The sequence below is a fragment of the Cherax quadricarinatus genome, chromosome 31 (assembly GCF_038502225.1).
Source record: "Cherax quadricarinatus isolate ZL_2023a chromosome 31, ASM3850222v1, whole genome shotgun sequence".
Taxonomy (NCBI): domain Eukaryota; kingdom Metazoa; phylum Arthropoda; class Malacostraca; order Decapoda; family Parastacidae; genus Cherax; species Cherax quadricarinatus.
Window position 1 is genome coordinate 6,335,360 of NC_091322.1, and position 72,089 is coordinate 6,407,448.

Genomic DNA, 72,089 nt, shown 5'->3' on the forward strand with positions numbered 1-72,089 from the left:
GGATTTCCCTTCACTGAAACCTTTCTAGGTGCTCCACCACTCTTCTGATAAACTTCTCCATAACTTTACACATTATATATGTCAGTGACAGGTCTGTAGCTTAGTGCTGCCTGTCTCCTTAAAAATCGGGACTGTTTGCTGACTTCCACACCTTAGATAGTTGCCCTGTTTCAGTAGATTTATTGTAGATTATAAGTGGCACACAGTGCATCTGCTTCCTCTCTCAGGACCCATGGAGAGAAGCTATCTTGGTCCACCACCTTTGAGGTATCTAGTTCACCTAGCCATTTTTCAGTTGTGTACAGTATGTGTGCAACACTTGCTGGTGCATCCTACTCCCTCAGTTCACTGGAAGCCCCTCTGTTTCCACTCTGAATCTTGAGCCTAAGTTCTCACATACTTCCTGTCACTTACAGTGAGCTCCCCTCTTTTCTTCCTCAGCCCGATTACCTGGTCTTTTAATGTTTTTCTCCTGATGTGGTTGTATAATAACTTTGGGTCAGATTTTGCTTTTATGTTCTCATATTGCCTCTTGGCCTCTCTCCTTATCCATGCATATTTATTTCTGTCTCTTTGGCTCAACTCCGTTTTCCCGAGTCCTTTTCCTCCTCTTTATCCATGCTCTAGCACACTTGACTTTGGCCTCTACAACTTTGGGTAAATCATGGGTTCACTCTGGTTTTCCCACTGATTTTGTTGCCCCTTGGCACAAACTTATCTGCCTCCCTGCACTTTGCAGTCACCTGTTTCTCATTTACTGTCTTCCCCTCTGGCTCTTATCTACTGTACCTCATGCTGGAATTGCCTATGTGCATAGATCCCTTTTCTGAAATTTGGTTTCTCCTGCTGCCTCGTTCTTTGTTAACTCTGTATTCGAAACTCGGGACCATGTGATCGCTAGTGATGAGGGGCATTTCGTGTGATTTCCTGGTTGAAGGTGAATACAAGGTCCAGCCTTGCTGGTTCATCGTCTCTTCCTCTGATTGTGTCCGTAACGTGTTGGTACTTGAAGCTTTCTAGACTCTTCTGGTCCCCCATGTGGTTCCAGATTTTTCCAGTCTATCACCTTGTGGGGTGGAGTCCCTTATGACGAGTAGCTTTGTTCTGCTTGCGTGTGCTCTTCTGGCCACCTCAGCTAGTGTGGCCACCATTGTTCTGCTACTCAATGTATTTTTGTCTTATCTGCTGTTCAGTGGTACATCACTGCTATCTTTTATCACTTTTTGGACCCCTAGTTAGTGTCCCTACTTTAGTCATCCGCTTCGCCTCTAACTAATCCTCTCGTCTCAAAACTCCATTGGTTTTTGATGAGCAGTGCAACCTCTCCCTCTGTTCACCCTGTCTTTCCTCTGCATCTAATATCCAGACAAGATTGCATTCATCACCCCCATGAGCTGTCTGAGGATGCCTCAAGGATTTTTTCCTGCCCCTCTTCACTTATTTATTCCATCTGTGTTGGGAGCCGAGAGCAGTAATATATTATAATTTTAACTGTGTAAACATGTGGTCCGAGACACTAATAAATAATCTAATGTTATTGATCTCGTAAAATTTCTAATTTTTTTTTTTTTTACAGTTGGTGTGGTTTAAATCATGCTCAGTGTATTAGTCATGGTTATAATAAGTGCACTGAGCTACAAGAAGCTCAATGAAGAAACTGTTTCAATGTATATTATTATAATCAAAAAGAAGCGCTAAGCCACAAGGGCTATACAGTGTTTCAATGTATAAATAAAACAAATTAATCACCATTTTTTTAATTGCTAACCTTTACAAATATTATATACAAAGATTTCAACTTATTTCTTTTTATACATCTCAGCTTTTTTCCATGAATGTGTCCAGGTAATAATTGCATAAGCTGACAGAAATGCAAGAAGGATCTATATCAAGTACATTATGTAACTAAGCTCAGCACTGGGTAAAATATCATAAAAGGCTTTCATAACAGTATCTTTATCAATGTTTCTAATTAAGGTGTAATGGTTTTGTTACCAACCAGTTTTAAATACAGTACATGTGTAAACCAAAGATAACATAAAAAAAAAAAAAAAAAAAAAAAGGCCTAAAGCAGTTTCTTCATTAGTAATAGTGTAAGCAATGTACATGATACAAGAAGTCGGGTGAATCTACACGTAGGTTGAAAATGAGGCAACAAAACAGATGTTGAGTTGGTGGCATCTTCCCAGAGTGGCATAGTAGGCCTCTTGCAGTACTGGTTTAACTTGGTACTACCATACACCTGATGGCAATAACACTGCTACTCAGCAGTTACTCTACCATTAGAAGACACCAAGTTATACCAGAGGGCACTGCAGGAAGCCTACCAGCTCACCCTGGGTAGATGTAACCAATTCCACCTCTATCATTCTACTTGTTCACCAGATCTTGTTATACACACTGCTTGTTCTAGCTACTCTGAATTAGAGCTGAAAAAAAAAGCCACTCATGGGAAAATGATTTCTTAGTAAACGTCTTGATCAGTACATACCGTACAATGTTTCTATTAAAATAACTGGAAATGTTCAATAAGATAGAGAACCTTTAACATATTCAACTAGTGTTCACATGCACTCTTTGTTCAATTAAGCTTTTTACGCAGAGGCTTGTACCCACACAGAAATAAGAGGTAGGTTCTATATATATGTCTACCTATGTGATCCTTAACAGATCTGCTCCCCTTCAACAATAATGCCTTCATATTGGTGAAGGGCTCTTGACACATGATTTTAGTAACAGAACCAGTTGGAGGTTTAAACAGACTTACAACCTATGAAACATTTGATTTCACCAACATATTGAACAGTTCTCAATTGTAATTTTTTTTTTTTTTTTTTTTATGTGAAATAAAACTGTACACAGGTGTTCAATGTAACGTGTTGAATATATTCAGATGAACATTTATAAAAAGGAATAATTAAATACTTTATATTCAAATGAAAAAAAATCAACTGTGTTCAATGAATATATTCTACTAACATTTACTCTAAAATCTGGCTAATATTCAAAATGTGTACTCATGCTGACCATATATTAGTGTTCACTTGAACAAATTAATGTTCAATACTCTATAACATTTAACTGAACATTTTATAAATCTTATTATTAAACAGACTGTCAATTATGGCAGTAATTACATCCATGAACATGACATACAAGACAAAAAAAAAAAAAAATCTAAAACAAACTGAAGAACATATGGTTATCCGAGGTAATTTACATGTGTTACTATAAATGATAAGTTTACTTGTGTGCACCTGTACCTAAATACACTTACTTATTCCCTTGCAAAGATCTGACCCACACGCTGGCTGCCCACTAGACAAGAGGGGAAAGTTCCTACAGTCCAGCCTCGTGGCACTCCATATTTTTTTCCCCCCTGAAGTTGCTCCATCATAGGTGAATATCATGGAGTTATGAGCAAAAGTGTGCCACCATTCTGCAATAGTCTTGTATCGAAAATGTTATAGAATGTCACATCTTAATCAACAGCCTACTAAATATTTAAAATAAAAATGTTTTTATATGAATATTTTACACATTTTTGACTGAACATTTTTTTAATATTCAATGGAATATTAAATATAGTCATAATCATATGATCATTTTACAATATTCAATATTGGTTCAACTGAATATTTAACATTTACAATATATTCAACTGAATATTATATACATAATTAGCTGAACCTGATCAGTTTTGTTAATTTAAACATATTTTATGCTCAAACATTTTGCTCTTGTTCAACTAAACATTGTACCTTTATTCAATTGAACAGCTTGCCCATGTTCATTTGAATGTATTATGTAAATAGCATTTGAAAATGTTCACTTTTTCTTTGCACAGATTTTGATTCATTTTTAGAAGTTGGAAGACCATAATGTGATCTCGTACTGACAAAGTAAAATTATACTACACTTAAGAAATTGGGACATGCAAAATTCCCTATTCCAGTTTCAAGATTCAAATCAGCTACACAAACCCCATAGATGCTAGTAGTGATATATCCATACATTGGGTACCTGAACACTGAGGAATAAAATGCAGTAAAATCATTAATAATTTCACAGTTCCCTATTTATAAAGAAGTGTAAAATACCTCTAACATGAATCCCTCAGTATTCCCTGGAGAATGAGCTTAGATAAGTGAAATTCCATGCTAGACAAATGCCCAGTGAAGCAGACTTAAGTCCACTGCATAAAGCCTATCAAGCCAAATATTTTGTCTGTTTTATCCAAATTCTATTACTCAGAAGCACGTTATATCGATATTTAAATATACCTATCTAAAACGAAAACGAAGGCAGTAATTGAAACTGAAACCATGATTGCTGCAACTGACACACAATAATTTATGTTTAAGTCACTCTTCAGCACCCTTTCCTCACTAGATTTGTTATTACTATTATCACAAAATATGCTCAACCCTTAAAGAACAAAAAAACCACAATACTGTGACTGGAACAAACACAAATAACCCGCACACAGAAGAGAGAAGCTTACGACGACATTTCAATCCAACTTGGACCATTGACAATGTCACACATAATGTTAATATGAAGAAAGAATAATAGAGAACTGGAGTATACTATTGGGAATGGAAATAGAAATCCAGTACAGTATAGTACACTCAATATGATGAACCCACTTTTCAAATGAATCAATATTTTAAGTGTCTACGGGGCAAGTCTTTCATATACCCATCCATCTTCCCCTGGTTTCGTCAGACTTTCATCAATAACCTCGTCTGTCATGAGCTTCCTGAAGCAAATTCTGTCATGAACACGTGATGTTTGCCCTTGCCAGAATTCTATCACTTCTGGCACAACTCGAAAGCCGCCCCTGAAAAAAAAAAAAATGTTATCTATGTACCTAAAACCATACTGCAATTTACCCAATCTGAGAGTGAGACAGCTGCTGACTAAAGCAAACTAGTGCCATCTGAAGATAAAGATGTAAAAGTAGGAAATTTGGTAGAAAACTTACGGAATTACACTCTCGCAAAGTCAGTGGTCTTAGTGATATTTATGAATCGGCAATTTTCAGCCAATTCCATTGTTCCAGTCAACCAAACTCATAGCTACTTTGATAGTATTTCTTCTATTCTATCAAATGAGTACGAGAAACTGCCCATTTACCTATCCAATAAAGTGAACAGAAATCACTTCTGAAATTGGCAATTTCAAAAGAGAACCCAGAATAAACAATGTAGACATTCCTGGCACTAAAACAACATTTCCTCTGTTCATCAGACACATTCTCAGGCCTCTCCTATATTACACTTGCTTTCCAATTTGAATTTTTATTCACACAAAAAATAAAGATTTACTGTTATGCAGACTACTGCATTATTGTAAAAACTGTATAAACAATGTCAGCGCATTTGTGGATACACATTACACTGACTATCTGGATGTATATTAGATGAGTGACATAATTTGTGTACTCTGGAATATCAGCAAAAATTTTATATTTCCGCTACTTTGGGCTCAGTTTGAAGCTACTTTCAATCCTGAAACCAATCAAAATTCCCTCTATTTCTGTAATATATCTTCCAATCTATCAAGTAAGACCAAGAAACCGAGAATACAACAATAAAAACTGTAGAAAAATATACCTTGAATTTGCTGTTTTAAACCAAAAACATGGTCGCAGTTTTTTCGACATTATGGACTGCTTGCTGCAGGAATTTTTTATATGGTGCACACTGACCCATTCTCTCACAGCTAAGTCCAAATTTACTGCTAACAGCTTATCCGAGTGAGATGAGCTCGTGGTGTAGAACTACTGGACCGACCCAGACCGAGACCAGCCCTCAAAGGGTTAAACCCAACAAAAACAGAGCATGGTGATAGCACATTTTTTTTTTTTCATATTTTTATCTTTATTTTTCATATTTTTGGGAATAGTCTGCATTTACATTATGGGAGTATTGCTCTGGGCATATTTATTAATTAAAAAAAAGCTTGTCATTTCCAGAAATATATGATATTTTTACTGATGTTTGCAGGTGGTTGTGATGGTGGTGGCAGGTGATAATTGTGGAACTGCCTCTTGTGTTTGTACAGGTAATGCATAGGGTCACATCAAATTTCACCACATACATGTCTAGATCAACAAAGCTAAGTACTATAATGCAAGGAATGAAAAGCTTGATTATTTTTGAGTCTTTATGAATTATATAGCTTAAAAAAAAAAAAAAAAGAGACTAAGGAATTTCAAGATTGTAACCATATTTTTCCCATATATTCTTCAGTTCATTTTAGACACCATTTTCAGAAATATAACCACCGTCGTAATTAACCCATTGACTGTTTCAGTCGTATATATACGTCATACGAGCCACCGTGTTTGACGTATATACGTATACTCATAAATTCTAGCGGCTTCAAATCAAGCAGGAGAAAGCTGGTAGGCCCACATATGAGAGAATGGGTCTGTGTGGTCAGTGTGCACCATATAAAAATAATCCTGCAGCACACAGTGCATGAGAAAAAAAAAAGGACCGTTTTTTTTTAATTAAAATGCCGACTTTGTGGTCTATTTTCATATAGTGTTTATGGTTGTATTCTCGTTTTCTTGGTCTCATTTGATAGAATGGAAAACATATTATAGAAATAGAGGTGATTTTGATTGGTTTTACTATGAAAAGAACCTTAAAATGGAGCTCAAAGTGGGGGAAATGTTTGATTTTTGCCGATGTTCAAAAGTAAACAAATGATGCCATTTTCCAATAAATGTCCAAGTAGTCATTCTAATATGCAGTCATGAATGGGTTGACATTATTTATACAATTATTACAATATTGCAGTAGTCTCCATAACAGTAAATCTTCTATTTTTTGTTTGAATAAAAATTCAAAATAGAAAGCAAGAGTAATATCAGAGGGACCTGGAGACGTGACTGATGAACAAAGAAAATGTTATTTTAGAGCCAGGAATGTCTGCATTGTTCATTCTGGACCCTATTTTGAAATTGTCATATTTTTTAACTTTCGTGAAATTGGCCAAATTGCAAATTTCTGACCACATCATTGGGTAGTTGAAATCGGTAAATGGGCAGTGTCTTGTATTCAATTGATAGAAAAAATGGAGTTCTAAAGAAATAGCTATGAGTTTGGTTGACTGGAACAATGGAATCAGCTGAAAATAGGGCTCAAATTGGGCAAAATCGCCGATTCGTAAATATCGCCGAGGTTGCTAACTTCACGAGAGCATAATTCCATCAAATTTCGTTCTTTTGGTGTCATTACAATCGGGAAAATATTCTCTATCATTTCATAAGAAATTTTGTTTTTTTCAGAAATTTTGCGACACCAGGAGACACCTCAGGATTTGGGGTTGCAACAGTCAAGGGGTTAATAGTCAATTCTGTCTGTTTGTACTCACCTATATGTGGTTGCAGGGGTTGAATCACATGCGTGTGTGCACACATGCATGCGCTCACGTACTTTTATTTACACATACAGTGGACCAACACTGGCATCATCTAACGATAAAATCGCCTAACGATGTGTTTCTGCGTAAAAATATTGGTTCGACCAACTGTGAAAAACTCTGGTAAGGACATTCGTCCCGAACGCGTCCACCTTCCACCGTCCAGCCTGAGCGCCTCAGCTGCCCTGCCTTCAGGTAGTGTGCCATTGTTTACAAGCCAGGGCAGACGGTTTCACGCATACATGCGATATACATATTTTGCATTATTCCACTGTTTTTAGTGCTTGTAACTGTTAAGCCATCATGGGCCTAAAGAAAGCTTCTAGTGCCAACCCTGTGGTAAAAAGGGTGAGAAATGTTATCGAAATACTATCGTACCACGGTCATCCATTGCTGCACCACTGTCAGCTGCTTCTATACCACTGTCAGCTGCTGCTGTACCATGGTCAGCTGCTGCTGTTGCTGCACCACCGTCAGCTGCTCCTGTACCACCATCAGCTGCTGCTGTTGCTGCACCACCGTCAGCTGCTGCTGCACCACCGCTAGCTGTACTACTCAAAGATGTGGAGAGAGTGTTGTTGGTGTGGCTTAACAAGAAACAATTACCAAGAAATAATTAACCCCAGAGGGTTAGCCACCCAGGATAACCCAAGAAAGTCAGTGCATCATTGAGGACTGTCTAACTTATTTCCATTGGGGTCCTTAATCTTGTCCCCCAGGATGTGACTCACACCAGTTGACTAACACCCAGGTGAACAGGAAAAAATGCCTGGACCTAGCACTCATATTGGTGAATTTAAGCCCAGCAAAGGTTGGTTTGAGATTTAAAAATCGTAGTGGTATACACTGTGATAAGGCATGGCGAGGCTGAAAAACTCCAACCCCAACAAGTGTTCAATTGTGACGAAACAGGCCTGTTCTGGAAGAAAATGCCAAACAGGACCTACATTACTCAGAAGGAAAAGGCACTCCCAGGACACAAGCCTATGAAAGACAGGCTAACTCTCATGTTTTGTTGTAATGCTAGTGGGGATTGCAAAGTGAAGCCTCTACTCATGTATCACTCTGAAAATCCCAGAGTGTTCAAGAAAAACAGTGTCTCATCATTCATCAATACTCTTCAATAAAGGTAAGTGTCATTTTAGCATTTATTTATGTAGTTATTGTGCATGTCTCATTGTTTTCTTTGTAGAGAAATGTATATTTCATGAAAAAAAAAATTATTTTTTTTTAAAACTTTTATGACTCAAGAAATCGTAATGACACAATTGCAAACAAACCATACCCCCGGCCGGGATTGAACCCGCGGTCATAGAGTCTCAAAACTCCAGGCCGTCGCGTTAGCCACTAGACCAGCTAGCCACAATAAGATTCATCCAACTAGGTATATTTCTACACCATAGGAAGGTTAGCACAGGCACCACTGTGACCTAGTTGGATGAATCTTATTGTGGCTAGCTGGTCTAGTGGCTAACGCGACGGCCTGGAGTTTTGAGACTCTATGACCGCGGGTTCAATCCCGGCCAGGGGTATGGTTTAAAACTTTTGGCTGTCTGGAACGGATTAATTGGATTTCCATTATTTCTTATGGGGAAAATTAATTCAGCTAATGATAAATTCAGCTAACGACAAGCTCTATGGAACGGATTAATATCGTTGGTCGAGGGTCCACTGTATCTGGCTGCAGAGACAGTCTCAGATCATGGCCAAACAAACTTTTAATAAATTTTTTATATAAAGAGAAGGGGGACAAACAAGACTGTGAAAATTATAGGGGAATAAGTTTATTGAGTATACCAGGTAAAGTGTACAGTAGGGTTATTATTGAAAGAATTAGAGGTAAGACAGACTGCAGATGAGCAAGGAGGCTTCAGAGCAGGTAGGGGATGTGTAGCATATATGTGAACAATATTTAGATAAAGGTAGGAAAGTTTTCATTGCATTTATGGATTCAGAAAAGGCATATAATAGTGGATAGGGGAGCAATGTGGCAGATGCTGCAAGTGAATGGAACAGGTAGTAAGATACTAAATGCTGTAAAGAGTTATGAAGATAGTGAGGCTCAGTTTATGTGTGCAGGAGAGAGAGAGACTACTACCTGGTAAAAGTAGGTCTTAGACAGGTAATGTCACCATGGTTGGATTAAATTATGGGGAATCATATACAAAATGGGAGCTGACACAGTTACTTTGTGCTGATGATGTGCTTATGGGAGATTCTAAAGAAAAGCTGCAAAGGATAGTAGACGAGTTTGGGAGTGTGTGAAAGTTGAAAGTGAACATAGATAAGAGTAAGGTGATGAGGGTATCAAATGATTTAGATAAAGGAAAATTGGAAATCACATTGGAGAGAGGGAGTACGGAAGAAGCAAATGCTTTCAGATATTTGGGAGTTGACTTGTCAGTGGAAGGGTTTATGAAGGATGAGGTTAATCATATTGATGCATTGAGGTATCCGTGGAGACAAAAAACGTTATCCACGGAGGCAAAGAAGGGAATGTATGAAAGTATAGTGGTACCAACACTCTTATATGGGTGTAAAGCTTGGGTTGTAAATGCTGCAGTGAGGAGGCGGCTGGAGGCAGTCAGAAGGCTGATGAAGGGTTGTTGAGGTGCTTTGGTCATTTAGAGAGAATGGATCAAAGTAGAATGACTTGGAGAGCATATAAATCTGTAGGGGAAGGAAGGAGGGGTAGGGGCTGTCCTCGAAAAGGTTGGAGGGAGGGGGTAAAGGAGGTTTAGTGGGCGAGGGACTTGGACTTCCAGCAAGCATGAGTTTTTTTTTTTTTTTTTCAACAAGTCGGCTGTCTCCCACCAAGTGCAGGGTGACCCAAAAAAGAAAGAAAATCCCCAAAAAGAAAATACTCTCATCATCATTCAACACTTTCACCACACTCGCACATTATCACTGTTTTTGCAGAGGTGCTCAGAATACAACAGTCTAGAAGCATACACATATAAAGATACACAACATATCCCTCCAAACTGCCAATATCCCAAGCCCCTCCTTTAAAGTGCAGGCATTGTACTTCCCATTTCCAGGACTCAAGTCCGACTATATGAAAATAACCGGTTTCCCTGAATCCCTTCACTAAATATTACCCTGCTCACACTCTAACAGATCGTCAGGTCCCAAGTACCATTCGTCTCCATTCACTCCTATCCAACACGCTCACGCACGCTTGCTGGAAGTCCAAGCCCCTTGCCCACAAAACCTCCTTTACCCCCTCTCTCCAATCCTTTCAAGGACGACCCCTACCCCGCCTTCCTTCCCCTATAGATTTATATGCTTTCCATGTCATTCTACTTTGATCCATTCTCTCTAAATGACCAAACCACCTCAACAACCCCTCTTCTGCCCTCTGACTAATACTTTTATTAACTCCACACCTTTTCCTAATTTCCACACTCCGAATTTTCTGCATAATATTTACACCACACATAGCCCTTAAACAGGACATCTCCACTGCCTCCAACCGTCTCCTCGCTGCTGCATTTACCACCCAAGCTTCACACCCATATAAGAGTGTTGGTACTACTATACTTTCATACATTCCCTTCTTTGCCTCCATAGATAACGTTTTTTGACTCCACATATACCTCAACGCACCACTCACCTTTTTTCCCTCATCAATTCTATGATTAACCTCATCCTTCATAAATCCATCCGCCGACACGTCAACTCCCAAGTACGTATCTGAAAACATTCACTTCTTCCATACTCCTCCTCCCCAATTTGATATCCAGTTTTTCTTTATCTAAATCATTTGACACCCTCATCACCTTACTCTTTTCTATGTTCACTTTCAACTTTCTACCTTTACACACATTCCCAAACTCATCCACTAACCTTTGCAATTTTTCTTTAGAATCTCCCATAAGCACAGTATCATCAGCAAAAAGTAACTGTGTCAATTCCCATTTTGAATTTGATTCCCCAAAATTTAATCCCACCCCTCTCCCGAACACCCTAGCATTTACTTCCTTTACAACCCCACCTATAAATATATTAAACAACCATGGTGACATTACACATCCCTGTCTAAGACCTACTTTTACCGGGAAGTAGTCTCCCTCTCTTCTACACACCCTAACCTGAGCCTCACTATCCTCATAAAAACTCTTTACAGCATTTAATAACTTACCACCTATTCCAAATACAGTGGACCCCCGCATAACGATGGCATCACATAGCGATTTTTCAGCATACCGATTACTTTTATCGCAAAATTTTTGCCGCGCATACCGATTAAAAACCCGCTTACCGATTTTCGTCCGAGACGCGTCCAATGTGCCCTCAGCCAGCCTCACATGTGCCGGCCGTCCCATTGTTTACCAGCCAGCCTCCGCGGTAACATCCAAGCATACACTCGGAATATTTCGTATTATTACAGTGTTTTCGGTGCTGTTTCTGGAAAATAAGTGACCATGGGCCCCAAGAAAGCTTCTAGTGCCAACCCTGTGGTAAAAAGGGTGAGAATTAGTATGGAAATTAAGAAAGATTTTGAAGGGTTTGGGGCTAACCCTGAGAAGCCTATGCCAGTTGTGGAATCCATTGTGCCTACTTCAAAGATTAAGGAAATGTGTGCACAGTGGGTTGAACTGCAAACCTTTATAGATGAAAATCACCCTGACACAGCTGTTGCAAGCCGTGCTGGTGACTATTTCAATGACAATGTTGTGGCCCATTTTAGACAAATCGTAAAGGAACGGGAGGTACAGAGCTCTATGGACAGATTTGTTGTGCGACAGAGGTCCAGTGACTCTCAAGCTGGTCCTAGTGGCATTAAAAGAAGAAGGGAAGTAACCCCGGAAAAGGACTTGCTACCTCAAGTCGTAATGGAAGGGGATTCCCCTTCTAAACAGTAAGAAGATAATGCTCTCCCCTCCTCCCATCCCATCAATCATCACCAGATCTTCAATAAAAGTAAGTGTCATTTAATTGTGCATGCCTTTTTCAGTTTGTGTGTATTAAAATTAACATTTCATGTGGTAAAAAAAAATTTTTTTCATACTTTTGGGCGTCTTGCACGGATTAATTTGATTTCCATTATTTCTTATGGGGAAAATTCATTCGCATAACGATTATTTCGCATAACGATGAGCCCTCTTGCACGGATTAAAATCGTTAACCGGGGGTCCACTGTACTTGCAACATCTGCCACATTGCTCCTCTATCCACTCTATCATATGCCTTTTCTAAATCCAAAAATGCAATAAAAACTTCCCTACCTTTATCTAAATACTGTTCACATATATGCTTCAATGTAAACACTTGATCTACACATCCCCTACCCACTCTGAAACCTCCTTGCTCATCCGCAATCCTACTTTCTGTCTTACCTCTAATTCTTTCAATTATAACCCTACCATACACTTTTCCTGGTATACTCAGTAAGCTTATTCCTCTATAATTTTTACAGTCTCTTTTGTCCCCTTTCCCTTTATATAAAGGGACTATACATGCTCTCCGCCAATCCCTAGGTACCTTCCCCTCTTTCATACATTTATTAAACAAAAGTACCAACCACTCCAACACTATATCCCCCCTTGCTTTTAACATTTCTGTCATGATCCCATCAGTTCCAGCTGCTTTACCCCCTTTCATTTTACGTAATGCCTCACGTGCCTCCCCCACACTTACATTCTGCTCTTCTTCACTCCTAAAAGATGGTATACCTCCCTGACCAGTGCATGAAATTACTGCCTCTGTTTCTTCCTTAACATTTAAAAGTTCCTCAAAATATTCTCGCCATCTACCCAATACCTCCATCTCCCCATCTACTAACTCCCCTACTCTGTTTTTAACTGACAAATCCATACTTTCCCTAGGCTTTCTTAACTTGTTTAACTCACTCCAAAATTTTTTCTTATTTTCATTAAAATTTCTTGACAGTGCCTCTCCCACTCTATCATCTGCTCTCCTTTTGCACTCTCTCACCACTCTCTTTACCTTTCTTTTACTCTCCATATACTCTGCTCTTCTTATAACACTTCTGCTTTGTAAAAACCTCTCATAAGCTACCTTTTTCTCTTTTATCACACCCTTTACTTCATCATTCCACCAATCACTCCTCTTTCCTCCTGCCCCCACCCTCCTATAACCACAAACTTCTGCCCCACATTCTAATACTGCATTTTTAAAACTATTCCAACCCTCTTTAACCCCCCCACTACTCATCTTTGCACTAGCCCACCTTTCTGCCAATAGTCGCTTATATCTCACCCGAACTTCCTCCTCCCTTAGTTTATACACTTTCACCTCCCTCTTACTTGTGTTGCCACCTTCCTCTTTTCTCATCTACCTCTTACTCTAACTGTAGCTACAACTAAATAATGATCCGATATATCAGTTGCCCCTCTATAAACATGTACATCCTGGAGCCTACCCATCAACCTTTTATCCACCAATACATAATCTAATAATGAGTGAGCGTGTTAAATAGGAGTGAAAGGAGATGAATGGTTTTTGGGACCTGATGAGCTATTAGTGTGTGAACAGGGTAATATTTTGTGAAGGGATTCAGGGAAACAGGTTAGCCAGACTTGAGTCCTGGAAATGCGAGATACAATGCCTGCACTTTAAAGGTGGTGTTTGGGACATTGGCAGTTTGGAGGGACTTCTAAACTGTCGTATCTGAGCACCTCTGCAAAGACAGTGATTATGTATGAGTGAGATGAAAGTGTTGAATGATGATGAAAGTATTTTCTTTCTTTTTGGGTCACCCTGCCTCAGTGGGAGATAGCCAATGTGTTAAAAAAAAAAATCTTGTTTATAAGAGTGACAAAGAATAATTTATCCTACCTTAAATTCTTGGTTCTCTTGCTTGTTGATGAAGTATTAAGAAAAAATTATGAGAGTCATGAGCAGCAGACAACTGTGAGTCACTTATTAGTGTGTTATTAGCTGATGGATGTGGGTTGGTTGTCTCCTGAGAACAAGCGGGCCATTGCAACATATGTGGTATTGAGTTAAAGTCAGCAATCTACCTTCCCCCAGGCCACAAAAATCTTGGAACAGACAAGTTTTTATGCCTGGCCTACCTTCTTAAAATTTTTAGTGTGTAAACTAAGGCAAAACTAAGTACCAATAATTTGTGAACATAAATATGAACAGTCCTGTAGTTGTTTTACATGATGGTAGAACTGATGGTTTCTGATTTCTGTCTCGTAAACACGTAATATTTCAGGTAAGTCTTGCTACTTCTACTTACACTTAGGTCACACTACACATGCATTTACAAGCATATATATACACACTCCTCTGGGTTTTCTTACTAGTTCTTGTTCTTGTTTATTTCCTCTTATCTCCATGGGGAAGTGGAACAGAATTCTTCCTCCACAAACCATGTGTGTCATAAGAGGCGACTAACATGCCAGAAGCAAGGGGCTAGTAACCCCTTTTCCTGTATACATTACTAGAGCGAGGGTCTTGGCAAGAGGCGTGGAGTTAAAATATAAATAATCACACAAAGTGGGAGTTGTCACAGTTGCTCTTTGCTGATGACACTGTGCTCTTGGGAGATTCTGAAGAGAAGTTGCAGAGATTGGTGGATGAATTTGGTAGGGTGTGCAAAAGAAGAAAATTGAAAGTGAATACAGGAAAGAGTAAGGTTATGAGGATAACAAAAAGATTAGGTGATGAAAGATTGGATATCAGATTGGAGGGAGAGAGTATGGAGGAGGTGAATGTATTCAGATATTTGGGAGTGGACGTGTCAGCGGATGGGTCTATGAAAGATGAGGTGAATCATAGAATTGATGAGGGGAAAAGGGTGAGTGGTGCACTTAGGAGTCTGTGGAGACAAAGAACTTTGTCCTTGGAGGCAAAGAGGGGAATGTATGAGAGTATAGTTTTACTAACGCTCTTATATGGGTGTGAAGCATGGGTGATGAATGTTGCAGCGAGGAGAAGGCTGGAGGCAGTGGAGATGTCATGTCTGAGAGCAATGTGTGGTGTGAATATAATGCAGAGAATTCGTAGTTTGGAAGTTAGGAGGAGGTGCGGGATTACCAAAACTGTTGTCCAGAGGGCTGAGGAAGGGTTGTTGAGGTGGTTCGGACATGTGGAGAGAATGGAGCGAAACAGAATAACTTCAAGAGTGTATCAGTCTGTAGTGGAAGGATGGCGGGGTAGGGGTCGGCCTAGGAAAGGTTGGAGGGAGGGGGTAAAGGAAGTTTTGTGTGCGAGAGGCTTGGACTTCCAGCAGGCATGCGTAAGCGTGTTTGATAGGAGTGAATGGAGACAAATGGTTTTTAATACTTGACGTGCTGTTGGAGTGTGAGCAGGGTAACATTTATGAAGGGGTTCAGGGAAACCGGCAGGCCGGACTTGAGTCCTGGAGATGGGAAGTACAGTGCCTGCACTCTGAAGGAGGGGTGTTAATGTTGCAGTTTAAAAACTGTAGTGTAAAGCACCCTTCTGGCAAGACAGTGATGGAGTGAATGATGGTGAAAGTTTTTCTTTTTCGGGCCACCCTGCCTTGGTGGGAATCGGCCAGTGTGATAATAAAATAATAAAACAAAATTACTAGTTAAAAAAAGAAAATTTTGTTTTTCTTTTTGGGCCACCCTGCTTCGGTGGGATACGGCTGGTTTGTTGAAAGAAGATGAGAAGAAATATGAACAGCATTTTACTGAAAATACCGTATGAAGATGTACACTATCAGAGTTCTTACTGCCCTTTTATCTACATACTACTGACTGAACAATTAAATACTCACCAGCACTCTGGTTTGGGGATCACCTTATCCTCATCCTTATACTCTTCATGCATTAGTTCATCTTTTTCAGTAAGAACATGGCGGCCAGGTATTACCTGAAAGAACATAAGAGGTAAAATACACTGCTGTCATTTTGTCCATCAATACGTTAATTTCGACTGATCATTTTTTTTTTAAACACTGGCTGTCTCCCACGAACACAGGGTGACCCAAAAAAGAAATACTTTCACCATCATTCATACACTCACTGTCTTGTCAAAAGCGCACAGATACGACAGTACAGATGTCCTTCCAAACAGGAAACATCCTCACCCCTCCTTTTAGAGTGCAGGCACTATACTTCCTCTCCAGGACTCGAGTCCGGTTTACAAAATGTCACCTTACTCACACTCGAACAGCTCGCCAGGTCCCAAAAACCATCTGCCTCCACTCATTCCTATCTAACTCGCTTACACATGCCTGCTGGACATGTCCAATATTACATCACTACAATATTTATCCAGTACAAAACACTTTTCCTGAAAAAATTGTCTCTTAGAAACACCCTACATCTCATATGCCAAAGGTGTACAGAAAAAAATAGTGACTAGAGAAGACAGATAATCACTGTCACATGATATCTTCTCCAGTGAGCAAAAGAAATGCAGAGTACTATTTAATGGAAATACAGTGGACCCCCGCATAATGATCACCTCCGAATGCGACAAATTATGTAAGTGTATTTATGTAAGTGTGTTTGTACGTGTATGTTTGGGAGTCTGAAATGGACTAATCTACTTCACAATATTCCTTATGGGAACAAATTCGGTCAGTACTGGCACCTGAACATACTTCTGGAGTGAAAAAACATCGTTAACCGGGGGTCCACTGTAATTAGAGATGATTTCATACCTTGGGTGTGAAATGTAGATAAAACTAGGGATGGGATGATGCAAATTTTTGGCCAAAATTTTGACTCGCCAATACTTATACTACTAAGCTTCAGGCCAATACTATCAGAATTAGTCGATACCACCAATATCAATACTTTGGTAAACCCCTAGATGAAACTAAGCATTTAACCCTTTCGGTGTTGGTCTCATTGTATCACGGCTTTGAAGCCAGTGTCAGTCCCTAGTACAATGCCATGAACTCAGCTCACTCAACTAAGCTGTGACCAGTAAATTTGAGCCTAGATATGAGATAATGGGTCTATGTGGTAAGTGTGCACCATATAAAAAAATCCTGCATCATGCAGTGCACTAGGAAAAAAACTGCAACCATGTTTTCCATTTACAACAGCAACTTTGCAGTGTATTTTCATATGGCTTTTATGGTTGTATTCTCGGTTTCTTGGTCTTATTTGATAGAATGGAAGATATACAGTGGAACTTTGGCTTACAAGTGTCCCAACATACGAGTTTTTTGAGATACGAGGCATCGCTATGTCAATTATTTGCTCTGAGTTACAAGCCAACATCCAAGTTAGGAGCCAGCTCCCCCTCAACTCAAAACCTGCACACCTCGATTGTTTATCTATGATTTCATGCTTTAATTCCATGGAAATCATCCTCTTTTTCTTCTCAGTCCTGTCCTTTACACTTACTTCCTTAGGACCCATGCTTAGAAAAATGAAATTTGGCCAAATGACTGTAAAAAATGTAAGTGAAGCATGAGAGATATACTCCCACATTGAGGTAAACAGTGCACTGAATTGGTGGCGTTCTGAAGCTTTCATCATTATTATTATTACATATGTATTATTATTATTACAATGGAACCCCAAGTTTCGGCCATAATCCATTCCAGGAGCTAGGCCTAGAGTTGAAATGGCCTAAAGTCGAAGCAATATTTCCCATAAGAAATAATGTAAAACCAATTACAGTGGACCCTCGTTTTTCGTAATTAACCCTTTGAGGGTTTTCGTCGTACTAGTACGTCTTACGCGTAGGGGTTTTTGACGTACTAGTACTCATAAATTCTAGCGGCCTCAAATCTAGTGGGAGAAAGCTGGTAGGCCTTCATATGAAAGAATGGGTCTATGTGGTCAGTGTGCACAGTCTAAAAAAAATCCTGCAGCACACAGTGCATAATGAGAAAAAAAAAACTTTGACCATTTTTTTTGAATAAATCAGCGACTTTGCAGTGTATTTTCGTATGGTATTTATTGTTGTATTCTAGTTTTCTTGGTCTCATTTTATAGAATGGAAGACATATTACAGAAATAGAGATGATTTTGACTGGTTTTACAAAGAAAGGTGCCTTGAAATTGAGCTCAAAGTAGCAGAAATGTTCGATTTTTACCAAACTTCAAAAGTAAACAAATCGTGCCAAGCGTGCAATACACGTCAACTGGTGAGTCTAATATTCTTTCACAAGTGCACCAATAATATTTATACCATTTTTTACACTAATGCAGTAGTCTGCATAACAGTAAATCTTATATTTTTTGTGAAAATAAAAATTCAAAGTGGAAAGCAAAAGAATATAAGAGGGGCCTTGAGACGTGAATAATGACTAGAGGAAATGTCATTTTAGTGCCAGGAATGTCTTTCTTGTTTATTCTGGACCCTATTCCGAAATTGGCATCTTTTGAAATTTGTGTGAAATTGGCAAAATTGCTAAATTCTGACCACTGTACTGGATAGTTGAATTTCATAAATGAGTGGTTTCTTGCACCCATTCGATAGAAAAAATGGAGTTCTAGCGAAATATTCATGTTTTTTGTCGACTAGTACAGTGAAATTGGCCGAAAATGGGGCTCAAAGTGGGCAAAATCGCCGATGCGTAAACATCGCCGAGACCGCTAACTTTGCGAGAGCATAATTCCGTAAGTTTTCTATCAAATTTCAAACTTTTGGTGTCTTTATGATTGGGAAAAGATTCTCTATCTTTTCATAAGAAAAAATAATTTTTTTTTTTTTTAAATTTGGCCGACCCTGAGAACGAGTTTCGGAGAGGGCCTGTCGACCCTCAAAGGGTTAATTCGTTTCAGAGAGTGTGACTATTATCGAAATTGACGATTTCGATAAGAAATAATGTAAATCCAATTAATTCGTTACAGACACTCAGAAGTTTCAACAAAAAAATTTTTTTTACCTTAAAAATAGATTTATATGCACAAAAGAATGAACATTAAACATGACAGTTACCTTTATTGAAGGCTGTTGTTGATGAATGGAAGACAGGGAGGAGGAGAGAGAGGGAAGAGAGGTTATTGTTTGGAAGGGGAATTCCCCTCCATAAGGACTCGAGGTCACTTCAGGGGTCACTTCCCTAGCTTACATAAAGATTTACATGCAGAAAAGAATGCCAAATAAATGTAAAGCACTAATAAAATGTATAAATGAACATTTAACATCACACCTACCTTTATTGAAGACTCTTGTTGGTGTATGGCAGACGGGGCAGAGTGAGGAAGGCGAGTTTATTGTTAGAGAATATGACACTACTATCAACTCTACGGCTTATGTAACTATCACAATTCAAATAACATGACATAATAAACAATATTAATAACATAGAAACATGAAATATACTCTAGAATGAGTAAAATAAGCCATTATGAATGTCACAAGAGGTGTTCTGTTGTTGTTGTTGGGTATATAAGGGCTACTGTGGGCATAAGCCATTCATAATGTTGGTGAAGCAGCAGCTGAGGCGGCAGTGTTTTCTGTAGCCCTATATAACTCTAACAACATTGGAGGAGTTAGTAGAATTGCTGAATCACTGAAGAAGGCACCCTCTACCACCATCACAACCACTACCACCCTCTACCACCATCACTACCACCTTCTACTACTATCACAACTGCTACCACCATCACTACCACCTTCTACCACCATCACTACCACCCTCTACCACTATCACAGCCACTACCACCCTCTACCACCATCACTACCACCTTCTACTACTATCACAACTGCTACCACCATCACTACCACCCTCTACCACCATCACTAACACCACCACTTTCATATTTTTCTATTAACTTTTTCTTAAATTAGGCGTGTTTCTCACATTCTTTACCAAAGGGCTGGCAGTAGAAGCTTTTTTTGGAGCCATGGTGACTTATTTAGCAGTTGCAAGCACTAAAATGAATGGAATATTATGAAATGTATCATATGAACTTGTGGAATCATCCTCACTCACTGATAAATGGGAATGGAGTGTGAGGCGGCTCGGGGCCGTGTGTACCCATCCCAGACAAATGACTATTTGCGAGTCAATGTTTTGACGTAAAAAACGTTACGATTTAGGAAAATTACGACTTTCGAGCCTTACGATTATCAAGGGTCCACTGTAATCCGCTCCACCCAAAAATATTCACAAAAAAATAAATTTTTTTAAAGAATAAATACTATGGTTTTACATATAGAAAACAATGAGAAATAAATACAAAGCATTAATTTTAATGGATAAATAAATATTTAAATAAGTTTTACTTTTACTGAAGACTCTTGTTGGTGTATGAGAGAGGCAGGAGAGTTTGTCTGGAGGCAGGACAAGATAATCCTTCAATATGACACTAATATCAACTCTGCGGCTTATTTATCTAGCAAAATTCATCTAATATGACATAATAAACAATTTTAATAACACAGAAACATGATATATACTCTTGAATGAATAAAATATGTCATATGTCTCTCTCCCCCTAACCGACGAGTGTTACTGTGTTGTTTGTTGTTGGGTGTATAAGGGCCACTGAAAGATAAGCCTTACATAGCGGTGGTGATGATGGCAGCAGAGACGGCGGTCTTGTCAGTTGCCCTATATAACTCCAATAACATTGGAGGAGTCAGTTTCGTGCCGTCCTTTTTCTATTGATTAATTGCTCAACTTACTTGCTACACTGTTAATGCTACACTTTATCGCTGGCTGGCACTATAGCCTTTATCGACTAGTGCTGCTTTAGTATCGTACATATCACAGAATCACTGAAGAAGGCACGTTCTTCCCTCTCTCTTCCTCTTCTACTTTGGTGTTTCGCTACAATTTCTTTCTTCAATTATTTCACAGTCACAATCAATAAACAAGCATTAAATACAGTGAATTTATGTGAAATGTTTGGATGAGTGCACAGGGTAATGTTCACTCAAGGATAAACAAAGCTAGACTGGCTCATGACGTGTGTGGGCAGGCGGACAGGTCTGGTATGCTGGCCAAAACGCGGGACATTTGGCCGAAAAAAAACGGTCGAAACCCAAAGCGGCCGAAACCCAGGGTTTCCTGTACAGTGGACCCCCGGTATTCGATATTAATCCATTCCTGAGAGCTCATCGAATACCGAAAATATCGAAAAGCAAATCAATTTTCCCCATAAGAAATAATGGAAATCAAATTAATACGTGCAAGACACCTAAAAGTATGAAAAAAAATATTTTACCACATGAAATATTAAGTTTAATGCAATAGAATAATTACATAACAACAATAACAATAGAATAATTGACACTTACTTTTAATGAAGATCTGGTGATGATTGATGGGATGGGAGGAGGGGAGAGTGTGGATGGTGTTAGTGTTTAGAAGGGGAATCCCCTTCCATTAGGACTTGAGGTAGCAAGTCCTTTTCCGGGGTTACTTCCCTTCTTCTTTTAATGCCACTAGGACCAGCTTGAGAGTCACTGGACCTCTGTCGCACAACAAATCTGTCCACAGAGCTCTGTACCTCCTGTTCCTTTACGATTTGTCTAAAATGGGCCACAACATTGTCATTGTAATAGTCACCAGCACGGCTTGCAATAGCTGTGTTAGGGTGATTTTCATCCATAAAGGTTTGCAGTTCAACCCACTGTGTACACATTTCCTTAATTTCTGAAGTAGGCACAATGGATTCCACAACTGGCATAGGCTTCTCAGGGTTAGCCCCAAACCCTTTCTTAATTTCCATACTAATTCTCACCCTTTTTACCACAGGGTTGGCACTAGAAGCTTTCTTGGGGCCCATGGTGAGTTATTTTGCAGAAACAAGCACCAAAAATAGTGATAATATGGAATGTACCGAATGTATCCTTAGATGCGTGCACACTGGCTGGCTTATAAACACTGGCACACACGGGGCAGTTCAGGCCACACGTGGACACGTCTCGTACGAATCGTATCGAATACCGGGTTTTCAATCGGATACCGAGGCAAAATTTTTGCATAAAAATGCATCGAATACCGATGCCATCGAATACCGGGGGTCCACTGTACAGTATTTTATTATAATAATAACGAGTGAGCTTCAGTTCCCTAAATTAATAATAATAATAATACATATGTAATACATAATAATTCAGAATGCTGCAACTAGTTGGTGCAGCCGATGGCAAAACAACTGGTAAGGAGCCTACATGTCAGATCAACCAGGCTGTGATGGATATGTGGGGCAGTGGGCCTCCAGCAGCAACAGCCTGATTGAACAGGTGAGCACCAGACGAGCCTGGCCCATGGCCGGGCTCAGAGAGTAGATATACTCTCAAAATTCTTCAAAGGTATGTTTACATCGCCGTGAGAGCAGTTCTCTCGTGCTTGCTTGCATTTTTTTTTTACAGTCCTTTGGCCAAATTTCTTTTTTCTAACCATAGGTTCTAAGAAAATAAGTGCAAAAAACAGTGCTGAAAAGAAAAAGAGGATGATTTCCATGGAATTAAAGCAAATTGTATCAGTTAAATTCGGTGATTAAACAAAACAAATTGTGTCAGTTAAGTTCAGTGATAAAGTGTAGCATTAAGAGTGTAGCAAGTTAGTTAACCCTTTCAGGGTCCCCCAGGCCCTCTCCCAGACTTGTTCTCAGGGTCGCCCAAATTTCAAAAAAAAAAAAAAAAAAAAAAAAAAAAAAAAAAAAAAAAAAAAAAAAAAAAAAAAATCTTATGAAAAGATAGAGAATCTTTTCCCGATCATAATGACACTAAAAGTATGAAATTTGATGGGAAACTTACAGAATTATGCTCTCACGAAGTTAGCGGTCTCGACGATGTTTACGCGTTGGCGATTTTGCCCACTTTGAGCCCTATTTTCGGCCAATTCCAGTGTACTAGTCGACAAAAATCATAACTATTTTGCTAGAACTCCATTTTCTCTATCAAATGAGTACAAGAAACCACCGATTTACCAATTTCAGCTATCCAATACAGTGGTCAGAATTTAGCAATTATGCCAATTTCACACAAATTTCAAAAGATGCCAATTTCAAAATAAGGTCCAGAATAAACAAGAAACACATTCCTGGAACTAAAATAACATTTCCTCTGTTCATTAGTCACGTCCCCACGCCTCTCTTACATTCTTTTGCTTTCCACTTTGAATTTTTATTCACACAAAAAATAGAAGATTTACTGTTATGCAGACTACTGCATTAGTGTAGAAATGGTATAAATACTATCGGTGCACTTGTGAAAGAATATTAGACTCACCAGTTGACGTGTATTGGACACTTAGCATGATTTGTTTACTTTTGAACTTTGGTAAAAATCGAACATTTCTGCTACTTTGAGCTCAATTTCAAGGTACTTTTCATTGTAAAACCAGTCAAAATCATCTCAATTTCTGTAATATGTCTTCCATTCTATAAAATGAGACCAGGAAAACTAGAATACAACAATAAATACCATACGAAAATACAGTGCAAAGTTACTGTTTTAATCCAAAAACAAGGTCAAGTTTTTTTTTCTCATTACACACTGTGTGCTGCAGGATTTTTTTTATACTGTGCACACTGACTACACAGACCACACAGTTTTCTCTCCCTAGATTTGAGGGCGCTAGAATTTACGACAAAAACCCTGGTGCGTAAGCCGTACTAGTACGTCCGAAACCCTGAAAGGGTTAAGTAATTAAGCGATAGAAAAAGGACGAAACGTAGGCGCTTCCACCGCCATCATCACTCGTCATATTATGGCCTATTTTATTTATTCTAGAATATATATCATGTTTCTCTGTTAATTATATTGTTTATTATATATATTAGATGAATCGTGATTGATAAATAAGCCAATAATGTCTTAATAGTAGACATGAAAATATCTTTGGATTGATTTTATTTTTCTGTAATTAGAAATGCTTCTGGAGAGTCCAAGCTGTCACTATTACAGGGAAAAGGGGAAAATAAGCATTAAGGCCAGCCCAGAGTAACTATGATGGAACAGTTAACATTCCTTATAAGAGTTCAGAAGGCTATTTGAAGTGTGGTATCTTTGTGCTTCTGGCAGAACAGCTATTAAATGAACAACAGTGAAAACATTTTTGAGCCACCCTACCTTGGTTGAAGATGGCCTAAATAATAATAATAATAAAAAATTTGTGGGTGACAGTTCTGTTTCTCCTAGGTAGTAGGTTGGTAGACAGCAACCACCCAGGGAGGTACTACCGTCCTGCCAAGTGAGCGTAAAACGAAAGCCTGTAATTGTTTTACATGATGGTAGAATTGCTGGTGTCTTTTTATTCTGTCTCATAAACATGCAAGATTTCAGGTACGTCTTGCTACTTCTACTTACACTTAGGTCACACTTCACATACATGTACAAGCATATATACATGCACCCCTCTGGGTTTTCTTCTATTTTCTTTCTAGTTCTTGTTCTTGTTTATTTCCTCTTACCTCCATGGGGAAGTGGAACAGAATTCTTCCTCCGTAAGCCATGCGTGTTGTAAGAGGCGACTAAAATGCCAGGAGCAAGGGGCTAGTAACCCCTTCTCCTGTATATATTACTAAATGTAAAAGGAGAAGCTTTCATTTTTCCTTTTGGGCCACCCCGCCTCGGTGGGATACGGCTTGTGTGTTGAAAGAAAGAAGTTCTGTTTCTATTTTTTTACCAATTTTCTGAAAAATGTCAGAAAGTGAATTGCAATATTGACAGTAGCTTTGAAATAGAAGTTATTCTACCAAACCCTAGTTGGGAAATGAGTTCGTTAAATTATCATTATCATTCAGTTCCTTAAATCAAGATCTCCTAACTGGCATCAAGGCATCTCTTATAAGAAACCTGCAAATAAAATAACTAGAAGAATCTTATGGGTTTCTCTAAGGTCCTGACAATGGATGATGTCAGAGGTATTGACAAACATAGAACCTTACCTGACTTTGTGGACTAATGCAAGCTGCAATCTGACTGCCTTGGGGGCGAGAATGAAAATACTCAGTGGATACTTCTTCACTCAGCTTCTCCACGTATCCTTCAACACGTACCTGAGTGAAATGCAACACACTTAAAAATAGCAATAAAAATATCAGTAATGATAAAAGCTCAATATGTAATATTATCTAAAGTTTTTAAGAATAGATGACCCACAAGACTAACTGCTAGTAATGGGACAATGCCAAATTTTCGACCTATACCAATTCCATCAAATTAGCCACTGATACTGGCACCAGTACTAAAACCATAAAAATTAGCCAATACCCACCAATACTGGTACTGATACCCACCAACACCAATACTATGGAACATCTCTATTAATTGCATTTGAGATGGAGAACTGTACATTTTTATCCATGACCCATGCACTTAGATAATACATTATAGTTCTTAACCCTTTCAGGGTCCGTCCCGTAGATCAACGGCTTTACGTTGAGTGTCCAAACCGTAGATCTATGCCAAAATTCTAGCACCGTCAAATTTAGCGCGAAAACGCTCATAGGCCTACATGTGAGAGAACGGGTCTGCGTGGTGGGTGTGCGCCATAAACAAAAAATCTAGGCGCCCGCATAGCATTGTGGGAACGCCGGCTCAGTTACCCTTGTTCACCATGCCTCGTCGCAAGTCAGCTCTCACTCCCCGGAAAATTGGGACTCTCCTCTTCCTATCTGATAGTTCTGACACTGATGGAAGTGGAAATGAAGACGAATTCTACGGCTTTTATCAGTTAGTGACCGAAAAGAATGACCAGGATATCGATAATAGTGCAGAAAACCCTGACGATTCTCAACCTTCTACCTCTGGTGTGGGCACTCGTGACTCACGGTCGGTTGTTCCTCATCGCAAGAGAAAACTAATATTTTCGCGTGGCCAGGCCTCTGACTTCAGTAATGATGATGATAGTGACGTGGACTGTGATTTTATTGCGCTCGACGATCATTCGAGTAGTGATAGTGAGGAATCATATTCACCAGTGAAGCGTCGGTATGTTCGCCGCCACATGCGCTCGGGTAGAGTACCCTATGCTGTGCCCAGGGGACGGAGTACATCCCGGAGTACATCCCGTGGCCCAACACCAGTTTTAGGTAGTGATAGTGAGGATGATGTGGCTACACTTGGCATGGATAGACCACAGGCATCAGTGGATGGTGTTAGTGGTGATGGTAGTGGCACCGCCATGCGTGACTCACCAGGCCACGCTGGGACCCACGCTGCTGACTCGTCAGTTCAAGGACAAAGCGGAGCGCCAGCCACCAGCCCACTACAACCACAACCACCCACACAACCAGCCTATGATGTCCAGTATCCACCAGCAAACCGTATGTGGGATTGGCAGCAAAATCCCAATTTTGTTCCCACGCCTCACCACTTTGATGACTCTCAAAGTGGAATTCTACCTACTTGTCCCCTTGGAACCACGGCCAATGAACTGGAATTCTTTGAATTATTCTTTGACCAGCCATTGATGGAAATTATTGTCAGGGAAAGTAATAAGTATTTTGAGTACACCATGGCAAATACGATCTTATCACCACAGTCAAGACTACACAGGTGGAAAGAGACGACTGTTGCAGAAATGTATTTGCTTTTTGCAACAATAATGCTTATGCCTCACGTCTATAAGCATAATATAAAAGCATACTGGTCCACAGATCGGCTAATTTCTACCCCGGTCTTCAGTGAAATCATACCAGTGAACAGGTTTATCTTACTCTTACGTATGTTGCACTTCTCTGACAAAACCAGGCCTGACAGAAGTGACAGGTTATACAAGATTAGAAATGTTTTCATGTATCTCAAACAAAAGTTCAGCATATACTTTTATCCATTCAAGAATCTTGTAATTGACGAGTCTTTGATTTTGTTCAAAGGTAGACTGTCATTCAAGCAGTATATACCGAGCAAGAGGAAACGCTTTGGTATAAAACTGTTTGTACTCTGTGATTGTGACAGTGGCCTGGTGTTGGATATTGTTGTATACACGGGTAGTAAAACATTGAAAGATACCAAGATATTATTGGGTATCTCAGGTGACGTAGTGAGAAACATGATGGCACCTTATCTTGGTAAGGGGCATACATTATATACCGATAACTGGTACACAAGCCCATTACTCAGTGATTTCATGCGAGTGAACAAGACAGATGTGTGTGGCACAGTGCGTTCTAATCGTAAACATATGCCCAGGCTCAACGCAGGTGCTCGTGGTGATGACGTGCAGGTGTTTACTGCCAATGACATCATGGCATTACGGTGGCATGACAAACGAGATGTCACATTGTTGACAACCATTCACCGTAATGAAATGCAAGACAGTGGCAAAGTTGATCGAGTGACTAATGAACGTATTCGAAAACCAGTGACAGTGATTGATTATACACAAAACATGGCTTGGTTTACAAATGTGACATGCAGATTGGTTTTGTTGACTGTGTTCGTAAGAGTTACAAGTGGTACATGAAACTTTTCTTCCATCTCATGGACATTTCAATGCTCAATGCATATAATATGTACCAAATAAAGACTGACAACAGACCACCGTATGGTGAATTTTGTTTGTCTGTTGTCAGACAACTCATAATCAAGTACCAGGTAACAACACCTGCTATACAACATGGTCCTCGAATTCCTCAGGATATACCCAAGCGTTTGAGGAGGGAAGGTGATCATTTCATAATACAACTTCCTTCAACTCAGAAGAAATTTGCTCAGAAGAGATGCATCGTCTGTGCACAAACAAAAAGACGGCAACAAAGACGCAAAGACACTCGGTTTATGTGTGAGGAATGTAAGGTGCCTCTGTGCATGGTGCCTTGTTTCAAGGAGTTCCACAAGCTCCAGCAGTTCTAAAACCATGTCCAGTGATTGTAAATATGTAAATATATGATAGAACATTAGTATTATACAAGATTTGTGCATGTTTATTGTAATAAACAACAGTGGTAAACAATAATATGATAATAACTTTAGTGCGGTTATTGTGTTCAATACAGTGAGTTTATATATATACATTATATATGGTATTGGTCTCTCAGGCCCCAAATGTTAGTAGGAATAGAAAAAAATTGGAAAAGAAAAGAAAAAACAACAAAAACCGCAAAATAATGTAATGCGCGTATGTGGAATTCGTCGATGTTGCCGCCACCACATCATTTTTGACAAACTTCTTGGCACTGTATCTCGGTAAGTACTGATCAGATTTTTTTTTTTTTGTCTTATTACCTTCACAAAAATATGCTCTTTAATTCTGTAAGAAAAAATAATTTTTTTTTTTTCAAAATTTCTTGGACACTGGAGCACCACTTCAGATTTTGGCCTTGGACCCTGAAGGGGTTAATCTAGGCAGAATTACATAGTTCTTCTCAGTAGGTAGACTCAGTGTGGACTTCCACATCCTCTGCTGTCTGTCTTTCCCATTTACTCCCATGTAATAGCTAACAAACTAATCCCACAAGTCCAGCACTATCTTTTGCTACAGTCTCTCTCAAGACATCTCTTTTGAAAATATTTAAAAATAAACTCCAAAATCAAACAGAAAAAATATTTTAAAAGCTGTCACTAGCTACAAAGCTACCAACCAATACATATTACTGGCTTCATTGTCCACTTTTTTATCCACATTAGCCAACCATCTTCCATCAATGTAAGCTGATAAAAAAAAAATCACCATAATTTATTCAATAGCTATCTTGCCAGAAGTGTTTTAACATCACAATTTATATGACCCTCCAAACAGCACCATCCCAACCTCTATCAGAGTGCAGGCACTGAACCTCCCATCTCCAGCACTTTTTTCCAGCTACCTGGGTTTCCTCAATCCTTTCTTGTTATCTTTCTCACCCTTCTACAATGCATCAAAATCTTAAATTTACTAGTCTCTACTCTCCTCAATCTAGCACACTCATACATGCCTGCTGGATGCTCAATCCACTACCTATACTTAGAACCTCCTTCATGCCTTCCTTGGATGAGCTGAACATTTCCTCTTCTCCACCCAAGATTTATATGCTATCTCTGTCATCCTTTCTAAATGTCCAAACCACTTTAACAACTCCTCCACTACTTGAATTATATATATACCTCTCATAAACCCAAATAGTCTTCTAGTTTCTGTGCTCCCAAATTTCTGCAGAATATTTGCACCACCCATTGCACTCAAACATAACATCTCCACTGTCTCCAGTCTCCTCTTCCTTCTCCTTGCAGCAATGTTTGAGGATCATGCCTCACACCCACATAAAAATGTTGATACCACTATAAACTGGTGATTTTTTTTTTTTTAACCTCCAAAGATATATTTTTTCCTTTTAACAGATGCCTGAACACACAACCTATCCCCCCCCCCTTGTCTATTCTTTGGTTCACCTTGTCTTTCGTAGATTTTATCTGCAGACATGTACATTCTCAAATATATATATACATTCACTTCCCCCACACTCCCTTCAATCTTGATATCCAGTATTTCACTACATAATTTTTTTTTATCTTTCATCACCTTACTCTTTTCTATGTTAACCTTTAATTTTAATTTTTGTTAAACACCCTCTCAAACTCCTTAACCATTGTCAGCAACCTCTCTTTCAAAGGAACTGTGCCATTGGCAAAAAGTAACTGTGACAATTTCCACTTCATGTCAAACTCATTATCTTCCAATCCCACACTTCAAGATCCTAGTACTTATTTCTTTTACAACTCCATCTATAAATTTATTGAACCAGGGTGACATCACACATCTCTGCCTAATGCCTACTTTTACTGGAAAAGTTCCCTTCTCTCTTACAAACATAACCTGAGCCTCATCACTGACCTATACATCCTCCTTCATCCTTTGAAATTCTACTTAGTTTTATCCTTATCACTTTCAAAAATAAATCTACCCAACACTTTACCTAGTATACTCAACAGGCTATTTCCCTTTTACTCTTACACAATCTTTTGCCTCTTTTCCCTAATGTATACAGAGGAACAATTCATGCTTTTTGCCAATCCTATGGTACTGTCCTTTCTTTTTATGAATATATGTACTTAAATTCTAGGTAGTAGGTTGGTAGACAGCAACTGCCCAGGGAGGTACTACCATCCTGCCAAGTGAGTGTAAAACAAAAGCCTGTAATTGTTTTACATGATGGTAGGATTGCTGGTGTCCTTTTTTCTGTCTCATAAACATGCAAGATTTCAGGTACGTCTTGCTACTTCTACTTACACTTAGGTCACACTACACATACATGTACAAGCATATATATATACACACCCCTCTGGATTTTCTTCTATTTTCTTTCTAGTTCTTGTTCTTGTTTATTTCCTCTTATCTCCATGGGGAAGTGGAACAGAATTCTTCCTCCGTAAGCCATGCGTGTTATAAGTGGCAACTAAAATGCCGGGAGCAAGGGGCTAGTAACCCCTTCTCCCGTATAAATTACTAAATTTAAAAAGAGAAACTTTCGTTTTTCTTTTTGGGCCACCCTGCCTTGGTGGGATACGGCTGGTTTGTTAGAGAAAAAAAAAAGTACTTAAATACACCGACCATTACAAAACAACATCCCTACCTGCTTTTAGTATCACAACCTTATTTTCATCCTACCACAACACTGTCCCCTTTCAGTACGCCCACCATCTTGTGTACTTCCCTGCACTTACCTCTGCCTCCTTACTCCTACAAGATTTACACCTCCCTGCCCTATGCAAGAGATCGTCTTCCTTTTTTCAACATATAAGAGCTCAAAATACTTTCCCCATCTTTCCAGTACCTCCATCTCCCTGCCTAACATGTTTCCTCTCTTGTTCGTAACAAGTCCACTTCTTCCCTTGGCTTTCTCAGCAAAATTTGCTCTCCTTTTATGTTCTCTCTGAATATAAGAGCCTGTAGACCTGCTAAGGAGTTTCTCCATTATTATGTTCTCTTTTAACGATCCCTTTTTGCTCTCCATAGTACTCGGCCTTCCATATATGCCACCTTGTTCTTAATACCAGCCTCCTGACTTCATTATTCCATCAATCACTCCTTTTCTCACCTGCACCCACCCTCCTATAACCCTAAACCTCTACTGCACACTTTATTACTACATTTTTAAATTTAATCCATATTCTTTGACCTCACTGACTGTACTATTTCAAGCTCATCTTTCTTTCAATAACTGCATTGCAACTCGCTGCAATGTACTAAACACTACCAACAAAAAGGGACAAAGGAATCACCATCAACATGGACTGTCATTAATGAAAAGCTCATTGTGCTGACTATCTTTAAAATAGCCTTTAACCCTTGCAGGGTCCAAAGGCCAAATTTCAAAGTGCGCACCAGTGTCCAAGAATTTTCAAAAAATAATTTTGTTATTTTTTCTTATGAAATGGTAGAGAATCTTATTCTGAAGGTAATAAAACAAAAGGTACAAAATTTGATGGAAAACTGACGAAATTATGCTCTCGCGAATTTTGATGTGTCAGCATCAGCGATTTTGCCGACTTTTTCTCCCATTTTAGACCAATTACTTTATTCCAGTCGACCAAATTCTTAGCTATTTCACTAGTATCACTTCTGTTCTATCGATTGAGCACAAGAAATCGCCACCTCAACTGTTTCAACTACAAAATAAAGTGATTGGAAATTGGTAATTTGGCCAATTTAGTGCAAAGTTCAAAATATTCCAATTTCAAAATAGGGTCCAGAATAAACAATGCAGGCATTCCTGACACTAAACTAACATTTCCTCTGTTCATTAGTTACATTTTCAAGTTTTACAAATGAATTCCATTTTCATTTTTAATTCACATAATGAATTTTTATTCAAACCAAAAAATGGAAGATTTACTGTCATGCTATATTGTAATAATTGTATAAATAATATCAGCACATTTGTGAACGTATATTAGACCCACCAGCTGGCATGTATTAGACGTGTAAGGTCATATGTTTACCCTTGAACATTGGCAAAAAATTTAACATTTCCGCTACTTCGAGCTCAGTTTCAAGCCATTTTCAGTACTAAAACCAATCAAAATCTATTTCTGTAATATATCTTCCATTCTATCAGATGAAACCAAGAAATCGCAAATACAGCTATATAAAACATACGAAAAAACACTGCAAAGTTGCTTATCAGACTGAGCTGAGCTCACGATGTAGATCTACGGTTTGGACCCTCGATGTAAAGCTGTAGATCTATGACACGGATCCTCAAGGGGTTAAATATATGAATAGGGAAATGCTAAAATAGCTGTCCCCAACATACATTAAACCAAAAATTGAAACAAACAACAGTGGAGGTAGGAGCAAATGGGCCCATGGCATAATTTTGTTTATAGGTCACCTTACTATAATAGCCTTTCCTCACTTAACGACGGGGTTCTGTTCCTAAGAGTAGGTCAGTAAGCGAATTGGTCATTAAGCAAGGAGCATACTGTACTGGTAGTGGGTTTGTGTCAACCATCTTTAGATATGTTTTTAATGTCACCTTTGCACCATTTCTAACATTTCTAGTATATTTTTAAATGTTTATACAGTAGTGTACTATATACTGTAATAAACAGAATCAAGGAAATCAGCTCTAATACACATTACTTAGGTTTGCATACTGGTTGGGGAGCTGGTCGTAACTGAGCAGTTGGTAAACGAGTACGTCGCTAAGTGAGGAGAGGCTGTAATATAATAATATCCTTATTTCTACAAGCACATGTACAAGGTATACAGGCCTAGCTGACATCAGTGACATACTACTATATAGAAAGTTGCTTGTTATGCAGAGCATTTTGGGCAAATTAGGTCAATTTTGCCCAGGATGCAACCCACACCAATCAACTAACACCCAGGTACCCATTTTTACTGATGGGTGAACATGGACAACCAGTGTAAGGAAACACGCCCAATATTTCCACCCTTGCTAGGAATCGAACCCAGACCCTCAGCGTGTGAAGTGAGAGCTTTGCCACCAGGCCCCGGGCCACTACTAAACATTTACCCCCCACTATATTGTTGATCACAGGTCAGATACAATGGAAACCTATTACTTCCACATTGATGAACAGCTTAAATATAAGTATTATATCTTGTTTCTTCACATTTAACTCTGAATATGTAGAGGGAGAGACAGAGGATATGAAAACACTTAGTATGTTACCGCTGATGCAAGAAACAGACAATTCTGACTTGTGCTGAGATAAAGTATACCCTATAACTTATAACATTAACAATGTAAAAGACAGATTTTTTGGGAGTAAAAGCAAATCCCTAGTCTTATAACAAAAGCTGATTTATTACCTTTAGTACAAGGTGTGCCCTTTACAGGAAAGATTTACCACATACTATTTGTCATTCCAAGACCCTACATTTTTTTAGCATGTATTCCTGGGTTATACCATACATAATACAAGGCAATGGTACTATAACATATAGATAATTTATTATTTTTTTTTTTATTTTATTTATTTTTTTTTTTTTTTTTTATTGTCACACTGGCCGATTCCCACCAAGGCAGGGTGGCCCGAAAAAGAAAAACTTTCACCATCATTCACTCCATCACTGTCTTGCCAGAAGGGTGCTTTACACTACAGTTTTTAAACTGCAACATTAACACCCCTCCTTCAGAGTGCAGGCACTGTACTTCCCATCTCCAGGACTCAAGTCCGGCCTGCCGGTTTCCCTGAATCCCTTCATAAATGTTACTTTGCTCACACTCCAACAGCACGTCAAGTATTAAAAACCATTTGTCTCCATTCACTCCTATCAAACACGCTCACGCATGCCTGCTGGAAGTCCAAGCCCCTCGCACACAAAACCTCCTTTACCCCCTCCCTCCAACCCTTCCTAGGCCGACCCCTACCCCGCCTTCCTTCCACTACAGACTGATACACTCTTGAAGTCATTCTGTTTCGCTCCATTCTCTCTACATGTCCGAACCACCTCAACAACCCTTCCTCAGCCCTCTGGACAACAATTTTGGTAATCCCGCACCTCCTCCTAACTTCCAAACTACGAATTCTCTGCATTATATTCACACCACACATTGCCCTCAGACATGACATCTCCACTGCCTCCAGCCTTCTCCTCACTGTAACATTCATCACCCATGCTTCACACCCATATAAGAGCGTTGGTAAAACTATACTCTCATACATTCCCCTCTTTGCCTCCAAGGACAAAGTTCTTTGTCTCCACAGACTCCTAAGTGCACCACTCACTCTTTTTCCCTCATCAATTCTATGATTCACCTCATCTTTCATAGACCCATCCGCTGACACGTCCACTCCCAAATATCTGAATACGTTCACCTCCTCCATACTCTCTCCCTCCAATCTGATATTCAATCTTTCATCACCTAATCTTTTTGTTATCCTCATAACCTTACTCTTTCCTGTATTCACCTTTAATTTTCTTCTTTTGCACACCCTACCAAATTCATCCACCAATCTCTGCAGCTTCTCTTCAGAATCTCCCAAGAGCACAGTGTCATCAGCAAAGAGCAGCTGTGACAACTCCCACTTTGTGTGTGATTCTTTATCTTTTAACTCCACGCCTCTTGCCAAGACCCTCGCATTTACTTCTCTTACAACCCCATCTATAAATATATTAAACAACCACGGTGACATCACACATCCTTGTCTAAGGCCTACTTTTACTGGGAAAAAATTTCCCTCTTTCCTACATACTCTAACTTGAGCCTCACTATCCTCGTAAAAACTCTTCACTGCTTTCAGTAACCTACCTCCTACACCATACACTTGCAACATCTGCCACATTGCCCCCCTATCCACCCTGTCATATGCCTTTTCCAAATCCATAAATGCCACAAAGACCTCTTTAGCCTTATCTAAATACTGTTCACTTATATGTTTCACTGTAAACACCTGGTCCACACACCCCCTACCTTTCCTAAAGCCTCCTTGTTCATCTGCTATCCTATTCTCCGTCTTACTCTTAATTCTTTCAATTATAACTCTACCATACACTTTACCAGGTACACTCAACAGACTTATCCCCCTATAATTTTTGCACTCTCTTTTATCCCCTTTGCCTTTATACAAAGGAACTATGCATGCTCTCTGCCAATCCCTAGGTACCTTACCCTCTTCCATACATTTATTAAATAATTGCACAAACCACTCCAAAACTATATCCCCACCTGCTTTTAACATTTCTATCTTTATCCCATCAATCCCGGCTGCCTTACCCCCTTTCATTTTACCTACTGCCTCACGAACTTCCCCCACACTCACAACTGGCTCTTCCTCACTCCTACAAGATGTTATTCCTCCTTGCCCTATACACGAAATCACAGCTTCCCTATCTTCATCAACATTTAACAATTCCTCAAAATATTCCCTCCATCTTCCCAATACCTCTAACTCTCCATTTAATAACTCTCCTCTCCTATTTTTAACTGACAAATCCATTTGTTCTCTAGGCTTTCTTAACTTGTTAATCTCACTCCAAAACTTTTTCTTATTTTCAACAAAATTTGTTGATAACATCTCACCCACTCTCTCATTTGCTCTCTTTTTACATTGCTTCACCACTCTCTTAACTTCTCTCTTTTTCTCCATATACTCTTCCCTCCTTGCATCACTTCTACTTTGTAAAAACTTCTCATATGCTAACTTTTTCTCCCTTACTACTCTCTTTACATCATCATTCCACCAATCGCTCCTCTTCCCTCCTGCACCCACTTTCCTGTAACCACAAACTTCTGCTGAACACTCTAACACTACATTTTTAAACCTACCCCATACCTCTTCGACCCCATTGCCTATGCTCTCATTAGCCCATCTATCCTCCAATAGCTGTTTATATCTTACCCTAACTGCCTCCTCTTTTAGTTTATAAACCTTCACCTCTCTCTTCCCTGATGCTTCTATTCTCCTTGTATCCCATCTACCTTTTACTCTCAGTGTAGCTACAACTAGAAAGTGATCTGATATATCTGTGGCCCCTCTATAAACATGTACATCCTGAAGTCTACTCAACAGTCTTTTATCTACCAATACATAATCCAACAAACTACTGTCATTTCGCCCTACATCATATCGTGTATACTTATTTATCCTCTTTTTCTTAAAATATGTATTACCTATAACTAAACCCCTTTCTATACAAAGTTCAATCAAAGGGCTCCCATTATCATTTACACCTGGCACCCCAAACTTACCTACCACACCCTCTCTAAAAGTTTCTCCTACTTTAGCATTCAGGTCCCCTACCACAATTACTCTCTCACTTGGTTCAAAGGCTCCTATACATTCACTTAACATCTCCCAAAATCTCTCTCTCTCCTTTGCATTCCTCTCTTCTCCAGGTGCATACACGCTTATTATGACCCACTTCTCGCATCCAACCTTTACTTTAATCCACATAATTCTTGAATTTACACATTCATATTCTCTTTTCTCCTTCCATAACTGATCATTTAACATTACTGCTACCCCTTCCTTTGCTCTAACTCTCTCAGATACTCCAGATTTAATCCCATTTATTTCCCCCCACTGAAACTCTCCTACCCCCTTCAGCTTTGTTTCGCTTAGAGCCAGGACATCCAACTTCTTTTCATTCATAACATCAGCAATCATCTGTTTCTTGTCATCCGCACTACATCCACGCACATTTAAGCATCCCAGTTTTATAAAGTTTTCCTTCTTCTCTTTTTTAGTAAATGTATACAGGAGAAGGGGTTACTAGCCCATTGCTCCCAGCATTTTAGTCGCCTCATACGACACGCATGGCTTACGGAGGAAAGATTCTTTTCCACTTCCCCATGGACAATAGAAGAAATAAAAAAAAGAACAAGAGCTATTTAGAAAAAGGAGAAAAACCTAGATGTATGTATATATATATATGCATGTGCATGTCTGTGAAGTGTGACCAAAGTGTAAGTAGGAGAAGCAAGATATCCCTGTTATCTAGCGTGTTTATGAGACAGAAAAAGAAACCAGCAATCCTACCATCATGCAAAACAGTTACAGGTTTTTGTTTCACAGTCATTTGGCAGGACGGTAGTACTGTACTTCCCTGGGTGGTTGCTGTCTACCAACCTACTACCTACAATATCTGCTGCATAGAGAGTAGGGAAATAACTTGGTAATTTATTTTTTAACTCAGGGATGCAGTACTGTATATACAAGCATGTCACTTTTGTGTGCTTGCTCTTTGTAAATAACATGAAAAATAGTGTTGAACCTCGTACATGATAAAAAGTTCACATTTTTTTGCAGATAGAATATTTTGAAAAGAATGAGTCATCAAAAATTATTCTATGTCGGTTTCTATATATAAATACATATACAGCTAGATAAAAAACATTGATGCTCTAATGTGTTAGGAATATTTTTGGTCCCATTTGCATTGGTAAATATATTTTCATGAAGAAAAAAACAAATAAATATTTTAGGAAAAAAAGTGTCATACAGGATCCTTGATAAAAATAAATGCAAAAAAGGCTTTAAAAGGTCAAATGAGCAGTTTAATATTAAATGAAGCAATGACACTTGTTGGAAAACTGCATTACTTGAAAAAAAGTTACTTAAACCATTAAACACGCCTGAAGATTTTATTAACTTACTTGCCTCTTGAGTGGCTCCCAGTAAAAGCAAAGGCTCGCCTGGGCATTTTCTGCCTGGAAAGAAAGAGTAGCAATTATGAGTGTTTATAAATTTACAGAAGACTGCACCAACAGGTTGTCTGGTGCTCTTGTCAACAAAAAGTAGTTTGCACGCACGCATACACACACACGTATGCGCACACACACACGCACACGCACACACACGCACACGCACGCACACGCACGCACACACACACACGCACGCAAATGCACACACATGCAGCATACACACACACATGCGCACACACACACACAATAATAGAAAAATAATAAGCATATGATAAATCAACATTCTCATATTAACCCGTAAACGGTCCAAGCAGATCTACGTTCACATGTGTAGTGCTCCAAAAGTAGATCTACGTTTTTTTTTACATATTTTCAAATGAAAAAAAAAGTAGATCAAAGATTTTTACACATTTTCAAATGTAAAAAAAAAAAAAAAAAAAAAAAAATCTACCTTTTTTACATACTTTCAAATGTTGAAAAAACGTATATATACGTTTGGACCGTTTATGGGTTAAGTTAAAGTACTTGTAAATCCCTTTTCTCTTAATGGCTCTGGGGATCATTGCCCCTGCAGTGCAATCTTAACCCTTTCAGGGTCAGCAGGCCCTTTCCTAAACTTGTTCTCAGGGTCAGAAATTTTTCAAGAAAAAAAAATAATGATTTTTTCTCATGAAATTATAGAGAATCTTTTCCTGATCATAATGACACCAAAAGTATGAAATTCGATGGAAAACTTACGGAATTATGCTCTCGCGAAGTTAGCGGTCTCGACAATGTTTATGCATCTGCTATTTTGCCCACTTTGAGACCTATTATCGGTCAATTCCAATGTTCCAGTCGACAAATATCATACCTATTTTGCTAGAACTCCATTTTGTCTATCAAATGAGTACAAGAAACCACCCATTTACCTGTTTCAACTAACCAATAACGTGGTCAGAAATTGGCAATTTTGCCAAATTTCAAAAGATGCCAATTTCCAAATAGGGTCCAGAATAAACAAGACAGACATTCCTGGCACTAAAATAACATTTCCTCTGTTGATTACTCACGTCTCCAGGCCTCTGCTACATTTCTTTTGCTCTCCACTTTGAATTTTTATTCTCACAAAGAATAGAAGATTTATGTTATGCAGACTACTTCATTCATGTAGAAATGGTATAAATAATATCAGTGCACTTGTGAAAGAATATTAGACTCACCAGTTGTCATGTATTGGATGCATGGCATGATTTGTTTACCTTTGAACTTTGGCAAAAATCGAACATTTCTGCTACTTCGAGCTCAATTTCCAGGTACTTTTCATTACGAAACAAATCAAAATCATCTCAATTTCCATAATATGGCTTCCATTCTATAAAATGAGACCAGGAAAACTAAAATACAACCATATATAGCATATGAAAATACACTGCAAAGTTGCTGTTTTAAACCAAAAACACAGTTTTTTTTCTCATTATGCACTGTGTGCTGCAGGATTTTTTTTTTTATACTGCACACACTGACCACAAAGACCCATTCTTTCATATGTAGGCCTACCAGCTTTCTCTCGCTAGATTTGAAGGCGCTAGAATTTATGCGTACTAGTACAGCACTAACCCTGGCATGCAAGCCGTACTAGTATGGCACCAACCTTGAAAGGGTTAAACCAGACTTCCTAACTTTTAGAGGAAATATTAAAAATTTAAGAGCTATTAACTCTTAAACTGTCCAAATATAGATCTACGTTCACCTGCGTGGCGCTCCAAATATTAAGAAAAATAAAAAAAAATTTTGTTTTTAAATTAAAGAGGGCTATTTTCTGTGTGGTATAAGACAAAAAAAAAAAATTTAGGACCAGTACTTACCGAGATATAAGACCATGAAGTTGGCTCTCGATGCTCACCTGACGGCAACATCCAGTCCTGCCTCTTGCAGAAGTGTTGCCGATTTACCTTTTTTTCTCGTTTTTATTTTAATTTATATAATTTTTGTTTTGATAATTACAATTTATAATAGGTCTTGTGATTTCATAGCCAATCTTTGCTCTGACACTAATATTATGTACTGAAATAGTACTCAAATTGTAACAATCACACTGACAGGTGAACATTTTCACCAGCCCTGGTCATTTACAATTGTCTAGAAATACATACAAAGTATTTATAGGTCCCAGCAATATTTTAGACATGCTGGAATATAAACCTTGAATAACGGTGTTATGACAGGGGTCAGATAAGTGACATTTGATGCATATGCCCTGCTGGAGGGAACCTTGCCTCTATATAATTTTACTCTTGCACATAAACATGTCTTTGTATGTCTGTCTGTCAGTCTGCCTGTCTGTCTGCCTGTCTGTCTATCTGTACATCTATCTCTCAGTATCTGTACATCTGTGTGTCTACCTCTGCTTATCTGTCTAGTTCTGCTTATCTGTCTTTCTGTCTGCCTGTGTGTGCATCTGTCTTTCCATCTGCTTGTCTGTGTCTCAGGGACTGGCTAATAAACCTATTGGTTTGTGGTGTATGAGCTGCTCCCTGATTGCTGAGCAAGTGACACTGCTATTATTTGCATCATGTTTATTTATGTCTTATAGTATCTACAAACACTGTATAGCACTTGGCCTGGAATTTTTGGGTTATCCTAGGTAATTTACATTACATATAATTGTATTTATGAGTATATGTGAGAGGCAGAGATGCAAACAGTGATACAGACAGAGATATAGACAGATACAAACAGAGACAGCCAGCTAGCCAGCCGAATACATAAGAACATAAGAAAGAAGGAACACTGCAGCAGGCCTACTGGCCCATGCAAAGCAGGTCCATGTCACCTCCCTGGCTTAGACCAATGACCCACCTAGTCAGGTCACATCCACTGAAAGAAAGAATACAACATCTGACCCAGTAGCACAAGCTAATCAGGTCCAATTCACACCCACTCACACCCACTCATACATTTATCTAACCCATTTTTACTTTCCTCTTAAAATGTGAGCGTTAATATGACATAAGTGAATCACTGGTGTTTGCCATGCTATTTACTTTAGCTGGCACTCAGTTGAACTGGTGCTCCCACAAGGTACTAAGTGGTCCCCGATTTTTTTCATAGTGCGCACAATGAGTGCACAGCCCCATTCTTTCTTGTCTAGGCGACTCAGGCCTATCGTACCAAATTTGAAGGAATGGAAAATAAAATGTTGATCTACGTTCGGAGCCCACCGCACGTGAATGTATATCTACGTGTGGACAGTTTAAGGGTTAAAACGTACACAACAGAGTAATGATACAATGGTAAGAATAAAAAAATATTTTTGTCCCCTTCATATTAAGGTGTGCCACAACTCCAGATACAATCCACACACAGTGTGTAATAAACATGTAAGTAATCTATCATATCGTTAATGAGGAACAACATTAGGTTCCCCCGACCCACTCAAGATTTGTTAAAAACAAAAAGATGCATAGTACAGAACAAGCTTATACTGGTGTGTATAGAGCTTTATCAAGTCATGACTTGATAAAGCTCTATACACACTGAAATGGTGCCCCAATAAGTTTGTCCTGAAATGTGTCTATTCTTTAATATTGTTGTATTCCATTTGGATCATCAAGATTTGCTCTTAATAATAATAATAATAATAATAATAATAATAATAATAATAATAATAATAATGATAATAATAATAATATCTTTATTTACTACAAGTACATGTACATGGTATACAGGCCTAGCTAACAACAATGACATACTACTGCATAGATATCCCCTTGTTATGCTCAGCATTTCGGGCAAATTAGGTCAGTGTCCCAGGATGCGACCCACACCAGTCGACTAACACCTAGGTACCCATTTTACTGATGGGGAACATAGACAACAGGTGGAAAGAAACACGCCCAATGTTTCTACTCTGGCTGGGAATCGAATCCAGGCCCTCGCCGTGTGAAGCGAGAGTGTTACTGAAATACCAATCCCATCACCATCTGCCTCTCTTCCTCTAATTAATACTTATCCATGCATCACAAGAAACAACTTCCAGTGAGCAAGGCAGCACCACAACTTAATACAGCACTGTAAAATCTTTACATTATTTTAGTGTATTTTCTGGTTTCAATAACCAAAAATTAGATGAGAATTATTTTATGTTGTTTGCAATGAAAATAGCACAAATTTTCTTGAAAAAGGTGGGACACGTTTACAATTATAACATGGGTTTTTTTATGAAAAATGGGCTCAGAGCTCCGAACACTTGAGATACAATTTTCTGAACTGCATCTGATTTGTTTGGTAGTTGGGAGTTTTCTCTAGTTCTTGTTCCCATATTTCCTCTCCTGGTCTATGACTGGAACATAGAGGTGAGTAGAAGTACAGTACATTTATCAATGACTGTTTTTACAGAGTTTGCACTGTAAAAACAATCAACCAGAATTTTTTTTAAAACGGGTACTTCCAAGGATCACCCAAAAGAAATAGCTAAATTTAACCGTGCATAATACATATCACCCATCATCACACTTTTGTAATTTTCACTTTCTTTTCTCTCATTTTTTTTTAACCTAAAATACTGTTTTATATGAACAAAAATATATCAACTTTATTAGATAAAGAGAACTGCAGCATTAACATACTAAGTAGGTTGACTACGTACTATAAATACAGATCTCAAGAAATCTCTCTCTCTGAATAAACCAGCATAGCCATGATACAAAGCTACATGTTATAACTTTCACCTTACCAGCTCTTGCCCTTTCCTGCTATTGTAATTAGTAAAAAAACTGAATCCATCTTTGCCATATCCCTTCAAGAGCACCATACGAGCTGAAGGTTTGCCACACCTGGAAAACGTAATTCAGCAATGTAAAGTTTATCAGCTATACTGAATCAATATGAATATCTTCAAGCATTTATAAGTTTATTCTCTATAAGGATTACAATGCTGAGTTTACAGAATTTGGTTATTGTGTGGTTTACATGTAGTAAAATACTAATTACAGAGGGGGCCACTAGAACACCTAGCATGGCTAGGCATTTCGGGCAGACTTAGATTAATTCTTAACTTTAAAATATTACAAATTATGAGGTAAGTTGGTATTATGGCTAAGTGACTAAATACTAGTTTGTGAGTTTAGCAATGTGAATGCTTTTGTTTTGGCACAATACATAGTTTCAGTATTGGAGTATCACAGGCCAACTTATGACTAGTTAGGATTCATTATTTTAAGATTAAGGTTATTTCTGTTTATGGTCAAATGTGAGAGTGAGTGTAAGTGTGAACCACCAGGTGGTATTCATGTAATTAGTTGACAGGGTGTATCAGGGAGATAAGATGTTTTCTAATGGTAGTTTTGAAGGTGATGAATGTGTCTGCAGTTCTAGAGTTTTCAGGTAGGGTGTTCCAGATTTTAGGGCCTTTGACATACATTGAATTTTTGTAAAGGTTTAGTCGGGCACGGGGAATGTCATAGAGATGTTTGTGTCTAGTGTTATGCCTGTGGGTTCTGTCAATTATCAAGAAAGCATTTTAGGTCAAGGTTAATATTGGAATTTAAGGTCCTGAAGATGTAGATTTCACAGTAGTAAGTGTGGATGTACTGAACAGGGAGTAAGTTTAGATCTATGAAGAGTGGGGGGGGGTGTTACCAGGGATGGGATTTAGTAATTATTCTTACTGCAGCTTTTTGTTGGGTTATTATTGGCTTTAGGTGTGTTGCTGCAGTTGATCCCCAAGCACAAATAGCAAAGGTAAGGTATGGACAAATAAGTGAGTGGTATAGTGTGAGAAGGGCATTTTGCGGCACGTAGTATCGTATCTTGGAGAGGATCCCAACCGTTTTGGATACTTTTTTGGTTATGTGTTGGATATGGGTGCTGAAATTCAGGTTGTTGTCGAGGTATAGGCCTAGGAATTTGCCCTCATTATGTCTGGCAATTAGTGTTGTCGATCTTAATGTTAATTTGCGCAACTCCTGCTCTGCTACCAAACATAATATAGTAGGTTTTGTCAGTGTTAAGCATAAGTTTATTGGCTGTCATCCAAGTCAATATTTTGAGCAGTTCCTCATTAACAATGGTGTTGAGGGTGGCAAGATTAGGGTGAGAGATGACCTAAGTCATGTCGTCAGCAAAGAGAATGGGGTTTAGGTGTTGGGATACGTTTGGAAGATCATTGATGTTTATGAGGAAGAGCAGGGAACCAAGGACACTTCCCTGCGGAACTCCAGTATCAAGTGGCCATGTTGATGATGCTGTGTCTTTAATGGTGACATACTGATACCTATTAGCAAGGTAGGATTTGAAATATGCAAGCGCATGGCCTCTTATACCATAATGGTCAAGTTTGTGGAGTAGGATGCCGTGGTCTACTGTGTCAAAAGCTTTTCTTAGGTCAATAAAAATTCCTAGTGGATATTCCTTATTTTCCAATGCTGTGTAAAGCAGATCTAGCATTTTTATAATTGCATCATTAGTGCTTTTATTTTTCCTGAATCCAAGTTGGCAGGGGTTGAGTATGTTTTGTGTCGTTATAAATGAATATAGTCTCCTGTGCACGAGTTTCTCAAAGATTTTGGATAGCAATGATAAGTTTGATATTGGCCTATAGTTGTTTAAATCTGTAGGGTCACACAAACTATTTTTATTTTATTTTTTTGTTCTATTTATACACCAAACAATACAATATTGCATTTCTCTTGTTCAGAATTCTCGAAAATATGGAATTTAAATATAGAATGATCTGCAATTAAGGATTTTGTAAAAAAAAAACAGTGAAATATTAACATAAAAAGAATGATTTCAAATGCATAGCAGACCTTTAATTTAATGAACTTTGAAAATATGGGACACTGATTGATCAATTGATTCAAAAACAATGAAGTCCACTGGTTAAAGAATTCTCCATTACTTTTATAATCAAAGCAAAATAATTTCATGTCTATACATAGCAATCTCCATACACATGGCACATATTAACCAGATTAGAGCAATGAAGAGATATGGCATCTAAAATACAATATGTCTCCATCAATGACAAAATCTCATCAACCAGACCAATTAACAGGGGGGTGCCTCAGAGCAGTATCCTTGGTCCTCTGTTGTTCTTAATCTACTGTACTGTATATCAATGACCTTTCCAACACATCTGACGAACTTAAAACGTTCTATTTGCAGATGACAATTTTTTCCTTCTATTCATATCAGGTTTCTCTCACTAACACTGTTAACCCTTTGAGGATTTCGGACGTACTAGTACGGCTTACAACCCAGGGTTTTTGATGTACTAGTACGCCTAAATTCTAGCGCCCTCAAATCTAGTGGGAGAAAGCTGGTAGGCCTTCATATGAAAGAATGGGTCTATGTGGTCAGTGTGCACAGTCTAAAAAAAATCCTGCAGCACACAGTGCATAATGAGAAAAAAAAACTTTGACCGTTTTTTTTGGAATAAAACAGCGACTTTGCACTGTATTTTCGTATGGTATTTATTGTTGTATTCTAGTTTTCTTGGTCTCATTTTATAGAATGGAAGACATATTACAGAAATTGAGATGATTTTGACTGGTTTTACAATGAAAGATACCTTGAAATTGAGCTCAAAGTAGCAGAAATGTTCGATTTTTACTAAATTTCAAAAGTAAACAAATCGTGCCAATGGTCCAATAGACGTCAACTGGTGAGTCTAATATTCTTTCACAAGTGCGCCAATAATATTTATACCATTTTTTACACTAATGCAGTAGTCTGCATAACAGTAAATCTTATATTTTTTGTGAGAATAAAAATTCAAAGTGGAAAGCAAAAGAATACAAGAGGGGCCTTGAGACATGACTAATGACCAGAGGAAATGTCATTTTAGTGCCAGGAATGTCTTTCTTGTTTATTCTGGACCCTATTTGGAAATTGGCATCTTTTGAAATTTGTATGAAATTGGCAAAATTGCTAAATTCTGACCACTGTACTGGATAGTTGAATTTCATAAATGGGTAGTTTCTTGCACCCATTCGATAGAAAAAATGGAGTTCTAGCGAAATATTCATGTTTTTTGTCGACTAGTACAGTGGAATTGGCCGAAAATGGGGCTCAAAGTGGGCAAAATCGCCGATGCGTAAATATCCCCGAGACCGCTAACTTCGCGAGAGCATAATTCCGTAAGTTTTCCATCAAATTTCAAACTTTTGGTGTCCTTATGATCGGGAAAAGATTCTCTATCTTTTCATAAGAGAAAATTATTTTTTTTTTTAAATTTGGCCGACCCTGAGAACGAGTTTCGGAGAGGGCTTGTCGACCCTCAAAGGGTTAATAATGAGCTTGAAAAGATTTCTACCTGGATGACTACCAATACTAAATCTTAATAATGACAAGATTTTCTACATTATTATTAAAAACAGAATTACAAATGTACAACTCAGTATAATAATAAATGATTCACTCATTGTAAAACAAAAAAATGGAAAATTCTTATGCCTATACCTTAACAGCAATTTAAGATTCAACACTCACATCCAGCACATAACCAAGGTCTCCAAATTATTAGGCATCCTATGAAAGATACAATGACTAGGGTGTCAAACAACAGTAGTTACTCTGTGCTGCTACTCTAATCTATCCGTAGCTCACCTATGATATTTGTGCCTGGGGATCTACTTCAGCAAATCCTGTAAAGACAATAGTAATTTAACAAAAAGCTGTCATATGAATGATCACTCAAGCAAGTGCTAAATAACACATGCTCCCAATCATCAAAAATATAAACTTGTCAACATACAAAACATTCATTTATATTACTGTGCATACTATATATACAGGATAATCAATACAAACTGAACCTTTACTTTAAAACTCTTCCTGGAAAGCTGCAAAAGAACTCAAAGGCATAACACAAGACACAAATACTTCTTTTACACCTCTTACGTAAGACTCAACTTGAGTAAAAACTCAATATAAATAAAAGACTAAAATTTGGAACTCTACTGGAAAATGCCAAAGTCAACCACTTCAAAGCTGTTGTTAAAAAGCACCTTCTTTCCTTAATAAGAGTCATGGCAGCAATATTCTACATTCAAACACATAAGAATATAAGAAAAGGAGGAACACTGCAGCAGGCCTGTTGGCCAATACTAGGCAGGTCCTTTACAACCCATCCCACTAACAAAACATTTGTCCAACCCAATTTTCAATGCCACTCAAGAAATAAGCTCTGATAATTCTATCCACTCTCATATGCAAGTCCCACTCAAATCCAACCCCTCTCACTCATGTATTTATCCAACCTAAATTTGAAACTACCCAAGGTTTTAGCCTCAATAGCCCAACTAGGTAGACTGTTCCACTCATCACCTACCCTATTTCAAAACCAATACTTTCCTATATCCTTTCTAAATCTAAGCTTGTCTAATTTCAATCTATTACTGCGGGTTCTCTCTTGGAGAGATATCCTCAAGACCTTATTTATATCCCCTTTATTAATACTCATCTTCCACTTATACACTTTGATCATGTCTCCCCTCATTCTTCATCTAACAAGTGAATGTAATTTAACCCGTAAATGGTCCAAGCAGATGTACGTTCACATGTGTAGTGCTACAAAAGTAGATCTACATTTTTTTACATATTTTCAAATGTAACAAAAAAAAAAGTAGATCTACTTTTTTTACATACTTTCAAATGTTGAAAAAACGTATATATACGTTTGGACCGTTTACGGGTTAGGGGTCTTCAATCTTTCTTCATAAGGAAGATTTCTAGTGCTATGTATTAATTTAGTCATTCTACGCTGAATGTTTTCTAACGAAGCATGCTTATTGAATTTTCATCCATTATTCATCCTCCTGTACAACTTGTATCCTCTATTATTTCTACTCCCTTATACTGTAGCAAATGCTTCAATTCATCATTCAGAGATGGTGAACCAAGAATTTTACATTGAATAATTATTGTATTTAACTTCTTATATCCATGTCTGCTGAAATAATCTTCAGAGAACGTGCATTGCATTATATTATATTCTAAGTTCATAAATTACTTCCACTCACCCTTTTACAACAAGGCAATTACAATCTGTTCATTTTACGAATTATGTTGTAACCTGTATCTCTTTTTTTAACTTCTTGTTAATATCATCTAAAAAATAATAAATCTATCTGGTATTTAAAATTAGACAAGTCTTACCCAAAATGCTGTACATGCTATGGACTTTCTGGCTATTGTGAATTCAGCGATTAGACATAGACAATCTAACTTTAATGAGCCAAAGCTGACAAAAGTATTACAGACAGAATTTTATATTCATAAACTTTTTATTACTGTTGCTGAACATCGTTTATGTATTGACCCACTTTGTTACTGTTGCTAAAAACAAGGGGCTATATTGTACATTTCTTGACCTATTTGGCTATTGTTGCTTAACACAGGGGCTATAATGTATGTCTTGCCTCACTTTGTTACTGATGCTTAACACGGGCTATTCCGTTTCTGCACTGACTTCATGGCCGTTGCTAAACACAAGAGCCATACTCATCATTTATGTAATGACATTGTGGCAGTTGCAAAAACCACATGGGAGCTATACTGTTTATGTCTTGATTTACTTTGTTACTGTTGTCTAACACACAGGACTATATTGTTTATGTATTGACTTATTTTGTGGCTGCTGCTAAACACAGGAGGAGGGAGGGGTTATACTGTTTATGTATTGACTTACATTGTACCTGTTGCTTAACACAGGGATTATACTGTGCATGTCTCAACTTACTTTGTGGCAGTTGCTAAACACATAGCATTAGTCTCTAAGATGCCTGGAGTCTGTCTTGCTTCATCAAACCAGGCAGCAAACTGTGCAAATGGCTCTTTAGCCACTAGATCATTCTCAGTAAATGCCTCTCTCTGACACTTGTAGGGTGCCCGCATCCCTGAAAATGTTGCATTAAATTAGAAACTAATTATCGGACATTCACACAAATTCTTATTAATCTTCAAAAATAATGCATTCAATTTTAAGGGTTGTACAGAAATATGTAATAATTGTGTAAAATGTTAGTGTAAAATCAAAATACAGAAAGATATCAGGTCTGAACAGTACATCGACTATGTTGAAAATATTTAACTAAGACAGGATTGGCAATGGATTAAAGTCATACAAGTTTAGATTTAGAAAGGATATATAGAGATAGAGGTTTGGTAAGAGTGGAACAAACTCCCAGGAAGCCTCACTGAGGCAAGAACTTCGAGTAGCTTTAAATGTAGGTTGGTTGGGGTACATGAGTGGGTGCGAGTTGGAAATGACTAGTATGAGCCAATAGATCTATGGCAGTGCTCTTGCATTTTTATGTTCTTATGCTGTTAAAATAAAACACTTAGTTCTGACCAGCTCCTAAATTAAATATTAGCCCGATATTCTCCTGTAAAAACATCACCTTTCCCTAATATAACCTAATAGCAATTAAATATATTAAATATGTTAAATATGGTAAACAATTCTTTCAACCACAAATATGTTAAAAACTAAATACTATTCTTATTCTCACTACTTATAATCATAAATCAACTTTAAACAAACAACTTTCTGCTTGTTTGTTCTATTTGTAATGCCTTGATGTGTTGTTTATATTTGTTTTATGTCCATGAATATAAGCAAATAATTATTGTCAATATAGTCTTAAGTTAGGCCTAAGTTTACCAGAAATGCTCTGTAAAACATGGGTTTTCTTCATTCACAATTATATATCACCCATCTCTGTACAAGACATTGTATCATGTGGAAATTAATCTTTGACTGACTTAATATCAGTTAAAAACCCAAAGAATGTAGTATCTGCTAAGAACTTCAATGGTAATAAGTCCCCCGTATGACTTTCTGTTATCCTAGGTAATTAACATGTTAAAATGTATTACAATGGTAACCATTCAAAAACTGTGTAAATAAAATAAAATAAATAAATAAATAAATAAATAAATAAATAAATAAATAAATAAATAAATAAATAAATAAATAAATAAATAAATAAATAAATAAATAAATAAATAAATAAATAAATAAATAAATAAATAAATAAAAATAAAAATAAAAATAAAAATAAAAATAAAAATAAAAATAAAAATAAAAATAAAAATAAAAATAAAAATAAAAATAAAAATAAAAATAAAAAAAATAAAAATAAATAAATAAATAAATAAATAAATAAATAAATAAATAAATAAATAAAAATAAATAAATAAATAAATAAATAAATAAATAAATAAATAAATAAATAAAATAAATAAATACACATACAACAGTACTAATCGCTGGAGTAAATGGTTAATAAACTGTCGTTGCACTTATGAAAAGCAGAAGCCATATAATCACTAAAGAAAATTTTTGAATTATGTACATGACCTAAAAACTAAAAAGACTTGAAGACTGAACACGTTTGGGAGAGCAGCAGTATTATTTCCCCGTATTCCAGGGAAAGCGCTAAACCTGTACGAGTCAAACTGCGCCTGGGTAATGGGAGTCATTGATATTTCCTCTAAGGAAGGGTAGGTTAGGCTCAGTTCCTTGGATCGAGAGCCCGTCACCGGCATCGAGGACCCAGCAACAGACGAAAAGAAACGTTAACTTACCACCAATATTAATGGACATGCTCTTATCACCCAACGCTGCTGCTGCTCTGGTCACCTGATCCTCCCCGAGCAGCGCCATTCTTCTACCACTGATTAGAGTGAAGTAAGGCCGGGCGAGCCTCAGTAGCATTGTTGGGCAGAGAGGTTGCGACGGTCCTACAACCGTATGAACCCTCCCACCACACCTGTCCAACCCCCCTACCACAACACCTGTCCAACCCCCCTACCACCACACCTGTACAACCCCCCAACCACCACACGTGTCCAACCCCCCTACCACCACACCTGTCCAACCCCCCTACCACCACACGTGTCCAACCCCCCTACCACCACACCTGTACAACCCCCCAACCACCACACGTGTCCAACCCCCCTACCACCACACATGTCCAACCCCCCAACCACCACACGTGTCCAACCCCCCAACCACCACACATGTCCAACACCCCTACCACCACACCTGTACAACCCCCCAACCACCACACATGTCCAACCCCCCTAACACCACACCTGTACAACCCCCCAACCACCACACATGTCCAACCCCCCTACCACCACACATGTCCAACCCCCCAACCACCACACGTGTCCAACACCCCTACCACCACACGTGTCCAACACCACTATCACCACACGTGTCCAACACCCCTACCACCACACGTGTCCAACCCCCTACCACCTCACCTGTCCAATACCCCTACCACCACACGTGTCCAACCCCCGTACCACCACACGTGTCCAGCCCCCCCTCCCACCACACGTGTCCAAAACCCCTACCACCACACGTGTCCAACCCCCTACCACCACACGTGTCCAACACCACTATCACCACACGTGTCCAACCCCCCTACCACCACACCTGTCCAACTCCCCTACCACCACACGTGTCCAACCCCCCTACCACCACACCTGTCCAACCCCCCTACCACCACACGTGTCCAACACCACTACCACCACACCTGTCCAACTCCCCTACCACCACACGTGTCCAACCCCCTCCCACCACACGTGTCCAACCCCCTCCAACCACACGTGTCCAAGCCCCCTCCCACCATACGTGTCCAAACCCCAAGTAAGTTAGTTTATTCAGGTATACACAGATACAGTTACATAGATTATCATACATAGCAGGATATGTGTAGCGAACCTAGGATAACCCAAAAAAAGTTAGTGACTTATTTCCAATGGGGTCCTTTTACCTTATTATTATAATATAAATGTTATATTATCTTATTATTATTATTATATAATGGAGATAACATCTTATTATCATACTAAAAAGACTATCTACTACGCGAGGGTCATTAAGACTATCTACAATACGAGGGTCATTACTGTGAATAAAATAAAATTACATGTGTGTTAGCTAAAAAAATAAAAATTCATTCCCCTCCCTTTCTGTAGCTACATTCATCAGACACCTTTTGGCACTCTCCTTGAACTGGTTCATGCTATGACTGGCTTTGAGATGTGCGGGCAGTCTGTTCCATTCCTTTATTGCTGTACAATACAAGGTGTTTGAAGCCTGGCCACTGACTGTGGGTACTACAGATTTGTGTTCTCTCCCCCTAGTACTATGATTGTTCCGGTTCCCAACCACCACACGTGTTCAACCCCCCTATTACCACACATGTCCAACTCCCCTATTACCACACATGTCCAACCCCCCTATCATCACACGTATCCAACCCCCTACCACCACACATGTCCAACCCCCTATTACCACACGTGTCCAACCCCCCTACCACCATACATGTACAACCCTCCTATTACAACATGTGTCCAACCCCCCTATTACCACACGCGCCCAACCCCCTACCACCATACGTGTCCAACCCCCTGTTACCATACGTGTAAAACCCCTACCACCAGCCCCTCTATTACCACACGTATCCAACTCCCTATTACCAAACGTGTCCAGCCCCCTATTACCACACGTGTCCAACCCTCCACCACATGTACTCACCTATTAGTGACTGCAGGGGTCGATTCACAGCTCCTGGGCCTGCCTCTTCGCTGGTCGCTACTAGGTTCATCTTCTAAAGAAATACTTCCTAACATCCCTGTGACTCGTCTGAGTTTTCAATTTCCAGTTGTGACCCCTTGTTGCTACGTCCCATCTCTGAAACATTCTGTCCCTATCCACCTTGTCAATTCCTCTCAGTATTTTATGTCATTATCATGTTCCCCATATCCCTCCTGTCCTCCAGTGTCGTCAGGTTGATTTTCCTTAGCCTCTCCTCGTAGGACATACCTTCCTTAGCTCTGGGACTAGTTTTGTTGCAAACCTTTGCCCTTTCTCTGATTTCTTGACATGTTTCACCAGGTGTGTGTTCCATACTGGTGCTGCGTACTCCAATATGGGTCTGATGTACACGGTGTACAGTATTTGCAGCTTCTTACTCAGGTGTCGAAAAGCCATTCTTAGGTTTGCCAGGCGCCCATATGGTGCAGCAGTTATCTGGTCGATGTGCGCCTTAGGAGATTGGCTCGGATGACAATCACCCCAAGATTCATTTCCTTCAGGTTTGCAACCTTTGGCCCTCTAGCCTATACTCCATCTGCAGTCTTCTTTGACCCTCCTCAATCTTCATGACTTTGTACTTGATAGGGTTAAACTCCATGAGCCAGTCGTTGGACCAGGCTTGCAGCCTGTCCAGATTCCTTTGTAGTTGTCGGTATTATATACCATTCTTGTACTACTACTACTACTACCACCACCACCTCTTCCTGCCCATATATAGCCGTCCTGCTCCACTTCTGGTTAGTGTGACTTTGTAAATGGTCCAAGTCGGACCGAAACATCGTCGTAAGCTTCTCTCTCTTTTATGTGCGGGTTATTTGTGTATCTACCTGATCCTCATCCGTTTGAATTCTCAGCATTATCTTCACATCGTCTGCAAAAAGGGACACCTTTGAATCATCCCTTCCATTAAGTCATTCACATATACCAGAAAAAACACCGGTCCTAGGACTGACCCTTGATAATCACACTCACCACGGGCACCCACTCTGACACCTCATCATGTACCATCACTTGTTTCCTTCCTGTCTGGTATTCTCTGACCCATTGCAGTGCCTGTTATTCCTGCCTGCTCCCCTTTAGCTTTAGCATTAATCTCTTGTGTGGAACTCCAGTTTCTCTCATTTGGGAATTAAGCCTGCCCATAATGCTCTGCATACAAGGGGCTTTTGGCGTGTACACCCAATCACTATATTTCTTTGTACAACTATGTATCATGTCCAAATAAAAAAATAAATAAATAAACAGAGCAGGATAAAAAGAGGAACTTGTTGCTAGTTTCCCTAAGATCAGAAACTTACAATGTTTTGGGTAATGTGTGTGCGCCAGCCAGGCCACGGGGCCAAGGTGGACATGAGGCCAAGGTGGCCCTGTGGCCTGGTTGGCAAAGCTCTCACTTCACACACGAAGTATCCGGGTTCGATTCCCGGTGGGGTAGAAACATTTCGACACGTTTACACCTATTGTCCTGTTCACCTAGCAGCAAGTAGGTACCTGGGTGTTAGTCGACTGGTGTTGTGGAAATTTATTTGGTCCCTAAAGTTCCACAGGACAGATCTGGCATGGCCGTAATGGAACGGCTGAACTGGGTGGCCCTTAAACCCACCCAAACAAAAAGCGTTCTCCCCGAACATAAACACATTTTTCTCCCCGAGTTGGCGTGGATGGTAGGCATTTATTTATTTATAGATTTACCCTTCAGGGAAGGAGTAGGTAGTTTTACTGTTAGTATATTAATATTAGGTTTACTAAGGCAACTGTAGATAATAATAATGTAGACCTAAGACCTTAACATAGGTAGTAATAGGCCGATAATGTAGGCAAACACTAGGTTAAGTTAGCTAGGGAGAACTGGCAGCCCTAGCTTGAATGACGAGGCGCGGGTCTCAAAGACACAATAGTGTGAAAATTTGTGTGGACTGCCTCCAAGTGAGTCGCCTACCCTGGCAAACTCTGTTGATGCCGAGCTGTGAGGTGGGTACCTCAGCCTCACAAGTGGCTTATAGGACAGATTTTCACAAATGATTGATGTTGCAAGAAACTCGCCTGCATGCATGTATAAAGGACTAACTTACTTGGTGTTGCAGCATATATCCTGATCTTCAACTTCCCTAAGCTTAGCCTTAGCCCCTCTGGACTTTCCCTCAGAAACCACGTGCAACCGGGAGCCTTAATTCCTGCAATATTCAATCGTTATTAGTGACCTGCCTGCACCTCAGAAATTCCTATATCCAAGAGGGTATGTATCCCCTAGTATAACTATGCAGACACGGACACTAGCTTCCAGACTGCTCTGAGACACTGGTACTTACTGGGCATGCTCTGCCTGTTGCACACCAGGCCCACAGTTCAACTCACTCACAATCTCCCCAGACACTGGCCAGAAATCTACGAGATAAAAGTGGAGGTCTTGTCTTACTGTATGGGCCTGACGGAGGTCATCTACGGTACATCGAGGTGCCTCTACCAGATTTCCCCAGGTCTCAGATGTGAAGACACATGGGGGGCGCCGTCTGCTGATCATGGCACGTCTTGTCCAGTTGGTGTCTGTCTTAAGAAGGAGCTGGTCCCTCTTCCAGACCCTCGTCACTTCATTCAAACTAGGGCTGCCAGTTCTCCCTAGCTAACTTATCCTAGTGTTTGCCTACATTATCGGCCTATTACTACCTATGTTAAGGTCTTAGGTCTACATTATTATTATCTACAGATGCCTTAGTAAACCTAACATTAGTGTACTAACAGTAAAACTACCTACTCCTTCCCTGAAGAGTAAATCTATAAATTAAATAAATGCCTACCAACAATCCACCGCCAACTAAAGAGAATGCTGTTTGTTTGGGAGGGGTTTAAGGGCCATCCAGCTCAGCCATTCCATCACGGCCATGCTGGATCTGTCCTGTGGAACTTTAGGGACCAAATAAATTTCCACATCCTCCCGCCGGCGAAGGTAGGCGCTAAGTCTAGATCAAGTCTGCCTCCCGCAGGCCCTCCCAGTGGGCCCTGGACTTGAGCGCCGTTCGACGGGTCGTCCGGCCGCTCAGCTCGGTCAGCCTCTGGTCTAATTTCTCATGTCTCGGTCCCACTGTGTGGACCTCGAGAGGTAAAAGCCTGTTGATGGGTCTTATAGTCTCGACACCATTCATTCTCACCTTCACCATTCTCAACCGCCCAGCCTTGTCTGGGTGGGTTGACACTATCAGGCCAAGAGGCCAGTATGCCCTGGGCACCTCGGATTCTACTAGCACCAGGTCCCCTTCACTTAGCATCATCTTATTTGCCTTGGGGTTGGCACCATAGAAATGTTCCCGCAAGGTTGTCAAGTAATCCCTGCGCCACACCTGGTTCCATTTGTCCAGGATGTTCACCAGTCTGTTGTGACTCCTGTGCAGTTCTTCATTGATGGGGGGACCATCTGGCCCATAATAATCCAGCTCCTTGGAAGACTGACTCAAAATTGCAGGGAAGGGCTCAATCCTCCTTCCAAACAGCATGTGACTGGGGGTGAGAGCTTCCTGCTCGTCAATCCCATTTTGTACATAGGTCAGAGGCCTGTTATTGACTCTTGCCTCTATCTCAACTAACACTGTCCTCAGTTCATCAAAGCTCACTCTCCTGCCGTGCAAGACCTTCCGAATGCACCCTTTGACTGTGCCCACCATGCATTCATAGAATCCCCCTTGCCAAGGCGCCCTGGGAGCTATGAACCTCCACTCGCACTCTATTCTCTTCAGGTGTTCTCGTACTTCTCCGTTGTCCCTAAGATTCTTGAAAACTTTATCGGCCGCCCTAAAGCTTGTGCCATTGTCCGAGATAATCAATTGCGGGAACGAGAATCTGGCTGTAAACCTCCTGAACAACTTCACAAAAGTCTCTGTTGACATATCTTCTGCCAACTCCAAATGCACCGCTCGAGTAGTGGCACAAGTAAACAGGCAGACATATACTTTCTGAGGGCCCACCCTTCGTCTCCTGGGTTCTTCAATGTGATAGCCCCAGTATAGTCTATTCCCACAGTCTCAAAGGGCCTGTCACTATGTACCCGCTCCTGAGGCAGCGGTGGTGGACCTGGGTATGGTAGGGTCCTCCCATCATACCGCTGGCAGACCGTGCAACTCTTTAGCACCCTTTTGATGGCAGCTCGACCCTTCAGTACCCAGTAATTCTGACGTAGGCAGGTGAGGGTATCTCCAAACCCCCCATGTAAGGTCCTCTGATGGGCATCTTGTATCAATAGCTCTGACGCCCATCCCTCCTTTCCCAGTAGCACGGGATGTTTGGACCCATAGCTGAGCTCAGAGTTTTGTATTCTTCCCCGGCATCTTATTAGCCCCGCATGATCTAGGAACAATCCCAATGAGTGAACCAATTTACTGTTCCCCGAGTCGTCATCGTTGGACACGCGTCCTGACGCCATAACCTGCTGCCTGGCTGCAAGTACTTCCAGCACTCCTGGAAACCTCTCCCTTTGGTACTGCCTTATCCAATATTCTCTGGGACCCACGAGAGACAACTGTCGACCTTGGCTTACCTTGTCATGCAGCTTCCTCACAAATCGAAATACCATTTCCGTGACTCCTATAAGTTTCCTCCAAGAGTAGCACCTGGGGTCAAATAATTCAGTGTCGGGTTCCCCCGCAAAGTGTACTATGCTGCTGGTTGTCTCCACGAATTTCTGCTCTGGCCAGCAATCCCTTGCCGGTAACCAATCTGGGCCTTTGAACCAAATCTCGCTTTTACTCAGCCTTTTGTGTGTCACCCCTCAGCTTATCAGGTCGGCTGGGTTTTGATCTGTAGGCACATACAGAATTGTTGACGTTGACTGTAGTTCCCGTATCTCCTTTACCCGATTCCTGACATAGGGGAGCTTAGACCTGTCGTTCTGGACCCACTGTAAGGCCACCTCCGAGTCTGTCCATACATAGGTGTGTGTCACCCTCAGATTACTCGACACCTCCTCTACGTACTTACCCAGTCTTGCTCCCAGCAACATCGCCGTGAGCTCTAGCTTTGGGATCGAGCAATCCTTCAGGGGTGTCACCCGCGCACGACTGGTGACCAGATTGACTTGGTCCCCGGCCACCAAATACGCTACTGCCCCATAGGCCCTGGAGGAGGCATCACAGAAGACATGCAGGTCATAATCCCGCCCGGTGCACCCGATGGACCTGGGGAATGTGAACTCATGCAATTCCGCTAGATCTTTGCTAACCAGATCCCACTCCTGGCAGACTGTTTCTGGCAGTGGGTCGTCCCAACCTAGGTTCAGCTCCCAGGTCTGTTGCACTAGCATCCTCCCTCGAATGGTGATGGGTGTCAACAAACCCAAAGGATCGAAGGCAGTCTGCACTTTGCTCAACAAAGACCTCCTGGTCAGCTTCCCTTCCCCATCAGGTTTCCTCTTTAGCCTAAGTCTGTCTTCCTTGATTTCCCACTCCAGTCCCAACACCGATGTTACCTCAGGTACTGAGTAGCCAGCATAGTCACACTCCACCGTGCCCCACAACGTTGGATTGTTTGTCACCCATTCTCTCAATGGCATGTTAGCCGAGAGCATCTCCTGATTAGACTCTCGGTAAATGTCCATCAACAGCCTTTCATCTGAGGTGGTACCTTGCATGTTGTCTACATAAAATAGGGTCTTCAGTAATTCTTTAAGCGGGCTGTTACAGTTCACAAGGTGGTAGTCTATGGTAGCCTGTAATAAGAATGGTGAACTAGTGGCACCAAACAACACTGCCCTGAATCTGTAGGTATCATACCCTTGCTTGGGCACCTCCCTGTTAGCCAACCACAAGAACCTTGTGTAGTCCCTGTCTTGTGGCTGCAACCCAATACGTAGGAAGGCTTTGCTAATGTCTGCTGCATAGGCATACTGTTCTGTCCTGAATCTCAACAACACATCTGCTAATTTCTGAGTCAGGGAGGGCCCTGTGAGCAGACAGTCGTTCAACGATGGCTCTCGGGGACTCGCCTGCGAGCTGCAGTTGAAGACTACTCTGATGGGAGTGGTTACTGACTCCTTGGTGACTGCCATGTGTGGAAGATAATGGGTGTTTTCCCCAGGGCTGGCATTGGGCACTTTCTCAATGAACCCAAGGGCCAGCTGTTCCTTAATAATATCATCATATTTCCCCACCAGACCCTTCTTGGTCAGGCTGTTCACCAATGAATTCAACTGACCCCGTGCCTTCTTGAAATTAGTGGGCAGCGTTGGGTGTCCCGGTTTCCATGGGAGTTGCACCCAGTACTGCCCGTCCCTGAACTGCACATGGTTCAAGTAATCTCGATACGTCTCTTCGTGTTCAGGGGGCGGCTGGTCACCTTTAATCCCTACTACATCCAGGTCCCATAGTTTATGGACCGGCTCACTGTCGGATATGCCAACTTGCGTCTCTGACAGACCTTCATGCACACCAATCCGCATCACCAGTACAGCCTCAGTCGCTGTAATACCAGAGCCCTCCTTTCCCGGGGTCGCAGGGAAGTGAGCTGGTACTCTGCCTCCTATGATGTACCCCGCTGGAGTCCTGTACAGGCCAACACCCTCCTTGATAACCCTTCTCGTAGACACGAACTCGTCTATGTAATCCCCTCCTACTAAGATCCCTACATTACTAACGTTGTCTGTAGTAATGTCTGGTTCCGCTAGCTTCACACCCAACTCCCTCAAACGTTTGACTGCTGCAGCCAGTCCCTTAGTGGTAATGATATTGGGCAGCCTCTTCACTATCAAGGCTGAAATTTCCCATCGATGCCCGGCTAACCTGACCGTCACATTGACTACTGGATAAGACCTGCGTGGGACTTCCCCACCAAACCCTTCCACCTTCATGTCAACTTTACCAACTGTCTCCAGCTTCAGCCTAGTTGCTAGACTCTCCGCTATGAAGGATCTCTGTGCCCCACTGTCGAAGAACAAACGGATCATTTCAGACTTCTTCCCATTCGCAACCACAGCCATTATGGTGGGCAAGACCACCGAACCTTGAAACTGCTCACCAGAACAAATTCTCGGTGCTGTACTCGCCACACCCATCACTACTTCAGACTTGTTCTTGCTCTCTGCCCTTTCTCGCGGTTTGCTCTCCTTAACTTGTGCTAATCTGGCGTCATTAGGACACAGTGCACTGTAGTGCTTACCCTTCCCGCAGCCCCGACACTCCCTGAGTTGGGCATTACAGTCCCTGGCAAAATGTTCTCCACAACACTTGAAACAAAGTCTCAACTCCCTTAGTCGTTGAACCCTTTGGTTATGTGGTGAAGCTTGAACACCCTGAACTAGTATGTTCTTCTTCACAAAACATGCACCGTCTCATACTGACTGCTTGAATGACTTCTCCCTTGGCTCTGGGGGTGGAGGACTTGTCCTGCGCATAATATGAGCCAACCCTAGTAGGAGGTGGTTTAGCTTTATCTCTCGAGTATCTGGAGGGGTTGATCGATTCCACCTTGGTCGGCAATTTCTCCCCCCAACCTATGCTCAGGTGAGACACGAGATCTCCCAACCCCTCAACAATCTGTTGTATTGTGAACCGGTTCGTCCGATATTTTAAGTGCAACTCGTGCACTGTAGTGCCAGCCAGTTTCCTCTGAATCACCTGACTATTGAACCATTCCGATTTACCCCAATCATGTAAATCTTTAAGACTATTCGTCAAACTCATAACTTCGATTCGGAACTTCTCTAGGCTCTGACGGTCATGACGACAAGCCTCTAGATCCAACAACCGATAAAGTATAGCTACCTTTATCTCCTCAGTGTTGCCAAACATGTCCTTTAATTGGTCTTTGGCATGTTGGTAATTGGTGTCGGTGGTTTGGTAATGCCGGACCAAGTCCAAGGCTTTACCCTTGAGCTGTGAACGTAAATATTGTAATTTGACGGCATCTGACAAATCGTCTCTGTCATCTATCTGGGCTTTAAACTGATCCCAGAAAGCAATGTACTCTGTTATGGTTCCATCGAACGTTGGTAAATTCAACTGGGGCAATCTGGGCAACACATTAACAGGCGTGCTGTTGTTCATGTTCCTTGAAACATTTGCTGCCCCTGCTGTACCGGCCTTCAAAGTCTTTATTAACTGCCTGCAGAGTCTCAACTCTGCTTTACACTCTGCCCTTCGTTCGTCATAGTCCGTCCGTGCTACTTCGACTGTATATTCAGACTCACCTGTAGTATAGGCCTCTGTCTCATAAAGGATAAATGATCTCTCAAAGGCCTCCAGTCTTTGCTCTAAAGGTTTCAGGCAACTCTCTAGTTCCTCCCAGTCTACGTCTTGCCTGACCATACGACACTCCTCACATGCTTTGCTCAGGCGCCCCTTATAGGCTCCCATAGACCGCTTTAATTGACTTAGAGCTGGGACAGCTGGCACTACATCTTCACCTACCATAGTTGCGGTTTAGTTAAGATCACGGTACTAATTTGTACTTCAATTAGCCCACCCCACAGCACAAACGGTATTAGGCAAGAATGAACGAGTCTCAAGGCTTCTCAACAAGCTTGACAACTCCCTTTATTATATTGACTCTACTCTGAATAAAAAATGTACACTGTTAGCTCTCAAATCCCAATTGAAAATGTGTATCGATGTGAAAGCTTAACCTAGCAATTTCCTGTACAATGTAAGCAAATAATTACAGGACTTAACCTAGTCTCAGGTACAATTCACAAACCCCACATTAAAATGAATCAAAGACAATGAAAATCACACAATAAAAAATGCAGTATACAAATTAAAATCACTTGGTTAACACAAATAAATTCAACAATTCAACTTGTGAAACAGTAAATAAATAATGTATGTAAACTGCTTGGCCTGTGCCCAGCTTACTCTGTCTAGCGTGGATGGTTGGATAAGGTAAATCCTAACCTAACTAGTGTGCTATAACTTAAACCTGGCTTTTAGAACTCCCTGTAAATAATAACTAGGTTAAATCTGTCCTAGCTACTATAACTGTTGTAAATATTGTACAAGCCTAGCCTAACTGTGGCTACCTTGCAAATCCACTGTAAGTAATTAACCCACAAGTCTCCTACTCTGGATTACTTGTAATCACTGTAAATAATTAAATTCACAAGCTTCTCTAGCCTACCTGGCCTGCCTGTAAATTACTGCAAATAACAACTTCTGTGTATAGTCAGCTTGTCCTAGCCTGAGTAACTCTGGGCCTAGGGTGCTAACTTAACCTAACTCTGTTAAACTGGTTCCTAACTGTGGCCTAGCTATGATAGCTTAACCTAGCTATTCCACATCACGGTTTTCGAAGGACCACTTTGTGAAAATTTGTGTGGACTGCCTCCAAGTGAGTCGCCTACCCTGGCAAACTCTGTTGACACCGAGCTCTGAGGTGGGTACCTCAGCCTCACAAGTGGCTTATAGGACAGATTTTCACAAATGATTGATGTTGCAAGAAACTCGCCTGCATGCACGTATAAAGAACTAACTTACTTGGTGTTGCAGCATATATCCTGATCTTCAACTTCCCTAAGCTTAGCCTTAGCCCCTCTGGACTTTCCCTCAGAAACCACGTGCAACCGGGAGCCTTAATTCCTGCAATATTCAATCGTTATTAGTGACCTGCCTGCACCTCAGAAATTCCTATATTCAAGAGGGTATGTATCCCCTAGTATAACTATGCAGACACGGACACTAGCTTCCAGACTGCTCTGAGACACTGGTACTTACTGGGCATGCTCTGCCTGTTGCACACCAGGCCCACAGTTCAACTCACTCACAATCTCCCCAGACACTGGCCAGAAATCTACGAGATAAAAGTGGAGGTCTTGTCTTACTGTATGGGCCTGATAGAGGTCATCTACGGTACATTGAGGTGCCTCTACCAGATTTCCCCAGGTCTCAGATGTGAAGACACGTGGAGGGCGCCGTCTGCTGATCACGGCACGTCTTGTCCAGTTGGTGTCTGTCTTAAGAAGAACGAGCTGGTCCCTCTTCCAGACCCTCGTCACTTCGTTCAAACTAGGGCTGCCAGTTCTCCCTAGCTAACTTATCCTAGTGTTTGCCTACATTATCGGCCTATTACTACCTATGTTAAGGTCTTAGGTCTACATTGTTATTATCTACAGATGCCTTAGTAAACCTAATATTAGTGTACTAACAGTAAAACTACCTACTCCTTCCCTGAAGAGTAAATCTATAAATTAAATAAATGCCTACCAACAATCCACCGCCAACTAAAGAGAATGCTGTTTGTTTGGGAGGGGTTTAAGGGCCATCCAGCTCAGCCGTTCCATCACGGCCATGCTGGATCTGTCCTGTGGAACTTTAGGGACCAAATAAATTTCCACAAATAGCGTCCTTCTTAAGACAGACACCAACTGGACAAGACGTGCCGTGATCAGCAGACGGCACCCCACGTGTGTTCACATTCGAGACCTGGGGAAATCTGGTAGAGGCACCTCGATGTACCGTAGATGACCTCCTCCATCAGGCCCATACAGTAAGACAAGACCTCCACTTTATCTCGTAGATTTCTGGCCAGTGTCTGGGGAGATTGTGAGTTGATCTGTAGGCCCTTTGTGCAGCAGGCAGTGCATGCCCAGTAAGTCCCAGTGTCTCTTGTCAGTCTGGAAGCTAGTGTCCGTGTCTGCATAGTTGTACTAGGGGATACACACCCTCTTGGATATAGGAATTTCTGAGGTGCAGGCAGGTCACTAATAACGATTGAATATTGCAGGAATTCAGGCTCCCAGTTGCACGTGGTTTCTGAGGGAAAGTCCAAAGGGGCTAAGGCTAAGCTTAGGGAAGTTGAAGATCGGGATATATGCTGCAACACCAGGTAAGTTAGTCCTTTATACGTGCATGCAGGTGAGTTTCTTGCAACATCAATCATTTGTGAAAATCTGTCCTATAAGCCACTTGTGAGGCTGAGGTATCCACCTCAGAGCTCGGTGTCAACAGTGTTTGCCAGGGTAGGCGACTCACTTGGAGGCAGTCCACACAAATTTTCACAAAAGTGGTCCTTCGAAACCGTGATGTGGAATAGCTAGGTTAAGCTATCATAGCTAGGCCACAGTTAGGAACCAGTTTAACAGAGTTAGGTTAAGTTAGCACACCTAGGCCCAGAGTTACACAGAGGCTAGGCCAAGCTGACTATACACAGAAGTTGTTATTTGCAGTAATTTACAGGCAGGCCAGGTAGGCTAGAGAAGCTTGTGAATTTAGTTATTTACAGTGATTACAAGTAATCCAGAGTAGGAGACAGTGGATTTGCAAGGTAGCCATAGTTAGGCTAGGCTTGTGCAATGTTTACAACAGTTAGAGTAACTACCTGGAGTTTACCTGGAGAGAGTTCCGGGGGTCAACGCCCCCGCGGCCCGGTCTGAGACCAGGCCTCCTGGTGGATCAGATCCTGATCAACCAGGCTGTTGCTGCTGGCTGCACGCAAACCAACATACGAGCCACAGCCCGGCTGATCCGGAACTGACTTTAGGTGCTTGTCCAGTGCCAGCTTGAAGACTGCCAGGGGTCTGTTGGTAATCCCCCTTATGTGTGCTGGGAGGCAGTTGAACAGTCTCGGGCCCCTGACACTTATTGTATGGTCTCTTAACGTGCTAGTGACACCCCTGCTTTTCATTGGGGGGATGGTGCATCGTCTGCCAAGTCTTTTGCTTTCGTAGTGGGTGATTTTCGTGTGCAAGTTCGGTACTAGTCCCTCTAGGATTTTCCAGGTGTATATAATCATGTATCTCTCCCTCCTGCGTTCCAGGGAATACAGGTTTAGGAACCTCAAGCGCTCCCAATAATTGAGGTGTTTTATCTCCGTTATGCGCGCCGTGAAAGTTCTCTGTACATTTTCTAGGTCGGCAATTTCACCTGCCTTGAAAGGTGCTGTTAGTGTGCAGCAATATTCCAGCCTAGATAGAACAAGTGACCTGAAGAGTGTCATCATGGGCTTGGCCTCCCTAGTTTTGAAGGTTCTCATTATCCATCCTGTCATTTTTCTAGCAGATGCGATTGATACAATGTTATGGTCCTTGAAGGTGAGATCCTCCGACATGATCACTCCCAGGTCTTTGACGTTGGTGTTTCGCTCTATTTTGTGGCCAGAATTTGTTTTGTACTCTGATGAAGATTTAATTTCCTCATGTTTACCATATCTGAGTAATTGAAATTTCTCATCGTTGAACTTCATATTGTTTTCTGCAGCCCACTGAAAGATTTGGTTGATGTCTGCCTGGAGCTTTGCAGTGTCTGCAATGGAAGACACTGTCATGCAGATTCGGGTGTCATCTGCAAAGGAAGACATGGTGCTGTGGCTGACATCCTTGTCTATGTCGGATATAAGGATGAGGAACAAGATGGGAGCGAGTACTGTGCCTTGTGGAACAGAGCTTTTCACCGTAGCTGCCTCGGACTTTACTCTGTTGACGACTACTCTCTGTGTTCTGTTAGTGAGGAAATTATAGATCCATCGACCGACTTTTCCTGTTATTCCTTTAGCACGCATTTTGTGCGCTATTACGCCATGGTCACACTTGTCGAAGGCTTTTGCAAAGTCTGTATATATTACATCTGCATTCTTTTTGTCTTCTAGTGCATTTAGGACCTTGTCGTAGTGGTCCAATAGTTGAGACAAACAGGAGCGACCTGTTCTAAACCCATGTTGCCCTGGGTTGTGTAACTGATGGGTTTCTTGCTTCTTAGGACCCTTTCAAAGATTTTTATGATATGGGATGTTAGTGCTATTGGTCTGTAGTTCTTTGCTGTTGCTTTACTGCCCCCTTTGTGGAGTGGGGCTATGTCTGTTGTTTTTAGTAACTGTGGGACGACCCCCGTGTCCATGCTCCCTCTCCATAGGATGGAAAAGGCTCGTGATAGGGGCTTCTTGCAGTTCTTGATGAACACAGAGTTCCATGAGTCTGGCCCTGGGGCAGAGTGCATGGGCATGTCATTTATCGCCTGTTCGAAGTCATTTGGCGTCAGGATAACATCGGATAGGCTTGTGTTAATCAAATTTTGTGGCTCTCTCATAAAAAATTCATTTTGATCTTCGACTCTCAGTCTGGTTAGCGGCTTGCTAAAAACTGAGTCATATTGGGACTTGAGTAGCTCACTCATTTCCTTGTTGTCATCTGTGTAGGACCCATCTTGTTTAAGTAGGGGCCCAATACTGGACGTTGTTCTCGATTTTGATTTGGCATAGGAGAAGAAATACTTTGGGTTTCTTTCGATTTCATTTATGGCTTTTAGTTCTTCCCGCGATTCCTGACTCCTAAAGGATTCTTTTAGCTTAAGTTCGATGCTTGCTATTTCTCTGACCAGTGTCTCCCTACGCATTTCAGATATATTGACCTCTTTTAGCCGCTCTGTTATTCTTTTCCGTCGCCTGTAAAGGGAGCGCCTGTCTCTTTCTGTTTTACATCTACTCCTCCTTTTTCTTAGAGGAATAAGCCTTGTGCATACATCGAGTGCTACCGAGTTAATCTGTTCTAGGCATAAGTTGGGGTCTGTGTTGCTTAGTATATCTTCCCAGCTTATATCGGTTAGGACTTGGTTTACTTGGTCCCACTTTATGTTTTTGTTATTGAAGTTGAATTTGGTGAATGCTCCCTCGTGACTAATCTCATTATGTCGGTCTGGGGCTCCGCGCATACATGACTGAACCTCAATTATGTTGTGATCTGAGTATGTTGTTTTTGATATGGTGATATTTCTTATCAGATCATCATTGTTAGTGAAGATGAGGTCTAGTGTATTCTCCAGTCTAGTAGGCTCTATTATTTGCTGGTTTAAATTGAATTTTGTGCAGAGATTTAAAAGCTCGCGTGAGTGTGAGTTTTCATCAGAGCTGCCTCCTGGTGTTATTACTGCAACAATATTATTTGCTATATTCCTCCATTTTAGGTGCCTTAAGTTGAAATCCCCCAGGAGCAAGATGTTGGGTGCAGGAGCTGGAAGGTTTTCCAGACAGTGGTCAATTTTTAACAGCTGTTCCTGGAATTGCTGGGATGTTGCATCCGGAGGCTTGTAGACTATCACAATGACTAGGTTTTGGTTCTCGACCTTTACTGCCAAAACTTCCACTACATCATTTGAGGCATTTAGCAGTTCTGTGCAAACAAGTGACTCTGCAATGTACAGGCCAACCCCCCCCCTTTTGCCTGTTCACTCTGTCACATCTGTATAGGTTGTAACCTGGGATCCATATTTCGTTGTCCAAGTGATCCTTTATGTGGGTCTCAGTGAAAGCCGCGAACATTGCCTTTGCCTCTGCAAGCAGTCCACGGATGAAAGGTATTTTGTTGTTTGTTGCTGGCTTTAGACCCTGTACCTGGAGTTTACCTGGAGAGAGTTTCGGGGGTCAACGCCCCCGCGGCCCGGTCTGTGACCAGGCCTCCTGGTGGATCAGCGCCTGATCAACCAGGCTGTTGCTGCTGGCTGCACGCAAACCAACGTACGAGCCACAGCCCGGCTGATCAGGAACTGACTTTAGGTGCTTGTCCAGTGCCAGCTTGAAGACTGCCAGGGGTCTGTTGGTAATCCCCCTTATGTGTGCTGGGAGGCAGTTGAACAGTCTCGGGCCCCTGACACTTATTGTATGGTCTCTTAACGTGCTAGTGACACCCCTGCTTTTCATTGGGGGGATGGTGCATCGTCTGCCAAGTCTTTTGCTTTCGTAGTGAGTGATTTTCGTGTGCAAGTTCGGTACTAGTCCCTCTAGGATTTTCCAGGTGTATATAATCATGTATCTCTCCCTCCTGCGTTCCAGGGAATACAGGTTTAGAAACCTCAAGCGCTCCCAGTAATTGAGGTGTTTTATCTCCGTTATGCGCGCCGTGAAAGTTCTCTGTACATTTTCTAGGTCGGCAATTTCACCTGCCTTGAAAGGTGCTGTTAGAGTGCAGCAATATTCCAGCCTAGATAGAACAAGTGACCTGAAGAGTGTCATCATGGGCTTGGCCTCCCTAGTTTTGATATATTTGCAAAGAAGAATGTTATCGGACTGGTGGTATTGTTGGTACTGGGGGGGGATTTTACCTAGTTATTATTTACAGGGAGTTCTAAAAGCCAGGTTTAAGCTATAGCACACTAACTAGGTTAGGATTTACATTATCCAACCATCCACACTAGACTGAGTAAGCTAGGCCAAGCTGTTTACATACATTATTCATTTACTGTTTCACAAGTTGAATTGTTGAATTTATTTGTGTTAACCATGATATTTTATTTTGTATACTGCACTTTTTGTGTGATTTTCATTGTCTTTGATTCATTTTAATGTGGGATTTGTGAATTGTACCTGAGACTGGTTAAGTCCTGTAATTATTTGCTGGCATTGTACAGGAAAGTGCTAGGTTAAGCTTTCACATCGATACACATTTTGATTGGGATTTGAGAGCTAACAGTGTACATTTTTAAGTCAGAGTAGAGTCAATATAACAAAGGGAATTGTTAAGCTTGTTGAGAAGCCTTGAGACTCGTTCATTCTTACCTAACACCGTGACGTGCTGTGGGGTGGACTGGGTAAAGTACAATTAGTGTCACACTCCTCATTAAACTTCGACAATGGCAGATGGGAGTTCAGGAGAGTCTGGTTCAGTGTTAGCAAAATTAAAACGATCAGTGGCGGCATACAAAGGGTATCTGAACAGAACGCGTAACAGGTGCAAGGCTACTTGCCAACGCAGTAACGTAGACTGCGATGATTTGTAAGACTGCTTGAAGAGTTTGGGGGAAAAATGGGAAGCCTATGAATAAGCATTCTCAGCATATGAGCTACAGGCTATTGAGGATAATGAATCCCAGGGTAGTCTTCAGCAGGCTCTGGACGAATTCACTAAGGATGATGTAGATTGTCATCAGGAGATGAATACGTACAAAGATAAGTTAAGTACATTAAAGGCTAAACCATACCCCCGGCCGGGGGTATGGTTTATTTGCAATCGTGTCATTACGATTTCTTAAGTCATTAAAGGCTAGTATTCCAAGGGTGGTGTCGAACACCGCAGGTACCCCAAACAGCCACACACCTGTCAATATGTTGCCCAGGTTGCCCCAGTTGAATTTACCGACATTTGACAGAACCCTAACTGAGTACATTGCTTTCTGGGATCAGTTTAAAGCCCAGATAGATGACAGGAACGATTTGTCAGATGCTGTCAAATTGCAGTATTTGCGGTCGCAGCTCAAGGGTAAAGCCTTAGACCTGGTCCGGCACTACCAGATTACTGACACTAATTATCAACATGCCAAAGACCAATTAGAAAACATGTTTGGCAACACTGAAAAGATAAAAGCGGCCATACTTTATCGGTTGTTGGATCTAGAGGCATGCCGACATGACCGTCAGAGCCTAGAGAAGTTCCGTATTGAAATTATGAGCTTGACAAATAGTTTCAGAGATTTGCATGATGAGGATGATTCAGAATGGGTCCTTAGCCAGGTGATTCAGAGGAAACTGGCTAGCACTACAGTGCATGAGTTGCACTTAAAATATCGGACGAATAGGTTCACGATAAAACAAATTGTTGAGGGGTTGGGAGATCTCGTTTCTCATTTGAGTATAGGTGTGAGAGAAGAGTCACCACCATCACCACATAAAAACCCAGACAGTCACTCAAAGATCTCGAGAGATCAGTCTAAAGCTCGTACGACTAACGTTGGAGTGTACTTTGGTAAAGAAGTGTCTAAGGTAAGAACCTCTAAGCAGAACCTTAGAGGCACTCATGCCAGAATATGTGTTCTGCGAAGGCGAACACGCTAGCACGAGTTGCCCGGAGTATACAACACTGAGCAGTAGGCAACAGAGACTAAGGGAGTTGAGACTCTGCTTCAAGTGTTGTGGGGAACACTTTGCGAGAGACTGCGGCACCCAGCTCAGTGAGTGTCGAGTCTGTTCCAAAGGTAAGCACCATACTGCATTATGTCCCAATAATTTAAGGGAACCCCAGGCTAGTAGGGATATCTCTCAGGTAGAGATAGAAAGTGAGTCTGAGCCTGAAATGGTAGCCAGCGTGATTAGTGGGAGTGAAGTCTCTAATCCGAGTGAGAATCACGGAGGTGCTGCCCTACCTACAGTCATGGCAAAGGTTGTGAATGGGCACAGGTCTGAAACAACCCGATTATTCTTTGATCCAGGAGCACAAGTATACTTGATAACAAAGAAGTTGGTGGCTAAATTAAAGTTGAAGGCCACAAAGAAAGTTAGTATGATGTTGGGAGGGGCTATAAGTCAGGTCCCACCCAAATCTTATGATGTGGTGGATGTCGCAGTCAAATTAGGTGGACATCGCAGAGACATTACAGCCTTGGTGGTAGAGACATTACCCAGGGCAATTACAGCGAAAGGTCTTGCTGCAGCAGCTAAGCGATTGAAAGACCTTGACATGAAGCTGGCAGACCAGGGAATTACCACTAACACAGTCAGAAATGTAGGTATCCTGGTGGGAGCCAATCACATAGATGACTTCCTGTCTACACGACAGACATTTAAGGAAGGAATTGGTTTATACAGATCCCCAGTAGGATACATCATAGGCAGCAGGATTCCACCTGAATTCCCTGCCAAGCCAGATAGAGGAGAAGCCGTCCCCATGATAGCTGGGGTAGTAGTGATAATGAATACCAGTATACACGATGAACCGCCAGGGAGGCTGAACCAGGTAGGGAGTGACGAACACTCAGCCACCTTGGGAAAACACTTTTACAGGGTATGTAAAGAGGGAGATAGATTGCCATTAAATCTAGGGAACCTCGTAACAGTGGGAGGAAAGGCTACCAAGGCATGTGGGCCACTGGGTGGGAAAGTACGGAGCCGCTCAGTCAAGGCTAGACATACGAAAGACATTAAAGTTAAAGGAAAGGGTGCTAAGACCACCGGAACCAACAAGTTTACACCCCCAGAGGACCACGCAGGGGAAACTGGACGGTTGAAGTTAGACTGGAGTCTGCTCGACGAGAGGGGCCGGACGGCACTCGTGTCCAGGGTCCGCCGTGGGGGCTCGCGGAAGGTGAACTTGATTTAGACTTAGCACCTACCTTCGCCGATGGGAGGATGTGGAAATTTATTTAGTCCCTAAAGTTCCACAGGACAGATCCGACATGGCCGTAATGGAACGGCTGAGCTGGGTGGCCCTTAAACCCACCCAAACAAAAAGTGTTCTCCCCAAACATAAAAACATTTCTCTCCCCGAGTTGGCATGGATGGTAGGCACTTATTTATTTATAGATTTACCCTTCAGGGAAGGAGTTGGTAGTTTTACTGTTAGTATATTAATATTAGGTTTACTAAGGCAACTGTAGATAATAATAATGTAGACCTAAGACCTTAACATAGGTAGTAATAGGCCGATAATGTAGGCAAACACTAGGTTAAGTTAGCTAGGGAGAACTGGCAGCCCTAGCTTGAATGACGAGGCGCGGGTCTCAAAGACACAATAGTGTCCTTCTTAAGACAGACACCAACTGGACAAGACATGCCGTGATCAGCAGACGGCGCCCCCCATGTGTCTTCACATTCGAGACCTGGGGAAATCTGGTAGAGGCACCTCGATGTACCGTAGATGACCTCCTCCGTCAGGCCCATACAGTAAGACAAGACCTCCACTTCATCTCGTAGATTTCTGGCCAGTGTCTGGGGAGATTGTGAGTGAGTTGATCTGTAGGCCCTTTGTGCAGCAGGCAGTGCATGCCCAGAAAGTACCAGTGTCTCTTCTCAGTCTGGAAGCTAGTGTCTGTGTCTGCATAGTTGTACTAGGGGATACACACCCTCTTGGATATAGGAATTTCTGAGGTGCAGGCAGGTCACTAATAACGATTGAATATTGCAGGAATTCAGGCTCCCGGTTGCACGTGGTTTCTGAGGGGAAGTCCAAAGGGGCTAAGGCTAAGCTTAGGGAAGTTGAAGATCAGGATATATGCTGCAACACCAAGTAAGTTAGTTCTTTATACGCGCATGCAGGCGAGTTTCTTGCAACATCAATCATTTGTGAAAATCTGTCCTATAAGCCACTTGTGAGGCTGAGGTACCCACCTCAGAGCTCGGTGTCAACAGAGTTTGCCAGGGTAGGCGACTCACTTGGAGGCAGTCCACACAAATTTTCACAGGTGTGGGTTGCATCCTGGGGGACAAGATTGAGGACCCCAATGGAAATAAGACACAGTCCTCAATGATGCACTGCCTTTCTTGGGTTATTCTGGGTGACTAACCCTTTGGAGTTTACCTGGAGAGAGTTCTGAGGGTCAACGCCCCCGCGGCCCAGTCTGTGACCAGGCCTCCTGGTGGATCAGAGCCTGATCAACCAGGCTGTTACTGCTGGCTGCACGCAAACCAACGTACGAGCCACAGCCCGGCTGGTCAGGAACCGACTTTAGGTGATTGTCCAGTGCCAGCTTGAAGACTGCCAGGGGTCTGTTGGTAATCCCCCTTATGTATGCTGGGAGGCAGTTGAACAGTCTCGGGCCCCTGACACTTATTGTATGGTCTCTTAACGTGCTAGTGACACCCCTGCTTTTCATTGGGGGGATGTTGCATCGTCTGCCAAGTCTTTTGCTTTTGTAGCGAGTGATTTTCGTGTGCAAGTTCGGTACTAGTCCCTCTAGAATTTTCCAGGTGTATATAATCATGTATCTCTCCTGCCTGCATTCCAGGGAATACAGGTTTAGGAACCT

General features: G+C 40.8%; 1 protein-coding gene across 1 annotated transcript; it reads right to left on the bottom strand.

Annotated features, from left to right (window-relative positions):
• Window positions 1-1,741: 1,741 nt before the first annotated feature.
• Window positions 1,742-50,591, bottom strand: LOC128697817 (pyridoxine/pyridoxamine 5'-phosphate oxidase-like). The gene is made up of 7 exons (XM_070090163.1): window positions 50,433-50,591; window positions 48,583-48,739; window positions 42,574-42,673; window positions 37,809-37,862; window positions 25,203-25,313; window positions 16,160-16,254; window positions 1,742-4,843 (listed from the first exon to the last, which is right to left on the bottom strand). Exons 1-7 carry the CDS (start codon window positions 50,560-50,562, stop codon window positions 4,678-4,680), a joined length of 813 nt encoding a protein of 270 aa, XP_069946264.1. The 5' UTR covers window positions 50,563-50,591; the 3' UTR covers window positions 1,742-4,677.
• Window positions 50,592-72,089: the final 21,498 nt, after the last annotated feature.

Excerpts from the sequence above, each read along its gene's own strand:
- LOC128697817 (XM_070090163.1), bottom strand. The coding sequence starts at position 50,562 with ATGCTACTGAGGCTCGCCCGGCCTTACTTCACTCTAATCAGTGGTAGA. Across the intron at positions 48,740-50,432 it reads CATGTCCATTAATATTGGTG|GGATGCGGGCACCCTACAAG; the intron begins GTAAGTTAACGT and ends CAACATTTTCAG. Across the intron at positions 37,863-42,573 it reads GCAGGAAAGGGCAAGAGCTG|GCAGAAAATGCCCAGGCGAG; the intron begins GTAAGGTGAAAG and ends CTTTCTTTCCAG.